At 39.9% G+C, this 69,121-nt stretch overlaps 6 protein-coding genes and 2 long non-coding RNA genes across 12 annotated transcripts; 6 read left to right on the forward strand and 2 right to left on the reverse strand.

The window, feature by feature from the left end:
* The first annotated feature begins 3,975 nt into the window (after positions 1-3,975).
* tmpob (thymopoietin b) lies at positions 3,976-12,080 on the forward strand. The gene is made up of 6 exons (XM_003443996.5): positions 3,976-4,606; positions 4,770-4,887; positions 5,975-6,127; positions 6,314-6,423; positions 7,076-7,173; positions 9,616-12,080. Exons 1-6 carry the CDS (start codon positions 4,373-4,375, stop codon positions 9,998-10,000), a joined length of 1,098 nt encoding a protein of 365 aa, XP_003444044.1. The 5' UTR covers positions 3,976-4,372; the 3' UTR covers positions 10,001-12,080.
* A 1,348-nt stretch (positions 12,081-13,428) lies between these two features.
* ldhbb (lactate dehydrogenase Bb) lies at positions 13,429-19,023 on the forward strand. Of its 2 annotated transcripts, none has more exons than XM_005450963.4 (8): positions 13,429-13,574; positions 15,333-15,469; positions 15,883-16,000; positions 16,216-16,389; positions 16,494-16,667; positions 16,753-16,870; positions 17,401-17,524; positions 18,379-19,023. In XM_005450963.4, exons 2-8 carry the CDS (start codon positions 15,341-15,343, stop codon positions 18,544-18,546), a joined length of 1,005 nt encoding a protein of 334 aa, XP_005451020.1. In that variant the 5' UTR covers positions 13,429-13,574; positions 15,333-15,340; the 3' UTR covers positions 18,547-19,023. The 2 variants fall into 2 exon arrangements, with proteins under 2 accessions (XP_005451020.1, XP_003443940.1); XM_003443892.5 differs by lacking the exon at positions 13,429-13,574 and adding an exon at positions 14,636-14,949.
* Positions 19,024-19,105: 82 nt separating this feature from the next.
* On the reverse strand, positions 19,106-22,620 carry LOC102080279 (spexin). The gene is made up of 6 exons (XR_001224249.3): positions 22,049-22,620; positions 21,034-21,105; positions 20,910-20,955; positions 20,763-20,822; positions 19,607-19,693; positions 19,106-19,509 (listed from the first exon to the last, which is right to left on the reverse strand). It is a non-coding gene; the product is annotated as a spexin (long non-coding RNA).
* A 2,594-nt stretch (positions 22,621-25,214) lies between these two features.
* On the forward strand, positions 25,215-37,798 carry slc35b4 (solute carrier family 35 member B4). 2 transcript variants are annotated; one of them, XM_019361741.2, is made up of 10 exons: positions 25,215-25,414; positions 31,687-31,800; positions 31,914-32,016; positions 32,118-32,167; positions 33,052-33,133; positions 33,237-33,297; positions 33,489-33,598; positions 33,710-33,785; positions 33,867-33,942; positions 35,890-37,798. In XM_019361741.2, exons 1-10 carry the CDS (start codon positions 25,317-25,319, stop codon positions 36,137-36,139), a joined length of 1,020 nt encoding a protein of 339 aa, XP_019217286.1. In that variant the 5' UTR covers positions 25,215-25,316; the 3' UTR covers positions 36,140-37,798. The 2 variants fall into 2 exon arrangements, with proteins under 2 accessions (XP_019217286.1, XP_005451017.1); XM_005450960.3 differs by lacking the exon at positions 25,215-25,414 and adding an exon at positions 29,997-30,471.
* Positions 25,453-29,197, reverse strand: LOC100702173 (vesicle transport protein GOT1B). Of its 2 annotated transcripts, XM_005450959.4 has the most exons (6): positions 29,001-29,197; positions 28,236-28,327; positions 27,738-27,916; positions 27,318-27,399; positions 25,937-26,012; positions 25,453-25,747 (listed from the first exon to the last, which is right to left on the reverse strand). In XM_005450959.4, exons 1-5 carry the CDS (start codon positions 29,023-29,025, stop codon positions 25,974-25,976), a joined length of 417 nt encoding a protein of 138 aa, XP_005451016.1. In that variant the 5' UTR covers positions 29,026-29,197; the 3' UTR covers positions 25,453-25,747; positions 25,937-25,973. The 2 variants fall into 2 exon arrangements, with proteins under 2 accessions (XP_005451016.1, XP_003443938.1); XM_003443890.5 differs by having other exon boundaries at positions 25,457-26,012; positions 29,001-29,192.
* Positions 37,799-37,923: 125 nt separating the features above from the next.
* LOC100707007 (vegetative cell wall protein gp1) lies at positions 37,924-47,262 on the forward strand. Of its 2 annotated transcripts, XM_003443995.4 has the most exons (9): positions 37,924-38,142; positions 40,360-41,239; positions 42,016-42,109; positions 42,545-42,725; positions 42,840-42,854; positions 43,051-43,134; positions 46,313-46,383; positions 46,522-46,657; positions 46,755-47,262. In XM_003443995.4, exons 1-9 carry the CDS (start codon positions 38,068-38,070, stop codon positions 46,776-46,778), a joined length of 1,560 nt encoding a protein of 519 aa, XP_003444043.2. In that variant the 5' UTR covers positions 37,924-38,067; the 3' UTR covers positions 46,779-47,262. The 2 variants fall into 2 exon arrangements, with proteins under 2 accessions (XP_003444043.2, XP_005451018.1); XM_005450961.3 differs by lacking the exon at positions 42,840-42,854.
* A 9,392-nt stretch (positions 47,263-56,654) lies between these two features.
* On the forward strand, positions 56,655-62,164 carry LOC102079783 (uncharacterized). The gene is made up of 2 exons (XR_002062928.2): positions 56,655-56,997; positions 61,344-62,164. It is a non-coding gene; the product is annotated as an uncharacterized LOC102079783 (long non-coding RNA).
* A 2,925-nt stretch (positions 62,165-65,089) lies between these two features.
* LOC100706737 (uncharacterized) lies at positions 65,090-68,554 on the forward strand. Its single transcript, XM_005450958.3, has 3 exons — positions 65,090-65,382; positions 66,098-66,355; positions 67,390-68,554. The coding sequence occupies exons 1-3, from the start codon at positions 65,130-65,132 to the stop codon at positions 67,869-67,871; spliced, it is 993 nt and encodes a 330-aa protein (XP_005451015.1). The 5' UTR covers positions 65,090-65,129; the 3' UTR covers positions 67,872-68,554.
* The last annotated feature ends 567 nt before the right edge of the window (positions 68,555-69,121 follow it).

Below are 69,121 nucleotides of genomic sequence, written 5' to 3' on the forward strand. Positions count from 1 at the left end.
TGTTCCTGAAGTTATTATCTGAAGAAACATTAGTACTGCTAAAACAATAGTATCAAGGAAGTGCTGATTTTTAATAAAGAATAACAACGCTGACTGATACCCGTCACCTGGAGAGAATCTAACATAACCTTAGTGATGGACTACAGCAGGGATGTTACTCATTTTACATTGTGGGCCAATGCAGCCTACGTTGACCTCAAGTGGGCCAGACTAGTGAAACTCCACTTGCTGTCAGTGTAAAGAAGATTAATTACACATTGGATCCTTGAGATAGCTTAATAAGAAAAGAGAGGAGCAATTTCAAAAGCACATCTCAGTTTTTCTACATTACAGAGAAATGCTGTTGTGGTTAATGGAGGGAATCTGATGTAGATGTGTAAAATTACAGTTTTTTGTGAATTGACAGGAAATGTTATTTTAAATTTCTATTGTAAGAAGTAAAAAAAGGAGCTTTTCTATCATTTAAATGTTACTTAGTTACCTAGTTCATTTAATGCAGTATGAATGGTCATGGAGGACAACTTCAGTAGGAAAAACTGTAAAACTATAAGTCAGAAGTCTACACGCCCTCCAGGATTGGAGTCTTCGGTGGGCCAATTCTGCTCCCCCCGGGCCTTATGTTTGACACCTCTGAACTACTGAACTACAGGATTTGAGCAGATTGCTCAGTGATGAGAGGGATAGGGTGTTAAATGTGTTTTCTTTTCTTCCTTGATGCTTGTCTACTTGTATTTCATCTTATTTTTCAATCAATAAAAATGGGGCATCAATTCAATAAACTCAAAGAGAGCAAGAAGGAAGACTTTGGTGTTTGGTTTGATTTCTTAGTACCTCTCTGAAACATTCATAAATTACTTTATGTAAAAACATAACAATTTGAACCTTTGTGTGTGCTTATTGACAATGAGCAAAACTGTGAAGTGAATTAAAGCTCTAAAGCAGTACAGTGTCACAAGCAACTGCTCCGACTGATAAGAGCTGAACCTTTATTTAGGCAAGTGGATGGCTTGTACTGAATTTTCCACCAGATGAGCTACATGAGTGCCTCGGTGTGGACTTAATAGAAAATCTTCAATGACTACTTGAAATTTCACACACAGTTATGTTTGCCTTAAGTTCAGCGAGGACATGAGCAAGTTTGTCTCTGCTCTCAATAGCCAAATAAAACGGGAAAAAGCCTAAATCATAATAGGAATGCAAATACACGGAGGAGTACGCCTGATACAAACAGGCAGGCCGCCAAATGGGCATCAGCAAGGGCCAGAAGGGCAGTCTCATTTTTCCTTCTGACAGAAATGTCTACAACTAAGTGTGTGTCCTTTAAGTAGAGTTTAGATTGTCAACAGATGAAAATATACTGTGTGAGCATTACTAGATGGCTGTTCCTAGGCCAGGACACACAAAAACATTGGTGAAATACACTGCTGCCCGCATCCTACCCTCCTTTTTGCACAGGAAACTGCCCAGGATTTGATCTTAATTAGTTTGGCAGCAAGTAATAACATCCTTGGAGGATTAGAGATTGTTGTGATAGATTAGTGCAGCAAAACTGACCGTTTTTAGCTTTTCATGATACTGCAAAATGTTTCACATTTTGTAAAAATGTGTGAATCTCGTTAGACGGGGAAAAAAATGAATGCACGCCTGTTACGTAAATTTAGACCATGCAGCAGTTCTACGCCCAGGAGGTGACATGTTAGTTGTCATACAGTATGCTGAAGCTTTGTAACACCGATTAATTTCACAAGTATGTGTTTTGTTGTGTCAGTGGAATTGGATCAGACATTCGCTGGGTGGTAAAGGTTGACTTTTCCTAAGGTACTTCTGTGGTTGGCTCAATTTGGATTTAGAGATGCTTAAAATCCAAGATAAACTCAAGCGAGGAGCCTGCGTTCAACATTTTTCTAAATGATCAGAAATCCTCTTTTAGAACATGGATGTTGGCATTTAAGTTCATTTGAGAGGTGCCGTCTTTTCCAAACACAACATAACATTTAATATTTCAATTGCCAATTCAACTCTCTCTCTCGGGGTAGCCGCCCGCTGGCTCTTGCTTTCACCTAAATTGTTTTTTTGTCTTCCTCCAGCCAGTTGTTACATTTGTTCTGTCAGTTTATTTAACAATCATCTGTCAAGAAATGCCATCAAATAAACTGACTGCTCGACATCAGGTGGAGCAGCGCCATTTCAAATGAACTCATTCTGAAAATGTGAACATTGACGATTAAAGAGTAGTCTTTGATCATTTTTCAGAGGCCATGACTGTTATGCTTAAAGAGGCACTCTCTGTGATTCTTGGCCCAAGTCTTATTTTCTGTATAAATTACATACAAAGAAAGCTTAAGAGGTGTTTCTCAAGGGCTCAACATTTTTTACGCTTACACTCCATTGGCAAATCCGCTATGGAAAAGCTGAACTATACTTCAAGTGCTGTATTTTAGTGTGGTTTGGAGCTGAGGTGGGGATCAATTGCTTGGTTTCTGCAGCAGCATCCCAGAAAAGCCCCAGAGGGGCAGGTCTGAAGGACAGGTGGGGAGCCACACAGTGCCACCTCAAACCACTGTCCCCACAGTGAGGGGAGGAGGAGGAGGAGAGTGTTCAGAGACCAAGACAAACACGAGGCAGTCGAACACTGCCGTGTCTGTGAGGGAGTGCGTAGATCCGCACCTAGTGATTTTCTGTTAAGGGTTCATTAAAAATAATTGACAGATTGTTTGGGCAACATTTGTCTTCTCCCAGACTCTTGAATTACCACCAACATCACGTGTTTGTTCAGCAATTCAGTGCAGCGAAATGAAATGTCACTTTAGCACAATTACCATCCCACCGAATAAACGTCCATCCCAACTTCCGGTGTCTCGTTTCTGTAAGTGGTAAATGCTTTTCTACTTTACTTGAGCACTCACAGTGCTTTATACAACATGCCTCATTCACCCATTCACACCCATTCATTAAAAAGCACTTTTTATATGCCTTTTCTACCTAACATTCACACACATTCATCGTTTGATGGATGCATCGGAGAGCAACTTAGGGTTTAGTATCTTGCCCAAGGGTACTCTGGCATACAGAATGGAGCAGCAAGGTATCAAACCACCAACCTTCCAATTAGTAGATGACCCCATTTGTCCAGCACTCTATAAAAAAACTAAAGATGTGCAACTTGTAATGCAATATAGCAAGCATGTTTTCATCTTTTAAGCTGTCCTGCTGTCTACAAAAGTATTCATGCTTATAGATTAAAATCTAATGATCATGCGGATCCTTGGTACACATCTATGAAAAAAGTCTTAAAACATATTCTTGGCTTTTTTTCAGTGCTCTTTTTTTCTATATATTTTTTTTATTATTCCTTTGAAAGTTGCCAATTAATTATACCTGCCTGCTTTATCCCTGCAAAGCAGAATTTGTGCATTTATAACGTTAATAAAGTTTGCTTGCTTTCTGACTTCATAATAAACAGCATTAAGCCTTGGATAACCAATTTCTTTTCAGTAAATATGCGGCATTATGCTGCCCTCTTCTGTTACAGAGGTAGACTTCATCTAAATCGCGGAACATACGCCCATTGCCATGTGTAGCATGAAAATCTGTAGGGGCTCTATATTATTACAGATAATCAAGTTATTTACTACTAATGATTAGACTAAATTCATGTGGCAAACGGGATGGATAGAAACTGCAGCTGTATGGAAGCTTTTAACAGCTATCGCCATTGTAACATTGTTATCTCTTCCCTTGTTGCAGCGAATCAAATTAGTGTTTTAAACTCGCATCTGCCCGCTTCATAAAATCCCAGTATCAATAAAGTCCTTAAAATGAAACTAATATAAGAATTTCGTCGACGGGATTTAATGTAAAGCTGTTATCCAAAACCCACAAAGCTTCGGTTTCTTTGTCGCGGCAGCCTGCCAAGGTTCCATTCATAGCAGGCCAATCAGAGAAGAGCTTACTGAGGACTTCCATCCAATAGCAGCGCTGTTTGTTGTTTGGCCCTGTTGCGACCGCGGACAGACAGAAGCAAGTGGACCGGTTTGAAGCTAAGCTAATTCAGTCAAATTACATCAAGTTAATTTAGCTTTTTTCACTGATTTCATTTACAGCAAACGCGCTTATCTGTTTTCGAAAAATCAAAGCTATCTGTAAATAGTCGAACCGGTGGGCTAACGAGAAGAATTGGGCGTTTATCTTAATAAACCGCTTCTGTCCTGCTAGCTTAATTGGCAGCGGGTAGGCGCCACTTCTGTTTGACAACAGCGCTATTCCGTCACGTTCCCGGTGTTGTTTGTAGCGGCTCGGCGAACTAGCTAATTTCCGTTAGCTACGAAGGAAATCACTCAGATTTTTTTTTAACAATAAAAATAAAGTTAGAATGGCAGAATTCCTCGAAGATCCGTCGGTTCTCACGAAAGACAAGCTGAAGAACGAGCTTACGGCAAACAATGTGCCCCTTCCCAGCGGAGAGCATAAAAAAGAAGTGTATGTGCAGCTGTATCTGAAGAACCTGACCGTACTGAACAACAAGAAGACCCCACCTGCAGACACCTTCTCCAGCGATGAAGAGTTACCTGCCCCGGTGGTGTCAAACAAAAGTCGCTCCGGAAGGGTAAGTTTCTAATTGCTAAAAATTAGGTTTTATTTTTACTTTTTCCCACATGTGGTTTGATGGTAGTCTCCACGCGTCTGATTGCACTGGTTTATGTTTCGAAAATTGCCGCACTAATGTTTCCCTTTTTTTTTTCTTTTCTTTTTTTTTCACCTTTTTACAGAAAGCTACCAGAAAGACAGACAAGCCTCGCGCGGAGGAAGTGGAGGTGACAGATCTGACAGATGAAGACTTAAAACAGCAGCTGGCAAAGCACGGTGTGGAAGTCGGACCCATTGTTGGTGAGTTCAAATGTAACTTATCAAGATGGCAAGAGCACAGATACAAACAGAAAAATTAAAAATATTTTTTAAAAGGAAAATTTTAAAAAAGGAAAATAAAAAACAATAGTAATACATTCTTTAAAAACTGTATCAAACAATGATACTAATAGCGCGATATTTTTATACTAATCACAGTCGAAACAGGAAAATCTGGCTTTTTTTTTTGTTTTTTGTTTTTGTTTGTTTTTTTGTTTAGTGTAAGATTTGATCTAATTCCAACCCAACCCAAGACTATACAAATGTACAACACCGTAGTCAAAACAAGTCAAGTCTAGTCCAACAATAAATGTCAAGACGTATACTGTCATAAGAGAATATGTTTGTTTTAAAGGTAAATTATATTTTTAAACCCATTTTTTGTAACAGCAAAAACAGTTAGTCAGGGTTTTCCAGTTATAAAAATAAAAATGGCAGTGCATTTGTTACACTGTGCCGTGGATTGTTGCTAAATCCATGGCTACAAGGAGCCTAATATATGAGTTATGTGAGATGAATGTAATTACTTGCAATGATTAAATACAAAGTCGATGAGGGGTCAGGGAAAACAAACAAATTATAGTTGGGCTAAATTAGTGAACTAAACAAATCTAAAACTGAAAATAGTCGGTTTTAGTAAGTTTGTTACTACTGTTAGTTACTGCTGGTAACTCCCACTCCTCTTATAATAAAAAAGAAAAATGCAAAAAGCAACTGAGGAAAAAAGCTTGAGGAGAGGGAGACGTGCAGATGAGTCTCCACAGCCAGTTAGTACGATGAATCAGCGAGCATTTTAACAAGATGATGGAAAAAAACCATATGCAGGCAGCAGATCAACCGATGCATCAAGGCACACCTAACACAAAACTTTTATGATAAGAATCAAATCCATTGTCCAAAAAAATTATAAAAATCTGTACTATGCAGGACATTGCATAATCGTACAATGAAAATGAAATGATACAAAGATGCCACTAAATCTGAAAAGAAAACTAAGACAAACACTGTGCAAACGTCTAATGAAAGGCATGAATTATTTTCCCTTTAAACCCTCTCTGTGTCCTTTCAGCCTCTACCCGTAAGCTGTATGAGAAGAGGCTGCAGAAGCTTTTGGACCAGCCTCCAGCTGAACCCGAAGCTCCTACTGTCACAACTCTCCCCAAGGCAGACAGTAACCAGAACGGCAACACAAACTCCGACCAGTACAGCGACAAAGAAGACGGTGAGCCCTTGGGGGGGGGTGTTGGTTGATTGGTTGGTTGGTTGGTTGTTTGGGGGTTTCATGAAGGAAAAAGTTTCCAAATCGGTTGCAATAGGCCCATGAGTATTATACATATTTGTAATACCCCATGGGTATTACAAATACACATCATGGTATTGATGTTGCCTCATTTCAATCTTTACACAGAGGAGGTCCCTGCCCCTGAACCAGAGCCAGTTCCTGTGGTAGAGAAGCCTGTGAGGAGCAGAGGAAAAGCTCCTGTCACTGTGAGAACCAGCAGCAAACGGCAGACAAAGGTGAGGCTCACTCTGCCAACTCTGCATCAGTAATAATAATTGGCAGTCTCAGAGAGCAAAGTGTCTTAAGTGGATTTAGTTATTTAATATTATAGATTACTAAAAAGCCAACAAATAGACTGATAATTTTCTAACCTGTCTTATTCATAACAATTCCCGCAGAGTAAAACGGACCAAGCATAAAGATAAATTCATGCATCACTTGACCCACTCTGGATTCAGTTGATGTTTTTCTGCATCACCAACTGAATGCATGCACATTCTCGTCACTCTGCAGCACGCAGAGTTTGCACAGCTTCAGTTTAACTGCAGGGTGTGATGTGGTGGTATTACCAATGTTCAGCTCAAAAGGGTGAATGTGTAACACATTTCATCAGCAAAAGGAAATAATCAGTGAAAATGTGACACTTAAAGTCAATTTAAACTAAAACTTCACCAGCTTCAGGCCAGGATTTGTGCTTAGTTTTATTTGGTATCAGTATCTAGCTAGATAAGAACAGTGCCACTAGCATAACACTCAAATCACAACACTAAAGATGTTGACTTCAAGCTCAGCTTACCTCACTAACCTGCTCATCTCGCTTCATCGCACCCCACTATAATTACAGCATAGTTTCAGTTTGTGTGAACATGTTTTATGTTACATTGACAGGTGGTGGAGGAGATTCCTGAAGAGACCCCTAAAAAGGCCACTGAGAGTGTGGTTGAAGATATCCTTGCCAATGAAATAAGCACACCAACTGGCATCAGGTAACGCCTGATAATCGTGTTTTGTGTTATTTATCTTTATTTGTTTTGAAACTGTTGTATGGAACATGCGAACCGAATGTTTAGAAATATTAAAGAACACGATTACTGTGATGTGTTAGAGAGTCGGAGGGTTTTTGACAGTGCTACAGTGCAGACTCCAGCAAGTGTAATTGTTCTTGGTAGCCAAAAAAAAAAAACTAAACATGGGTTATTATCATTTGGAATACACAGAAGGCTGTGACTATGTCTGTTTACTACGTAATGCTAACGCAAAGCCAGTAATCTGCTTGGTGTGTAAGTAAAACTGATCAACATTTGTTAGCTCAAACTCTAAAACAATCTGCTTGGCTTTGACACTTTACCCAAACTACATAAAAAAGCTAAACATGGCATAAGAAGACATTAGAAATGCCTGGGAAATGCTGTAATTCACTTGCAGTTCTTTCCATCTACTTGGAGCACAAATCAACTGAAGAAAATACTGAATTTTTTTTGTGTGCTGTCAATATTGGTCACAAAGACTCATAAAAATTCGCATTGAAGAAAACTTCAATCAGTTCCTCTCAAAACCCAGCCAGTGTCTATTTGAGCAACCACTTGGTGACAGTGGGGGGGGGGAAACAGGAAGAAATCTGTTAAGAGACTCAGCAATCTGACTCAGCCAGTTAGGGTCTAAAGAAGAAGGAAGCAGTAGTAGGATTGTTGTTGTTTTTGTGTTTTGTTTTTTTAAACCAGTAACACAGGGTGCACCAGCTTATCTCCAATTTTTTAATTTACTGCAGTCCAGCCCTCCTCACTGCGATAGATCAAGGAAGCTAGCTAAGGATGTATTTGAACAGACCTCTTTCACTTTAAGTGTTTTGTGATTGAGCACAAACGAGTAAACTTAAAGCTGCCATGCACCATTCAGGACCCCTTGCTGTTTTCACTACATTATCAGCATCTCAGATAAAAAGGGCTAAAGAGTGCTGTTGGAGGCCTTTAGTAGCCTTGTGAAAAGCAGACAAGCGCTCCCTGACTTTTTCTCTTTTTTTTAACAGGCCTTTTTAGCCGAATTACATGTTTGCTTTGGCGGAGAATCTGAAAAGTTGCCTCCAGCTGAACACTCGGATTTCAGTCTGTTATCTCGCTTACAATGTAGCTTGGGATACATCACAGGAGTTTTAAAAGGACAATAACTAGCTAATTTAGCTCTTAGGTGATTCTATCAGCCAGGGAATTATTCTTTTTTTTCTTTTGAATATGTGAATGGTGTGTCGTGCAATGATGGCACATGCTTCTGTACAAACAGGAGAAACATGGAAATCTACAGCTGTCAAGTGTCTTTGAAACAGAAGACAACACTCTTTAGGGGAAAAATACACAAAAAATAGTTTCAGTGCAAAGGTAAAGCTAGCATGTTACAAATCTGAGGATGTTTTCACACATCCTCCTCCTGTATCATTTACTCTAGTCTGAATCAACGAAGTTTGGTTTCTTTTGACACAGCAAAAAAAAACAAACAAGCAAACCAAAATATGTCACTACAAACCACATGAGAAGGCTTTTTGGCCAGATACAGGAAACGCAGGAAGAAGTTGCTGTGTTCTCGACTGGTGGAGAACTTTAAACTCCATTTATATTTATCTGGGAAAATATTTTACATGTGTGTGCTCTGCCGCATTCCCAGAATACAAAAACCATACCTGGCTACAGGAAGACTTTTAGCTCAGACTTGAAGTATTCACCTCAGATGCTCTAGAGCAGGGGTCTGCCTTTTATTGAACTACTAAATAAACAAATTGGTATTCTCTTTCTGGCCAGATACGTGGCAGCGCTTCAGCTACAATTTTGTTTGTATTTATCAAAAATAAAATGCAGACATAAGTGTACACATTAGTTTTTGACTGCTAGTGAAAAAATGTTTTCTTTACAAATACTCTCTCACTGAACTAACACAGCCAATCCCTCAACATGTTTGTACTCTCTGCTCATATGGCCTTCATATTGAATTTTTTTTTTTTTTTTTTTTTTTTTTTTTTTTTTTTTGCTTTTTAAAGAACTTATTTTAACATTGCGGTCAACAAAAAACAAATCGTCCCTAACAAAAAAATAACTTCAAGGGCCAAATTGCATTATACAAGTAGGGTGACGTGGGCCGCGAGTTTGACATCCCCCTGTTCTAGAGTTTTTGATTTTTGGTTTTTTTTTGGAACTAGATTAATTCACATTACAGCACAAAAAGATAGTGTTGCTTTATTTTGTGCAAAGAAAAGAAGTTCTTTAAATGGCAAGGTTAAATATTTAAAATCTTTAAATTTGGGTCTAGATCCTTTTGATCTGCTCAGAAAAGATCATAATATGTGAGCGTGAGCTGTGGGGAAAACTGTTGAGTGCACAGATGTATTTGTTTATTTTCAGTCTAATCAAATTTTTCCTGTTTTTTGTTTTGTTTTTTATCAGTGCGACCTGCAGGCGTCCAATCAGAGGGGCAGCTGGTCGGCCTTTAAAACCAAGTGAGTACTGGCTCGATGAGTCCCGCGTGAAGACCGATGTCCACACCGAATACAACTTGTATTCGGAGTCTCTGTCCCGGCCGAGCTTCACGGTCTCCCCAAACGCAGCACCGGTTCGACGAAGCTTCCTGCCCCTGCTGCTCAAGCTCCTGCTCCTTGTGGTGGTGTGCGCTTCTCTGTTCTTCGTCTACCAGAACCTGGACGCCGAACAGATCAGTACCCTTAAAGGTCTCTCTGACAGCGTCGTCGTCCCGGTCCAAAGCGCTGTGGACAAAGTCGCCACCTACCTGGGCATCAGCGGCAGCAGTGTCGCAGAGGGCAACCCCAAGTAAAGACCATCAGCAGCCCCTCGCCATACCCACAGCACCTCCCTGCCGCCCACCACAGCACACCACAACTCAAGCAGTAAACCTTGCTCACCTCTTTTCCTCCATGTGTGGACAGATTTAATTGGAACGATTAAAAATTGTCCTCTCTGGACTCGGACTTTCCTCCTGCCACAAGAGGGAGGTATATTCAAACAGTAGCTTCTGGATAACACTGTTTGTGGCAGTCAGAAGAGACTAATTTTAATGTTGAGTTTAATCTGTGAATTGTTTGTGTCTTTGTGTGTATTATAACCCTCATATGTAGAAATGAGTGCAGAACGGAGAGGCCATTTTTATCCGTGCATGGTTGTAGTTTTTAAAGGTCATACTGTAGTTTTTTCCGACGCTGTGTGCCAGGTGTTTTCTGACGGTGAAGTGCCTGGACACTATTAGCACTTAGTGCCCTCCCGTACATCTACATATATATAATTTTCTTTTTTCTTTTTATCCCCAAGCACAAAGCAGCGCTTATACTCACACCAGAATGTCTACACCCGTGTTTCTTTATCAAATAGGGACGCACTCATGTATCGAATGGTGTTGGCTGTTATTGGCCTTGTTAACTGATCAGCTTATTGGCAAATATGATGACATTTCATTGGCATTGGGGGAGGGGGTTATTTGTTGTGTGTCATCCGTTTTGTGCTAAATGTTCAAAGATAGTTTGATAAAGTGATATTTAGTTACTATGATGATGATTTCTGTGTTTCCCTGCCACAGAAGGGGAATATAAAAACAAGATAAATAAAAGCCAGCATTAGCTTTAGGCCGTACTGTCACTGTAAGCATTGCTGTCAGGCCAAATTTTCACAATCAGTGCGTCTTTGGTATCAATTTCAACATTTTCTCTCCAGTTATAGTGTTAAGTAGAATGTTTGATTTATTTCTATGGTGCTCAGGTTGATTCAGCTCAAACTTTTTCATGTGGTCTGTGTTGGGAGGAGGCGTGGTGTAATCGGGTCACGTCACTGCATGAGGAAAATCAGCCCACATTCAAGCATGAATTAGAAGCTTTTTTTTTTATAAATCTTTTTTTAATAGCTGATCACTGCTAAGATGATCTCTCATAACCGGATTTGTGATAATGGCTTAAATTTTAATTCTCGGCTTTGTGTATTGTAGCGATTTTTACACTGGGCAGGTTGAGGTTATAAAGTTTACTCTGCTTTCTGCGTCTTGCATCGACATTGTCGTTTAAGACTTGCAAACAGAAAATTATGAGGAAAATAAAGAATTCAGCGATCACAGGTTACTGGTTTTTCCATCCCTGCCAGTCCAGTTCATGTGAGTTTCCACGCATTGAGTTGTAGTGCTCTGTTGTGCTTTTTCTTTTGTCCTGTTTTTATAAGATTTCTGATCCTTCGGTCCTTTATGCAGGGCTGGCTGTTTAGCGTGCACCCACATAGCCCACCTCACAGCTGCAGGTGTTTCCAAGAGGAGGAAAGTAAATCCTTTTATTTTATTTTATTTTTTTTTTCCTCTCCTCTTTGTTTTTGTTTTGTTTTTTTCAGAACAGTTAGCCTCATTTTGTTTTTGTCACAACTTCTGCCTGGGCAAAATTATAAAGATGCTCCAGGTTTCTCTGAATGGGGTTGTTTATCCGTTTGGAGTAACAAGCAAGGATGCATTTACTCGAGGGGGTGTTGGAAGATTTCTCGGTGGCGGGGATTGTTTCTATTTTGATATTTTTCTAAAGTGGCGTGTTCAACTTTTTATAGCATATTGTAAAGCAATACATGCAAGTAATACTGTATCTTAATCTGAACCTTGCTGAGTTTAACTCAAGTGATTTGATCATCAGGCAGCTCTCCCACAACGGACAGAAACGACAGGGGTTATGTGGGTAAGGATTCTGGATCTGTTTATTTATGATAAAGGCAGTGTATCATAAAATAAACTTGGTTGTTGCCAGATTTTTTTTTTTCTTCTGTCTGTGAATCCTTTGAGACCAATGAGTGTTTTTTGCATGTTTTGTTTTTCTTTTTTGAACGCCATAGCTTTTCATTTATTGAACATTTGTTGTGATATTAAATAAGAAATCAGATATTGTAGCTTCTGTTGTCATCACTGTAAACTCATGGAGACAATTAGAATCTCTGAAGTAAAAATGGTGTTCACTGTGCGGTATTACATTGCTCTCAGAAGCTAGCTTTAATTTGTTTGACAGCGGGCCTCTTCCAGGCTCCAGGATGGCCCCAGTAACCCTACCCAGGGTAAGTTAATCTGCACCATTGGTCTATAAGTCATGGTCTTAGTCAGGCCCCTCACCCAGAACCAATTTGCCTTAGGAGATGCTACCAGCAGCAAATTGTCCAGGACAAGATCACTCAGTCACACAGACGCCTCCATGACAATAGAGTAGTAGGTCATGGAGTTGAGTTCAGGGGCCTCACTAAGATGCCTACAGAAGGCCTCATAGGTAAGGTGTTTCATGCACGTGGTACTGGGTGGAGACCCAAGACAGGCTGGAGAGATTATGCATCTCAGCTGGCTTAGGTACCTCCCAATATTCCCCCAGAAGACATGTAGGAAGTGGCTGGAGAGAGGGAGTTCCAGGCACCTCTGCTTGGACTGCTGCCTCCAGGACCCATCCATGGAAGGAGGGAAGGATGGATGTTAACTATTTTAAAAACCGAGCAAGCACATGCATTGGTGGCTTTTTAAACGCAATGAAAAGAATGCGTTTGCACTTTCCTGCATTTCATGCCTTTCCTCATGAACTGCACACAGTGTTTATGAATCTTTTCTGCATGAGACTGTGTATCCCCCTGCTGGTTCACTGGTGTGTGTGCTTGTGTTTGACAAAGTGTCCTCATGACACTCAGATCCAGCAGTGTGTAAACAAGGACTCAGCATCCAAATGCTCGATCAGTCCACACCTGCAGCTGAATCATAGATTTATTTCTTGGAACAGTTTAAAGAAAAATGCAAGCAGAAATAAGTTTGTTTGTTTTTTGTTTGTTTTTTTAAAGATAATTGAAAGTCAGGAAATAAAGGCAAAATGACCTAATTTATATTAGGTATATTTACATAGTGAGGTAAAAGGCAGGTCTTGTCTTTACTAATTCCATCAGAGTGTGTGAGTGTTGTACTGACACTAAAACTCAGGGGTTTTTTTGTTTGTGAATTATTAACTTTGCTAATTCCAACCCAAAAGACCAGCTAGAAGGACAAACAACACAAGACCAAATCTGCTGGAGTCGCCTGCATGTGGCATTCATTCACCCACTGAATATGTAAAGTAAATGTGACAATGGCTGCAACAATAACAGCTCTAATTGTGGTTTATGTTTTTGGAATAAGTAGTCATGTTTTGTTATTTCGCATGAAGTGTCAGTGAATGATGTACCAGCTGACTGTGGTGGCCGATGGAGTGCCAAAGTGAGTCTTTGCAGGGGACACAGAGGCTTAGCCCATTAAATCCGGCAGACTGCAGGCTGACAGCACAACAGGAAGAAGAGTAGCCGCACCGTACCACGCAACAGAGGCGAGTCTCACTGTAGCCCAAGGAGTTATACCTGGACGCTCAACAAAACAGGTGAACTGCGGTATTTCCGTGTTGTGTAGATAGTATAATTTTATCTTTCTGTTGTTGAAACCTGTGTAGCAGTTTGTGACACCTGAACGCCTTCGGCTTTAATTTGCTTGCATCAGTCCTCTCTTCATCCTCGCTTTAGGGTGGTCCATTTCAGTGTGTGCAGAACTGTGAGTCACGTTTAAGTGTACATGTAAGTAGGGTCTGCTTGTGTTTACAGTGGATTTTGACAGTCAGAGTTTTTTTTTTTTTAAGGGATTTGTTTTCTCAACCACAAATGAAAAGTTGATGCATAAGCTAGAAGATAAAATTCTGCATTACATCAATTTTATAGCTGAGTTTGGGTCTTCAGGCTTTCCTGTTGCTTTGTTTTGTCATCATGTATTCATTATATCTCATCCTCGCCCGCAGTGGCTGTTTAGGTCAAGTTCAAGGCCGATGTAACTTTTTTCAGATGTCACAGCCGACTACTCCACTTTGTTGGAGTACCAACCATGCTTCTACTGCAGTTGACTGAGAGTTATGAAAACTGCTGTCACCCTCCTTCCCTCCTTCCCTCCCCAATGACCTTGGATGCTAAGCCATCTCATTAACCGCTCACATTTACATGACTGGAGTGCATGGTGCTGTCACCTGATAATCCAGCTTCAGTCTTGGATAATGAATGGACAGTTTCAGCATTGCACTTTCAATAGGAGCATATTCAGCATTCATGCCTGCTATTAGAGACGCACAGAGATGTTAATGTCTGTCTCTTTGAGCATAAGAGCCCCTTGCTTTACATTATTTGCAATTTGCAATGCATGGTTTTAATCTAATTATTTCTAAATGTATCTGATGGTTGTTTAACAACAGCATCATTTCAGATTCATTACAGGCCAGTGTTTTAAACTGTGCTTAGAGAGACATAAAGCAGGTCCCTTCATTCATTTAGAATAAATTATCAAGCCTTTTAGATCGAAATCAGCTGTTCTTTTGAGACCTCCCATTAGAGGTGAGGTGTAGCAGATGGAAGCAGCGTTAAGGGATTACAGTAACTCCTTTAACAGTCTGCAGTCAGTCAATCAAGTTTGGCATCCGATTATACTGCTATGTCCTCCCCATTTGGGAAGGAGGGAGGAAGGCGAGGAGCGGAGCTCTGTGCAGCTGACAGCTCCTCCATCTGGCCCTGAGTCACATGAGCTCTGTGGGACTGCTGCAGCTGAGCGGATACTTGCCTGGAGCGACTGCATTGCAAAAACTGTGACTCAGGGAGGTGTTGTGGATGCAGGAGGGGGGACGGAGCTCTGTAGGAACACGACTTAGTCATCCATCCAGGTGGCCATGCTGATTACATGGTGGTATTTATACCTTGCAGCTCGGAGCTTCATTGGACAATGCAAGTATTGCTGGTGTTTTTGTGTCTGGCCGTATGTCGTTTCAAGGTGAACTGTCTGCAGAGAGGGAACGCGTGAGACAGAATCTAATACGTTTCTGTCTGAGACCAGCTCGCTTTCTTCATACCTGCTAGAAAGGGAAATAATGCACTCTCTAGTTTGCTGTAAATGATCTAAGTGTCTGAGAAGTGGTTTTCTTCTATGCCACTGTGATGTATGTCAGGCTTGCGTTAGAAATCCCTATGCACGCTGACTTATTTATGAGTTGTGTGCATGCGAGGTTGCACGCAGGACCATTTGCTACTGTCGTGTCTGTGTAAAATGCTTTGCTGTTTCACCTGACCCTAAACACTCATCCCTTTCTTCTTTCATTTACACTTCTCAGCACTGAAAATGGCTTCAGTCCTGCAGAAACTGATCACACCGCTGTTCAGTGGTCCACCTGAGCCTCCGAGGAATAAAGTTACAGTAGTGGGTGTGGGCCAGGTTGGCATGGCCTGTGCTCTCAGCATCCTACTCAGGGTAAGAGTCTCACTGGTTCTGCCTCTCAGATTACCACACTGCCTGCTGGTGTCACGAGATGGGGTCATACTCAGGCTCTTCCAAGATTGCCACGAGATTACTGAACTCTTGGTGTCTGATCTGACCGTTATCCCTTTACTGCACTTGTTAACGAGGAAACATGTATTTGTAATCAAAAAGGGAGAATTACAGTGGATGCATCCTAAAGCTGTTCAGGTTTTATTTTCATTTACTTAAATTAGATAACCTGTTTCACCGTTAGACTGAATCAAACATCATAAAACAATTATTTAAGCCATTAGGCTTAAAACAGACTAGCTTGAAGCTTTCTAGTACATTCTTTTTTCATCTAGTTCTAATGGCAACAAGCAAGCTGTACTATGGATCAGTCTGACCTTGTCTGATATGTGCAGGAGCTGGCTGATGAGCTGGCGCTGGTGGATGTGGTGGAGGATAAGCTGAAAGGAGAGATGATGGACCTGCAGCATGGCAGCCTCTTCCTCAAAACCCCCAAAATAGTTGCAGATAAAGGCGAGTTCATATGGCAGACAAACACACACACATACATGCAAACACACAGGAGCTCAATCTCATAAAGCAGCCTTAGTTTTAATTAAAACTCTTTAATAAGTATTTACAGGGTGCAGCTCACTATGGAGCTCTTTAAATTTAATTTCCCACCTTTGCAAAGGTTTGAAGAAGAATGTGAACCCAAAGTGATCTGTTTTTTAAAATTTGTATTTCAGACTATTCGGTTACAGCTAACTCCCGCATCGTCGTGGTGACCGCCGGAGTCCGTCAGCAGGAGGGGGAGAGCAGGCTGAACCTCGTTCAGAGAAACGTCAACATCTTTAAGCACATCGTCCCCCAGATTGTCAGATACAGCCCTGACTGCATCATCATTGTTGTTTCCAATCCAGGTTCAGCCAACCACACAGCTCTTCTTTATTTACGTCCTCAGACATGAAGTCTTGCAGTATTCACCTTTTAACACTATAAATCTCTCTCTCTCTCTCTCTGACAGTCGATATACTGACTTATGTGACCTGGAAACTGAGCGGGCTTCCCAAGCACCGTGTCATCGGCAGCGGCACCAACTTGGACTCGGCGCGCTTCCGTTTCCTGATGGCCGACAAACTGGGAATCCACCCGAGCAGCTTCAATGGATGGATCCTGGGAGAGCATGGAGACACAAGTGGTGAGGATACTGTAGGCAATAACTGTGTATGGTGTGCATGTGTGTGTGCCTGCATGAAGGTTGATGGTTTCCAGATGTGTTACAGTGCCTGTGTGGAGTGGAACAAACGTGGCTGGAGTCAGCCTGCAGACGTTAAACCCTGATATCGGCACTGAGAGCGACGACGAGAACTGGAAAGAGACTCACAAGAAGGTGGTGGACAGGTAGGCTGGAGGTCGCCTAAATCTAGTTTATGGATACAATATTTTAAAGTATGATCTTTTTAAACTCACCTGCTAGTGGTGAGCCAATATCTCTATTCACTGATGGGCAAGTTGATTACAAAGTCACAGTCAATGCTGGACATGTGTGCTGTCAGCAAAGAGCTGCACCTTATTGGTCGGAAACCCTGACATGGGTCAGATTTCAAACTAAGGCCAACATGGAAGCTCATCTGCAAACTTTCTCTTCAATTCTGAAATCTTTCAGGCTAAAAGTCTTTCTTTCATGCTGGATCAACATCAGCTAGTTTAAAATATTCCACAATGAGTGTAGATCTCATCTGTACCGAGTCAACACCACGTCACTCCAAATACAATGGCTGACTGTTTAGACACGACACAGACGTATCACGAGCCTATCGCTGCCTTAGCTGTTACCTGTCGCTCTCTTAATCAATCTCGGTGAATTTTCATGATTTTAGACGCTTTAGACATATTTTTGTTTGTTTGTTTGTTTGTTTTACGTCTCTTAGTGCCTATGAGGTGATCAAACTGAAAGGCTACACCAACTGGGCCATCGGTCTCAGCGTAGCCGACCTGACAGAGAGTCTCATGAGGAACATGAACAGGATTCATCCCGTCTCCACCATGGTGGAGGTAGCAGACACTCATGTTCACGTAGTCGTTAAAGAATTTCCCAATATTCTTTAAAATATATTAACTAGAATTTTGAATCCAGAATTTATGAAGTGTAAGTGTAATTACCAGTTGTGTTAAATAAAGCCAATTTTCTGATAGTAAGGGTGAAACACTAAGCCAAAAAAGAATCATCAGATGTAATCATCTGTTTGGATAATCAATTAATATTCCAAAAAGCAAGTTTCAAGTAAAAACGCAGAACATTTGCAGGTTCAGTGGACACGTTCTCTAGACTTGAAGCCTGGCTACCTCAGTCGCAACAGCAAGGGTGTCGAACTCCAGGCCTCGAGGGCCGGTGTCCTGCAGGTTTTAGATATCACCCTGGGTCAACCTGAATCAGATGATTATTTCATTACTAGCCCTCATTACTAGACATGTTGAGGAGGTAATTTAACCATTTAAATCAGCTGTGTTGGCTCAAGGACACATCTAAAACCTGCAGGACACCGGCCCTTGAGGCCTGGAGTTCCCCACCCCTGCGTTAGAGCATAAGACTGTTGATCTCAGGCTGGTGGGCTCAAGCCCCACGTTGGGTGTTCAGCTTTCGACTCCACCCCCTTTGAGTTTGTGTGAGTACATATGTACTATATTTCATGATGTGTAGATGTACTAGATACTACTGCATACAACCCTCAGGGTATGTATGTTCTATCTATACACACAGAAATGTCATATTTTAATATTTAAAAAAAAATAGATCAAGAATTGTTAAATTGCTTTCCCTACAGTGACCCTCTTTAGACCTCTTTAGCTAGTCTTTGTTATGACGCTAAGCCCATCCACATAAAGACAGTGTGCTTTGTCATCAACAGGGCATGTACGGGATCAGTGATGAGGTCTATCTGAGTCTGCCGTGCGTGCTGAACAACGGGGGCGTGGCTAGCGTGATCAACATGACCCTGACAGATGAAGAGGTGGCCCAGCTGCAGGCCAGCGCTAACACGCTCTGGGACATCCAGAAGGACTTGCAGGACGTGTAACCTGCCGGCAGGGGGAGCCAATAGCTACACCTTCCTGACTACTCATGACCTTCAGCATCACTCCACGGTCACACCAGAAAGCTTTGCCCCTCTGCACCTTCAGCCTACTGCACTATGTAGATTCCCAGATGTTTGGAGGGGTTTCATCCAGCCAGATTTAGCCGTAGGGGTCAGTTTGTGCACTTCTGCTCGCTGGAGACCAAAAAGTGACCCCAATGATGAGTGAGATGCTCTGACTCATTTGTCCTTAGCTGTGTTGCACTGTGGGACCATGTGTCATGTTGCTCGCCTAATAAAAGAAGCGGGGGCTTAAAGGAATAAGTGCAGTGTTTCGGTTCTTCAGTGTTGGCTATTTATGTAGCGTGTTGTAGAAATCTGTGAACATGGGCTTTCTCTTTTGCTGAAAGTGAAGAGCAGAGTGTTACATGTGGCCTATGATTTAACAACATGGTTCAATAAAATAAATCCTAAAACCCTGCTGGAAGCTCATGGTGATTTTACTGGAATGTGTTAGTCGATGAACTCTGTCTGATCCCGATCGTCTACCTCCGACACGGCTCTCTCGGTGACCGCTGTGAAGACGGCGTGATGATGAGTGACTGATAGTTTGTCATCCTGATGTTAATCACTTCATGGTGTGAATGAGTGACTGGCATAATTGTTTTAATAAGTTGACAAGGATGAGTGTAAAAGGGAATCCATCCATGTGTCACACCAACAAACTGCACACGATGACAGTCAAATGAAGAGAAACTCACACATAAATCAGACTCTAACATCTTGCTGGTGGGACAGTTTTATTTATATCAAATTTGTGACACGCAGACAAAAATCAACAATAACAATAAAATATAACAAGCAACATAAGAAACAGAAAAACATAGAAGTGGGCTCTGATGAATGTTCACAAGTGGGTTATATTCACCTCCTGATAGTCCAGGTAATTATCTGGATTGCCTGCATCTGAGGATTAAAAAAAAAGAGCCATAAATAATCTTAAAGCTGTTCAGGAGGGGCTGGTAAGGCAGGGTGTTGGTGGTGATGAATTCCAAGGTTTTACCTTCTTCTACAGCTCGCTGTAGGAGTTCCAGTAAAATGGATAAAAGCAAAGATGATCCTCGGCCATCTCTGTTCTGCTTGTGAGTCCCTGCAGAGAATCAGAGCAGAAATGGCAGTATTTGGAAAAGAAACAAAAAACTGTGCAACCAGCACATGTCCAAGGGGGAAAGAAAATACAAATATAGCTGTGTGAAGAGGAGATTTCCTCTTTTTTTTCTTCCCTATGAAACCCTTGGAAATAAACACCCAGGATCAGGCTGATGAAATCACATATGTGCCACTTTACCCTCTTAACGCCTCGTGTATCATATTTGACACATACAGTTTGTGAATTTTTGAGACTTCTACATTATCAGTAGGGATTGTTCCCCCATGGAAAATCTAAATAAATTCCACAATACATTTTTAAACAACAGATTGAAAAGCCAAATGTAGCAAATATAATACAAATTAAAAGTAAAATACGCTAATTAATATTGATTTATTTTTTATATTTGTCAGGATAAACACTCTGTTTTCGAAGAAATTGAATTTTCTGGTAATTCATTGTTCAGGCTTTAAAGGGTTAAACTAAGGAACACAAAATTAATAAGTAAATGTAACAAAATGTAATGATTATTATGATTTATTACTCTGGTAATAAACCATCACTTCAGACATGATAGTAAAATAATTTATGCGTGGGGTTTTTACTCTGATGGAAATAAGATGCCTGCAAACTAAAAAATGTAACAAACTCTTAAAACTGCCTACCTTTAAAAAAAGAAGCGCTCATTAATGACTGATTTCTGAAACATTAGTAAACTTTTAAGAAAATGTAACCAGTTCAAAATCACAATATCAGCCTTATTTCTATAGCACATTTAAAACCAACAAGCTCGACCATAGTGCTTTACAACTTAGTGTAAAACAAACAAGATCAAACAATATATCAATCAAATCAATTTAAAAAAAACTAACAAATACAATAAATGTGAGTAAAAACAAACTAAAACAAAAAGTCACCACAATATTAAGGACAAACTTATTCCAAAGGATGATTTATTACAAATTAATATAGGCTTCTAAGAGCCAAATGCAATACTAGTCAGCTTACATAGTTATATTTACTTGTTTATGTGATTACACTACTTGAGCTCCATCATGTATTCACACACCTGAGTGAAAAGTGTTTTCTTCCTCTCTTCTGCCACGTTCCAAAAATGAGCGGCGTCCCTCTGCAAAAGATCAGCACACGATATCGTTTTGATCTGATAGACATCTGAAATCTGGGTGACTGTTTGCTGCGGTCAGTGCGTTCTTACGTGCTCCTTTCAGGTATAGGATGGCCTGAGAAGTCCAGTTTCTCCTCTGAAAATGGAAAAGAAAATTCTGTTCCAGCTCAGGCTGATCAGGTTTAAACGTGACAAAAGACAAATCCTGACTAACCTGTGGAGCAGTCCAACACTGAGAAACCAGCGACAGCAAAAGCAACGTGACTAGTAGAGACATTGTTGAACTCTGCAACAGAACAAGAGGGGGAAAAATAAACTGCGTCTTTTTCTGAGAAGTTTAATTACAGTCATCCAGCACAGGTCTATTTCTCTGTGTTTAGATGTAAACTCACTGTAAACAAATTTTAAAGCACCTCATCAGCACCTAGATGCCAGTAATTTACGGTAAAAAGTTTGCAGTAACTTTACAGTAAATTTACTGTAAATGAAATTACAGCCACTAATGTCAAGTAAATTTACAGTTGGACACCAGTAAGTTGCGGTTTGTGTACATTTTACAGTTAAATTTTTTTAACTGTATTTATATTAACAGTATTTGTAGCATATTTTCATTAATAGTGTTTTATTTTACAATAATTTGTAGCATTCTTACTTTATGTTACATGTTATTAATGTAACACACTATAATAAATCTCTGTAAGCAGGTTTAAGCAATTGCCCGTGTATTTTTAGCAAGTAAATTTCTCCTTTACACATAATTGTGAGCTGTTGTATTATACTAATACCTCACTATACTATACTAATACTGAATGACAATAGTTACATGTTTTCTGTCTGTGCTTTATTAGCTTCATGATTTATTGCGCTGCATTGTGTTATAAACGGATTTAATTTTGCTCATAAATAGTAAAAGGTAGACTTAGAAAGTAAAAGTTTAATTTACCTCATTTTTTCACATTTAAGAAAATTAAAATGTATGTATATATATTTATATATATACATATACATATATATATATATATACATATACATATATATATATATATACATATACATATACATATATATATACATATACATATACATATATATATACATATACATATACATATATATATACATATACATATACATATATATATATACATATACATATATATATATATACATATACATATATATATATATATATATATATATATATGTCTCTAAGAAGAAGAATATCTTACCTCTTACTTTAAGCGTTGTGCTCTCCTGCAGGTTGCAGCTGGTTTAAATGTTTGATTAATGTTTCCCTGTCAGTGCAGTCACATCGTTTGTAAGAAAAAACCAACTGATGACGCTGACAGGTGTCTTAATCACCTCACACCTACTTCTTCAGCTGACGGTGCTGTTAAAGATGTCGCTGCACATTAATCGCAGACGCATGAGAGACACTCAAACTTTTAAGTCTCGCGAGCAGCAGAGTATCTTCACAGGGTCACTGCAGGACGACGACGCCGGTGAGATTTTATGAATGAAGTTGATGATGATGATGAGCAGTGATGAGGTGGCAGGTGCAGACGCCTACGGGAGGCCTGAGGCTGAGAATAACACAATTCTAGTCCTTCAAGGAACCTGTGTAATCTGTAAATCTATTTTATTGCCTACAACCGATTTGTCCATATCCATGACTTCAATAGGTCTTCTCCCAAATTGTGGTCATCATTGTGTGGAGCACTACTTGTTCATAGGGGGCGGAGTCATGTGATCGTTGGAGTGTCTTGCTAATATTGCAGGGTCTTTGTCTCTGAAATATAAAGCCTTGGGGTGACTGTTGTTTTGAACTGCAGCTTTGTAATAAAACTAAAGTGAATGGTGGTCTTTGCTAAAATAAGACCAGCACTGTATTAATGTGAACCATGGATGAACTTAAGTCTTCGCCGTGGCTTAAGTGCATTGGTCCTTCAGCCAGATGAGCTAAAAATATATGCATACTAATACGTTTTAACCTCTCAAACATTTTTTAAGAGACATTTAGGCCTTTACTATCACAACCTTCACTGGCAATTAATGTATTTATTTCAAAGGCAAATATAAGTGTAGTTAAATTAAATGCATTTGTTCTAATAAGGGCTTTAGCAAAAATATTTAAGTAAACCCTCATTAGATTTTCTTCCACTTTTATTATGAATGCAGTGCATTTGCTTGAAGATGATGGATTTGAGAATGTGGGTTTGACATGAGGAGCAGGAGCCTGGATCAGCTGAAAGCATGAAGGAAATCGAACATGAGGACCTTGAATTTATTTGTTATTTTTGTTTCAACTGTTTTAGAAATTTCACACATACATAAATCTCTGTGTTTATGACCTGTACACACTGTGTATAAACAGTGAGATTAGTTTTGAATTATAAATCTCTGATATGTGAATGCTTAAAGGGAACGTATTATCATTTCACAGTGGTTGACGTTGTCATATTAAACTTGATTAACATTTGCTCATATAAAGCTGGCTTAAGACTGTCACATCAGAGTAAACACCGGTTTGATGACCAACCTTTCCATCAGAAGTTGACCGTACAGCATCCTCAGCCTCTGAGTGACCACTTTGAATCACAAAGTGACCGCACAGGTCGCCTGTTGGGAGGCGACCTGTCTGCAGACAATCGCGGGCCACTCGACCACTGCAATCACTCTCAGGCAGATTGGTGAATATTTACAATGCCGACCAATTAAAACCAACACACTGCAATCGAAATAAGTCAGTCTGTCACGGTCTGAGCTGGCAGACCGTGGGGAGATGGGGAAATAGGACCCAAACGCCGGACTCTTCAATGCGACAGTGTTTATTTACAAAGGTGGTGAAGTAAACAACAATAAATCCCCTAGTGTCCCTGACTCCCGTGTAGTGTCTTCTTTCCCAAAAAGTCCCCGTGTAGTGCTCTCTGCTCCAGTGTCTCGAGCACTCCTCGTGCTCACTGCTCTCTCTCATTCCACATTCCTCCTGAGGGAAAACAATAGAGGCAGCCATTAACACACTATATCCTAGCAGGCATACACTCACACTTCCTACGAGCTAGAAGACTGACGTGTAGTCAAACGCAATAATCCCGCGTCGGTGGAAGCTCCATCACTCCTCTAAATAGTTCCACCGACGAGCCCTGATGAGGAGCAGGTGTGTGGCAAGGGCTTCGGGTGTGGCCAATCCTCGAGCTAGGCCACGCCCCTCAGGCCTGAAGATGCCTGTAACTTGGCCACAGAAACAGCAACACACAAACACACACACAAACCTGCCTACATACAGATGAGGACAGATCAGAGGCAGTGCAGACAACACACAATAATAATAATAATAATAATAATAATAGTAATAATGGTCCACACTGTTCACGGACCCCGAGTCCCCGGAACCGGGTCCGTGACACAGTCTGTGCCAATTAGCGCAACTCATCTGCAACACGCCTCTTTGTAACAGGACTCAACTGGTTTCCAGCTGCTTATATAGTTAAATCCCTGTCCTGTAGCAACGCCGTCACTTTTTTTGGATGAATTTGTTCAAATCAATGGGTTTTCAGCTGGACTCTGAATCTAAATAGTTTAAATTAACTTCTGTTTATATACATGGCAACAAATTTGGAAATTTATGCTAGTAAATCTTATATATATTATGGAGTATAACCACCGTATTATCACAAACAGATTGCATGTGGATGCCAACTTGAGCACACTCAATCGTACACTGATAGCAGACTGAATCCATTTAATGCTGTTGTATTGCCACCTTTGAATCCAGCAACTGACTACAAGTGGTTGCAGTCCTGGTCCCTGCCTCTGAAGCAACCAAGACAATGAGATTGGTTTACTGCACACGATCATACAGTCTCCAGCCGCCTTCTTCCTTTGTGACCGAAGCATTAAAGCAGGGGTGCCAAACTCCAGTCCTCAAGGGCCGGTGTCCTGAAACTTTTAAATATGTCTTGATGCATTCTCAATCAGATTGGGGAAACCTGCAGTCAGCTGAGACTGAAGAAGTCACTTGGATGATTGACGAAACGTTTCTCCCGTTGAAAATGCTACGACCAGATGAACAGAATCAACCTTTGGAGTTTTATATTTGTCCCTGCTGCAACAACCTGAATAAAATTAGTAGGTCATCAGCAAGACTTGACTCCATGCTCAGGTGGCAACACCTAACCGTACTCAAGTTTAAATAAATGTAAGTAAATATAAGTTTTTTGAAAAAAAAAGAAAGAAGTACTTTTATTGTACCATGTTCATTTACTCATGAGCTGCTGTAACATGAATCAAATGGATGAATTGCCACCTCAGCATGCGGTCAAGTTCTATAAAGTCTAATGACCTACTGATTTTATTCAGGTGTGCTGCAGCAGTGACACATGGAAACGTTTCAGGACACCGGCCCTCGAGGACTGAAGTTCGACACCTGTGCATTAAAGGGTAAAATAGCTTGTTTCAGAGAACGTGTGCATTAGAGGAGCTTCACCAAGGCCCAGTATGGGTGAACCATGTAAAGTTCTTCTAGTAGAGTCCATGAATAGAAGATGGAGCTGGGCTTCTTTTAGCAAATCATACTGTTATTACCCAAAACGCAGGTAAGATCTGGGACATCTAAATTACTTATACTACAAACAAAATTTATAAAACGCACACTTTATTTCAAGCGCTTAGAAAAGTTACAGTTAAACATTTCCATCCAGGACAATATAAACTGTTTTTACATTTCTGCCACATTTAGCTCAACCGCACATTTTAAGTATAAAATTCCACTAACTCTTCATGGAGGAAAAAAAAAAAAAAAAAAAGGCCCTCAGTGTCTGTTCAGGCACACAGATGCTGTCACTGTCCTCCAAATTAATCCAGTGGTCCCAGATTATCAGTCCATAAATATCAGAGTGGAATGACATAAAAGAGAAACTGCTTTCAGCCTTAAAAAAAAAAAAAAAAAAAAAGGATCTCTTGGTAATGTTATCCAGTAGCAGTCAGATAGAAACAGTTTCCCTCTAATAGAATTAAATGTACAGTCAGTCAGACATCCACAGATGCGTGGGTCTTTTGTGCAGAGTAATGTTTGGATTCACAGCTCTGGAATGGCAATGGTCAAAATATACAGTCACCATGAGACGGTAAGAAACGCTGAAACTGTCCTCTTCGTTATACCATCGTGTTGCTCTCACCAATTTTGTCCACCAGCTGAAATAAAACAAGAAAAAGGGCAGAATTATTTATGAGTTGTTATGCGAAGGATGATTTAAAATAACAGGAATAAAGCAGAACATGTAAGGATGATGATGTTGATAATGCAGTGAGGTTTTTATATTGGTAAACAGCTGTAAAATATTAGCGACCACGGCAGAATTAACTGATCCTGGATGCTGACGGTTTCCAAGAAGCTACAAAAGGCTTCACAGACAAGAGACTGAGTGGGGAATCCCATGAGATCGTGCTCAGGACAACAGGGACCCTGTTATTAGACTAGATGAGAGAGAGACCAGCCGCGATCTCATCTAAAAAAATCTTCCTCAGCTTTTGGAGCCATTTCACTCTAAAAAAATCTTTAAAGCCCACATAGATCAACAAAGTAATATCAGCTTCTTTAAAAACTTTCAGCTGCTTTTTGCCGTAAATGCCATTTGTATCATCTGAAAGTACTGGAAAAAGTTCATGTTTAGCTTAGAGAACTAATCTCCAAATATTTTGATAATCAATTCTTTGCACTTAACATTATTCAAATACGAATAAAGAAAACAAATCCCTGGTTCCAGCTTCTCAAATGCAAGACTTTAAATGGTGTATTTTAGTCATATATGATGGTAAACTGAATTTTATTTAGCACAAATGAAACAAAATAGTTTCGTATTCATATAATTATACTTGCATGATATTTTGGCCAACAGGCTGCAAATACCGGATTTTTCCATGTCTGCCAAAGACTGTATTTAAAAGATGGAGGAGGCCACTGTGACATCACCCTTTGATTAGCAAAATTCTGCTTCCAGGCCTTGAGCTTAAATAGATGCAAGGTGCGGATCAGACCATGAATCTGAGTGACTCGGCCACAATGTAGGTGGCGTACCCTGCTATTTCAACTCCAGCTGGAATCTTATGTACACAGTTGACATCATGTTGTATTTAATGAAACCTGAAAGTAGCAACTGAGACCGTAACCTAAGCAAGAGAGCCAGAAGCCATTTTCTCATCCACTTCTATAGAATCTGACTTCTTACTGCAACCAGAGAGGCTTGCATAAAAGAAAACTACAACAGCACTCAGAGAGCACCTTCTCCACCATGACCAACTTTTATTATTACTGGATCAAAGATTAGTGGATCCTTCCTCTGAACATGCTCCACCTCTCCACCAAGTTTCATCAAATTCAGACAGTGTTTATTTACTGTTAGTCTTGCAGACAAATGTCATTGAAAGCCTTATAACGCTAAACAATATTTGTGATTAGTGACCCTTATCAAGGTTAAAGTGCCCAAGAGTGACACTTACCGAACTGATCCCCGGTAAGCTGAGCAAAGACCCGAGCACGGGCACTCGTCTGATGAATCCGACTGCCACTGGGAAGAATCCCCTGTTAACGAGTGCAAGAATAAAGTGAGACTTGTAAATTGATACAAATGAGTGTTGAAGGGCTCAGATGTTTTGGACATGTGCAGTGGAGAGATAGTGGATATACTGGACAAAAGATGTTGAATATGGAGCTGCCAGGCAGGAGGAAAGAAGGAAGACGGCAGAGGAGGTTCATTGATATAGTGAAGGAGGACATGCAGAGGGATTGGGGTGACAGACAAAGGATGTTAGGTATAGGGTGAGATTCAGGTAAATGATCCACCGTGGCAACCCCTAATAGGGAGCAGCCAAAAGAGAAAGAAGAGGAAAAGGAGGTGAGCCCTTTCTGACTGAGCTGACCTGAATAAGAGGAAGAAACCGTAGATCTCCAGAACGACCCCAACAATCGGCCAGCCAAGCAGAACCACCAGCACTCCTCCCAAGAAGAAGCTGGTGGCTTTTAGTTTGTGCCTCTGGAAGAAAAACCTGAAGGTACGCTCGAGGCCGATGACGAACGACAGTCCGGAGACAAACAGAATCTGCACAGGAAACAACATGTCATAAGCCCAACATCTTTTAGGTTATATAGGGTTGACTTTCACACTGGTATAATTACTAGGTAGGCACTGATTATATAGTTCTGTGCTCACAGCAATTTTTAAACTAATAATTTACCTGATATAAACATTCATTTTTTAACATCGGTTTCCTTTTTACTGCCCTCTTCTAGAGCAGCAAGGAATAGATCAACTTCCACTCACATCAGCAAATGTGATCGTATGGACCAACAGCCAAACGGCAATCAACAATAAAGGTATTACTCTGATATATCAATAAACCCAAAAGCCATCAACTCACATTTCCAATGGCAAGGAGAGCTTTATCAAAAAACAGCATCATCCCAAAGAAGAGGAAAAACACACCAAACCCCGTCAGTCCCATCCCAATCTCTGCAGAGAGCAAGAAAAAGAAAGAAGTCATTAATAAGTCGCATGATCTACTTTGGTTTACATGGATTTGAACTTTATTAAAGAAATGCAGAATGACTATTCATTAAGGGGGGGTATTCATATTCATTTCCAGCTTCACATTTTATTACAGGGCAGCTTTGCATGATCCAGTCCAAAATAAGCCTTGTTTATCTTACAGTGGGACTCTGAATTAGCCAGCTGTCTGATGTTTTTTTTTATTCTATCCCTCTCATTTTAAGCAAGCTTTCTTATTATTGGCTGCCCTTTGCAAACAGAAGGTTTGAACAGCAGGTAGGGTAGGTGGGACTTCTGTGCTGACATCACACAGCCAAGTGTAAACCCCCCCCCAAAAAAACAAGCAAACAAACAAAAAAACAACAACAAGAAGTTAAATGACTCTTGCACATACGCTAACCTCGTTGGTTTACACTTTGGCCGTGCTCAATATACATTTTGTTTTGTCTTTTTAACAAGAAACAAGTGAAAAAGAAAAAAAAAATAGTTCCCCTTTACAGCTACTTCACGTGGTGACGTAGCGTTGCTCTCAGCCAATCGTGTTTGAGCTGCTGGCTTCGTACATTCAGCTAAACCCGGTTTCGCACAGAAACACCAGAAAGACAAAGAACAGCAGAGAAACAGAAGCGGCTCTTACTTTGTGAATCCGTGAGCGAAATCATTTTGGTATCCGCTGAAGACTCTGTCCAATCACTCAGAGGTTGCAACGACTCAAACTGGCAGCTTTACGAAAGCAGCGTAGCCAAAGTGTTGATGCTACAAGCGGCAGTAGCAGTGGTGGAGGCAAAGGTAGCGGTTCATTACGCAACCACGTCAGCCGGAGCCACGTATACACGCACTCCAGCAAAGATCGTCTATGCTGACACTCACTGATCCAACACACACACTGCCAATTCAGCTGTCTGTGTATGCGCGTTTAGAAAAAAAACCTACTTATTATCCTTTGGTCTTATTAATTTGATTTATTTGGCTGTTTGTAATTATTCAACTGTAAGACAGTTGTAGTCCAAAATTATATAAGGTGTCATATAAGATAATTATTAGATGTTTCAAATTGTAAATGTTATTGATATGGGATCGATGATAGCACGATATAATCAGTACTTTATTTTTATCCCTTAAGTTTAGTATGTAGACCATTAATTGTGTTAATTTTTTTAATTAAAAAAATTGAAAAAAGAAAAATGTCTGAACCTTTTTTGGCTTGACTGTCACATCTATTTTATCTATAGCCTATAACACATTTAAAAACAAAGTCCGTCAGAGACAGGCATATTTACATTCCAGCTCTCCAAAAAAGTCATTGTCAAAATCCATGAAACGCTGATTGTGTCAACTTTTTATTATGCAAAGTAAAACCACAGTGATTTAAATCTTTTCAAAATTTGCAAATGGATGATGACTCATGTCATAAATCCCAGCACCCTGCTCTTCCCTATATAAACTCCCTTCATAGATTAAAAGTAATAGTATCAGTAATAATCTGCCTGTATTTACTTGGTATCAAATCGATACCAAAATTTGTACCATCATAGTTCATAGTGAGCAACTCCCCTGCTCCAACAGCCTTGCGTGGCTTCATGTACCTATAAAATGAGGCAGAGTGGTATATCTTATTATTTTTCAGTCTGTAATGAGCTGCGCATGCGTGTCGTCAGAGCTGCGCCGTGATTACGCTGAAAGCCTATTTATTCATTCGTTTGTTACATTTTTCACTAATTTTCACATGTAGTGTTGCTTCGAGTACAATACGTGTTTTTAATTCGTAATGTGTTACACGAAACTATAAATATTACGCACACGGGAAACCCCTTTTCCTGTTTTTTTTTAAATAAACTACAACTCCCATGAAGCACCTGGAACAAGGAAGAGCGAAATCTCGGATTCAGACGTGTTCAGCTGAAACCGGAGTTTGTGTGAAAGCACAAGAAGTCGGACACGCAAACCGCTGCCGTTATGCAAACATGCTCCATTCATTGTCCCGTTTGATTAAGTGACATCTTCCATCGAGTTTTTCCCGCCGTGAACACCATGGGGCCCGTGTTTGCCGTTGTTCTTGTTTTTGTCGGCTGTTGTAGCAATGTGGTGTTTCTGGAGCTGCTTGTGAGGTCAGTGAGAAACTTACACCGTGTCTACACCAATGACTCATGAAGACTTTACTTCACAAACGTCTGTGTGAACATTTTGTTTTTAGATTCGTCATTGCACAGGTGTTTTTACTGAATTCATACAGGAAGTGTAGTCTCATTTGCATGTTGTTTGTCTAAGTGTTACTAAGCTACCTTTCTCCTCCTGAATAATTTTAACTGTCGTTTTCAACGATTTTTGCTTCTTAAATCATACTTGATCAAGACATTTTTAAGTTACTCCTGACCTCACATAGTTAATGGATGGTGTTAACGAGAAAACTGTCAATGCTGCGTGCAGTATATGTAGCAGAGCAGCATCGCTGTGTCCGTTCAGTCTTTTGATTTGTACTTTGTGCTTCTGTGGTTATTCGGTGTTTCTGTGTTATCCGCTGTTGGTCAGTGTTACTGAGTTAAGTTTCCATGCAGTAGAAAAAGATATGCGAGTGTTTTCCTGTAGTTAGTGACATTCTATGGAAATACATTCACTGCACACTTATTTGATACACTTTGCGAAAGGTCCAAGTTTGGACCTTTTGCCTTCAGAACTGTTTAATTCTCCCTGGCAACAGATTTAACAAGGTACCTGTGATTGGCTGATGAGATAATTTAATTAACAAGAGCTGAACAGGTATTCCAAATAAAGTGTCCGGTGACTGTGACTGTGTGTATGCACAGTGTCACACACCTATATTAGGGGTGTCTGTCAGCACATTGTTTTGGTTGTTTATGTTTTTATCCCCCTTCCTTACCTGTGAAAGTTGTCCGACCATACAGGCGAGGCTGGGTTTAAATCAGAGTGTAAATTTAAGAAGTTCTGAATAATAATCAAAGCACTTGTGCAGGCACCTGGCTCATATTCATGTAGATATCCCAATGTCTAGAAACAGCCATATAAAAGCCTGTTCATGGTATAGTAGCCATAGATTGGGCCACATTACCAAAGACTAAAACTAAAGCTTTACTTCTATCTTTATTTTCTTTTAGCACATTTATTTTAAGGCTAGTTTTTATTTTCATTACTGTTACATAATGTCATTCAATTATACTAAGTGGGTATGTAGATTAGAGAAAAAGTTATACACATATTGCTCTGTTCTTTTTTTCAGTGTATTAATTTTTGAAATGTCTGTCGTTAGCATTAAATGATACATTATTAATTAACTCTTAGCTCTTTTTCTTTTCTTTTTTTCATAGAGATTTTCCAGGATGCGGCAACATAGTCACCTTTGCTCAGTTTGTCTTCATCGCATTGGAAGGTTTCATCTTTGAAACAAACTTTGGACGCAAGAAACCAGCAATACCTATCAGGTGAAAATTAAATAATTTATTAACAAAAAAGATTGATGTGAATATTCTTCAGCTGGTGACTTTTTAAAGCTGACACTGAATCACATTGTCCCTTATTGATTTATTTTTTTCAGTAACTATGTGATCATGGTGACCATGTTCTTCACTGTCAGTGTGATCAACAACTACGCTCTCAACTTCAACATCGCCATGCCTCTACACATGATCTTTAGATCAGTAAGTTTCACACTATGACTCTTGAATGTTTCCTGTTATCACTGACCATCATTTCCTTCACCAAAGCCTGATCTCTGAACTGTCGTCTTGTTTCTCTGTAGGGATCACTAATCGCTAACATGATCCTGGGAATAATCATCCTGAAGAAAAGGTACCCAGCATCCTCTAACAACGTACACGTTTCCCCACTATGTTTTTGACTTTGTAAATTTAACAACCAGAACGCTTCATGGAGTGTACTTAATGACCACAGACTTTGATTAAATACTAATAGGATCAATTTTTTGCTGTTGTTCAGAGACAGAGATTATAATGATCAGGGTTTTATTCCGTGGACAGACAGTTGCAAAAATCCCAGCATCTGGACTGATTCATTCATATTTCACAAAGATAATCCCGTGTTCCACAAATTTGACTGTTTTATAGAAATAAAATCATCTTTACCAGATCCTGTTGGAGCAGTTTTACTACGACAGTGTGGTTTACACATTCATCTTCATTATCTTGAAAGTTTGTAGTGGTGCCCATCCTTATATTTTATACATTGACAGTTTTAAAGATGGACATAGCTGCCAGGTTGGACAAAGGAAGCTGTTGTGGAAACGCCTGCATTCTATCTGAAGGCCATCAGATGACACTTGCTTTGGTTGCAAAAATACTTCCATGCTATAAAAGTCTATGGGAGAAAAAGCTGTCTGTGTTCCCCTCTCGGTCACTCGGTTTTGGTTATATTTAGTAACAAATAAATTCTATTTTGTAAATCTTGGTTATATTATGTTTATGAAAGGAGAATTATCTGCTCAGTGGTTAATGAGTCAGCTTTTCACAGTCAGTTCCACCCTTCCTTGTCCCAGCCAATTTTTCAACCAAGGTGGCGACAATGAAAAAGCTCATCTTGGGTCTTAAAAATGCCAATTTTAATCACTTTTTTCCACTGTGTGTTTGAAGCCATTGAAAAGAGGAAGCTTTCAAGTATAAATAAAAGTTGAAAAGAGTCGTAGTGAATCTACCCACATTTTTCTTCTCTCTCCGCAGATATTCGGCCAGCAAATATCTGTCTATAGCCTTAGTTTCTGCAGGTATCTTCATCTGCACCATCATGTCTGCCAAACAAGTGGTGAGTGCTGCTGCAGATTACTGGGTACTGCTGCAGTTTGACTGTGAGTCATTTTAGCATTTGTTTAAGTGCGCTCTCATAAACTGTGCTCCTGATTTTGCAGAATGTGTCAAATGAGGGTTCAGAAGACCAAGGCTTTTATGCCTTTATGCACTGGCTTATAGGTGAGTGGCAGCTGATGCTGGCTTTTTGCAGATATGTGAATATCGGTGTGTATGTTTAGTAGTAAGTCACAAGTTTCTGTCCAATCATTTTGTGTGTTGGAGGCATTTGCAGGGGTGGGAAGTTTAGAATAGAAACATAACACTTCATGTCATGTGGATAATCCATACACATGTTGTACGGATGCATTCAGGTATCGCCATGTTGACCTTTGCCCTGCTGATGTCTGCGAGGATGGGCATTTTTCAGGAGACGCTGTACAAGAAGTATGGAAAACACTCCAAAGAGGCGCTCTTCTACAATGTGAGTTGTCCTCCAGGACCAGCAGCCCAGGAATTCACTCCACAGATGTTTTCATGGAGCTGTTTTAAAATGTGCAATCCTTTAACATGATTCCTTTGCAACTTTTTGCAGCACTGCCTGCCTCTGCCGGGCTTCCTGCTTCTCTCCACAAATATCTACAGCCACTGCATCCTCTTCAGTCAGAGCAGTGAGTGCCATCAGTTCATTCTGGGAGTCTTTTTCAGAGTGCGTTTTTCATCACAGGTGTCAATGATTACTTTCTTTGCAGCTCCCGTGCTGATTCCTGGGGTCGAACTGAGCGTGCCGATAATGTGGATCTACCTGCTGATCAATGTCATCACACAGTATCCTACCAAAACAAGTGCTTTTGCAGTTTGCTTGTACTGTTTTTTTTCTCTTTTTCTACTAAACACAATATCACAGTTCATAGTTTGCATTTTCCCCCCAGCAGCTAAAAAAAACTATAACCTCAGCTTACTGCTCTTTTATTAAATCACAAATTTTGGTCCAAATGACCTTCATCAGATGCAAAAATAATGTTCATATCATTAAGCACAGACAGTTTTAAAGAAATGTTTACACCATCATGCCAAGCAGAGTTTAATCATCTAATTAGGCAGAGATAACTGTCGAGCACTTCACATGAGTGTGCTATTAAAGCTCATATAAAAAAAATCGGTTTAGTTTGATCGATCTTCTCTCAGCTTGCACTAAAGACACATTCAGCCCGCGATGGGAGACGGCAAAATTCCGGTTTATGATCACTGTTGACATTATGAACAGCCGTTGAGTTTGAAAGTATCGCGCTCTTACTGGACTTAAAAACTGTGGTGTCAGTGGTGTCACAAACAGCTCTTCACGCCACAGCACAGGATCTGTCGGAGGTGGCCCTCGCTTCAGCAGCCCTGTGGTTTTAGTCACGTCTCGGCGGGATTCTCACAGAGTCAGCAGGTCTTAGTCCCACAGATGGTAGCTTCGCTTCTCGGGCGATCAAGTATCCGAACACGCTCACAGCACTGTGTAAAGTAATACCCTCTCGTTGTGAGGCCAGCTCATGTTTCCCCTGAGTGGGTGGACAACTCTGTGCTGATGAAGGCTTGTCTGGTTTTTCTTTTTTGTTCAAATAAAGGGATGAAAGGCACTGCTGTAAAGGACGAAGGTGCTTGGATTTTATACCAAAAGTCAACTACAGCGTGGTTTTAATCGTTGAAATTTTATACATCACTTCTTGCTCTAAGTAGAACAGCTGACTCATCAAATTTCATTGTTTCTGAGCATCAGCTGAATTTTGATTACTCACTTTGCCTTTATTTATAATGATAAAGCAGAGTTATTTGGGCAAAGCTGCTTATGTTAAGGCAGTGTTAACACCACTGAAAAGTCATTTTGTTACTCATCAAATTTGACCCATTATGCGCTGTTTTTAATATTTAACTCTTATGCTGGTTCCTGGTTGGGCCTCTCAGCTCATTCACTGTATTAAATTAAATATTTTAGCTGCTTCCTGATTAGCTGCTCTTTGCAAACAGAAGGCTTGTACAGCAGGTGGGTGGGGCTTTTGTGCTCAGAACCGAAGCGTGTCTGAGATAACTTTGGTAGTGATATCCTTTTTATTTGACATAATGCAAAGCCATGTGTTCAGAGCAGTCTGAAACTGGAGCTTATGGTTCACAGAGATTACTTGTACATATACTGATTCATTTGAAATTCAGAAAATATTCATGGGGATTCAGCTTGTGTAGCATGTATGTAAACTATAATGCTGTCTCAGTAAGAGCAACAGATTGACCCAGAATCTAAATTCGTGCTGTAACAACTGCTAAAATAGTTCGTCACACAAAGTAATATAAGTGAGCACACTAAAGAGCAGTCCTTATTTTTTTACTTTAAAAAGAAATGGAAGTTTAAGTTGTTTTCCTAAATATTTGTCAACTAATATTAATTAATGGAACTAAACTATAAATAAGCTGTAAAATAAAACCTTAATAATCCACTATGGGCTTCATGGAAAAATGTTAATTAAAAAAAATACTACAATAATTTACCAGAATAATTTTATATTGCTACCAAAACTAGGTTTGAATATTTCTGTTATACACGGGATCACACTATTAACTGTTTAATCCCTGCCTGATCTCTCCAGTAATGCTGATAGTGAAAAGTAACATTAATTAAATGGTGGTTTAGCTAACGAGGTCAATTGATACAGACCGTCTTAGCAACACGTGAAGAAATTAGGTTTTTGTCCTTTGTATCTCGAGTCTTGTTGCAGTCTTTAACCGATTCTTCAGGTACGTGTGCATCCGTGGTGTTTTCATCCTGACCACAGAGTGCGCCTCGCTGACAGTCACGCTGGTGGTGACGCTCAGGAAGTTCCTCAGCCTCATCTTCTCCATCATTTATTTCCAAAACCCCTTCACCACCTGGCACTGGGTGGGGACGGCCGTGGTCTTCGTCGGTACTCTTCTGTACACGGAGGTGTGGAGCAGCGTGCGGGCGGCTCTACGGGGACCCGATGCCAAAGAGAAGAAGGCAGAGTGACGAATCAGAGACTGGCGGTGGACAGAAAATCAGTTATCGTGTTGGATGTAGAGTGATGTTGTTATCCTGCAGCAGTTTTATGCAGTTTTAGGGTCATTTAGATTTATACTTGATTACACGGTGCGCAGTCATACACCACCTGAAAAGTTTAAAGGATGGTGGTGTTCTGCATTTTTATTGTTGTCAGCAAATCCCATGAACAGATCAAATCCAGCAGAGTAAACGTTCCTTCACACATACAGAGACAAACTAGTCGGCCGTAGCTCTCGTAATCTGGGTCTATTTTGTTCAGTGTTTACATTCTCTGCTACATCTGGTCTTTTGTGCCAAGACATGTCTCGCTGCACATTTTGTCTCGAGTTCACCACACAATAAGCTAAAAACTGGTTTTAAAGACCTTTTGTAGCTGATGCATGAAACTGATTGAATTGGAACCGTGACATCAATGTGAGGTAGCTTGGATGTTGCTCACAGCCAGGCCGATTATTAAAAATCAGCACAGATTTATTGCTAGGAGCTTTTTGAGTCAATTGAGCCAGATCTCATTCTTGATGGATTAATTTATTTTGAATCCACGTGTGAATGAATCTGTATTTTGTCTGTCTGTGCTCTCTGACTCCAAGCACCAAGCCCATTCACTGTGACTGAAGATGTAGATCTCTAAAACCAGCTATAGTCAATATTTTACAATACTTGATCACATGACGGCTTGATTATGGTGATGAACCCACAGACAGTTTTCACCCTCTCTCCAGGCCCAAAGAGATGCATGGCATCACATACCCCAGAACTTGTTTTTCTTGTGCTTGATTGCAGAAAGTTGTAAAATCGACTTACTGACAGCTTCCTGTCAAGTATTTTACCACAAACTTGAAGAGTGATTATTAGTCAGATTAAGTTGTCTTTTTGAATATCCATAAGCATTCCTTGTCTCCACTTGACAGACTCTAGGTAAAGATGTTTTCAGTGTTTAATCTGTTATAATTATAATGATAGATTTGAAAGGGAAAGAAATCTCTGTTTGCAGCATGTATATGCTTTGTCGACAGTTTTACTGCCCCCTGTGGCCAAAACGTCAGATTTTCACACTTAGTCCCACTCTTCCAGCCAGTGTCATTTAACTAAATCATTTCTGAATACAGCTGGAGACTGTTTTTATCAGGACGAGTGAATATTTTATTTTGTAGGTACTGTTTGAAGTGTGTGATTGGGGGTCTGGTGTGAGCTTTGTCAGCCAGTGCAACAGTGTGGGTCAAGGTTGTGTTGTAATACTTTGGCTACACAGATTCTGGGTTTGGTCTTCATTGGATTTGCTAACAATAGGAAAAATACGAATACTCTCATACTTACATGTTTTAACATTAGTACCTCGTTATGGTGCGTTCACAGACACAAATTCAGTGCCACTTTTATTTTTTTGTCTATGACGCTGTTTGGATATTTATTTTTTTAGCCTCTAGCTGCTCCAGGTTCGTGTTCATTTTAAGGACTTCACCGATTCATGCGTGAGGAGCTGCTGGAGTCAGATTGCGTGATTAGATAGGGGGACAGGTTATGCAGTGCATATAGTCCCCGTGTCCTTGTCATATTGTCTCAGGTGTATTTGTCAACAATAAATCTTTACACTCCCTGGCGACTGAAATTAAAGTGGCAACATAACTGAAGACTGAGACTGTTTTTTGTTTTTGTTTTTTCTGTGCATGCTTCTTTTTTAAGTGAGTTTTATGAATGTTTAAAGCTGGGACACTCTGTTCTCTTACGTTTCACTGACTAATGCGCACTGGACCAATCCACGGGGGTGGTGTTTAACTCCATCCAATGGCTGCTCATGTTATTCCCTGTCGGCGGTGGGAAGGGCAGCTGTTTGGGTTTTATGTCACTGAGCACTCATCCACGCTGTGGGTGCTGTAGTTTCAGCACGGGCAGTGATGGGGGGAAACAGCCCGAGTCAATTCAGTGGGGAAGATGAAGGCGGAGGAATTACTTTTCTGAAGGGCATTCGGGTGAGTGAAGGCTTGTTTAGAGCTGCTTCCATCACTATAGCGCACGGCTGCACAGCGCATCAGTGCAAGTCAGTGATTTCCTGTCATTGACGCCCTTTTTTAAATTATTATTAATATTATTATTATAATTTGTTGTATTTTTTTTTTCTTTCAATTTTTAAAGCCTGCTAAAAATCACCCCGCATAAAGTAGGCGGCTTCCCTTTAGTGTGGGGGTTAAATATAGAAAGGGCATGCTCGCCTTACATTCCCCATACGTGTGGAAGTGCTGCTTCACAAAGTCTTTAAATTCCTATAATATCCAAAGTATGGGTTTATTCTTTACGGCATCATATCTATAATTAAATCAGCTTTAATTCAGGTAATTAATGCGATTATCAATCTGCGACCTTTATCGACCTCTATTGGTGACATTACAGTGTAACAACAGCACTTTTACATTGGTTTGTATCAGGGGTGTCAAATATTAGACCCGCGTGCCTGAATCCGGACAGCAAAAACTCCAGTCTGGCCCACAGGATTGGAGTTGATTCTTTTTTTATTTTGGACTTTGAACTGTATTTTCATAAATGTTACAGCTCATTCTGCTAATAAAGACAGCCCAGCCACCATTCATACTACACAGAATCAGAATATCTTTATTGCCATTGTAACAAATTAAGTGAAAGTCCCTGCAGGGTCAAGAGAAAAGGTTTAAATATAATTACAGAAGAATATAAGAAAAACAGGGTAGAAACTGCTATTCAGTGTATTTGTCACCCAAGTTATAAAGTAATAGTTAACAATTAAAAAACAGTAAAGTTACTATTTTCTCACTATCCTCTACAGAAAATCCTTTAAAAAAAAAAAAAAAAAATCTGTCTACTGTAAAGTAAAATAAACAAATAAATAAAATAGGACATTTCTGTGAATTAACAAAAATCTTATTCTTTATAATTACCAGACAGTCTGGGCAATGACCTATCTTTCTGTAATTTTACACTTTTATTTGTTACAATTTAAGCCCAAATAGTCATGCTGAGAGATTTCTTTTATTAACTACAGCACCGTTTCTTTGTCGTGTAGAAAAACTAAGACTTTCTTTTTCTTACATTGAGATATCGCAGGGATTAAGTGTGCAGTTACATTTCTTTACACTGACAGAGAGGGGATTTTCACCAGTCCAGCCCAATTAAAATCAAAGTGGGCTGGATGTGGCCAACAGTGTAAAATGAGTTTGACATCGCTGGCTTCAATTTTACTCCATGAAATTATAGCAATAAAAAAAGATAATAAAATATATCATTTTCCAGTAGGAGCTGACTTAAATTTATGGAGGAGGTCAGGAGAGAAGTGTCTACAGAGCCTCCGCTGTGCAAAAGCATGGTGGAGGCTCTGTCATGGTTTGGAGCTTCATTTGAGCCAGTGGTGTTTTAGATTGTGTTTTAAAAACAAGTTCTACAATTTCAATTTAAAAAACTGTCAGTTATTGTTTTGTTTGACATATCATTGAATTGATTGACCTGTTTTCAATGCTGTAAATTAATTTTAAAAAAGAATAATTACTGCTGGGCTTTCTATTTTCTTAAAAGTCATTAAACTTTTCCACTGATGTAGCCTTGGTTGTGGTATTTGATTAAAAATAAGAACTCTGTTTAAAAAAATATTGTTGCATAAAAGTGATAGGTTCTTCACTCTAAACAAATAAAGTTGCATACCATTAATGCCTTCATCTTTCTCAGTAATTGTTACTTTTTCAAAGGGCAGCAAGGCTGTACCAAAGTTGTTTCTTTGGATTTTGAATGTGTGTTTATGTCACTGCTGGTGTTCAACAGACAAAGCACAAATCAAATAACATTTTTTCTCATTTGTTCTTATTCTGAATTTCTCTTAGAAAATTTTAAAAGTCAGACAGTTTGAACATCTTTTAAATTATATTTACAAGAAACAAGGAGACCTATTGTCTGATGTATTTGATATAAAATGCCATTGGACACTTGTTCAGTGGCTCGCTGAGTCTTATGAAATAACGCTGCAGTGTTTAATGGCAGTGATGCGTAAACTTCACATTACTTACGCAAGACTTGAACCTGTGATAGAGAGCAGAGCCCTGCAACAAACAGACATGTCGAGCTTCACTTCACTGACACAGCACCGGCATCGGAAACATTTGAATTTGCTATTTGTGGCCTGCAGGTGGCGCTTACGGTTCTTCTTCTTCTTCTTCTTCTTTCGTCAGCTGTCAGACCGAGTCATCAAGCGGATGAAGCTGTCGCCAGAGGTCGTCTCTCCGCATCTCGCTCCTGCATCGAAAACAGTGGCCTCTCCAGATCCCACCTCTTCTGTGGAACACTTATCACCTCCTCCACCTACAGTTATCGCAGCACCACCTCCTTCTCTTTCTCCTCCTTCTCAGGGAGCCACAGTTCCAACAGTGGAACCTGCTCCTTCTGTTAAGCTCATCCCGCCTCCTCCTGTGAAGTTTCACTCCTTTCCTCCAGCCTCTCCAGAGCCTGCAGCTCAAACTCCATCCACCCCTTCCCCAGGAGTCGAAGCACCTGTAGAACCCCTTCCTCCACCCCCTGCTGAAGTCCCACCTTCTGCTGAAACCTTAATCCTGCCCACGTCTGTAGAGTCATCTCAAGCATCTCTGGCTCCACCTGAACCTTCATCTCAAACACCCCCCACTATTATTGAGCCTGCTACTGTCACTCAATCTGTTGAACCTTTAGAATCTGTTACCCCATCACCTCCACCAGTAGAAACAGTCCAACTTCCACCCACGATTGAATCTACTCCATGTGGACCAGTGGAGGAAGTGGACCAGTGGTGTCAAGTGGAGGCACCGGTCGTGGCTCCAGCTGTTGATCCAGAGCCTCCATGTGATCAATCTCCACCTCCTCCAGAGGACGCTCTAGCACCTCCTCCACCAACTTCTCCAGTGCTCTCTTTTGAAGAAACATCTCCATCCTGTCACTGTGTGGAGCAAGCTGTTGTCCCAACTCACCCACCTCTAGCTCCACCTCCACCAACCGAGGAGCCCCCCAAGAACCCGTCTGTGCCTCCTTTTGATGAGAAGGAAGTACGTGTTGTCACAACACCACCTCCACCTGCGACAAGTGAGTCTGAACCATCCTAATCTTTTGGCATTTCCAATTAGCTGTTGTGATGCTTTGAAGTGCATGCTGTGGCTACAAGGACATGGAGGTTTTTCACAGCTTAATAGGACAAACCTTATAATGTTGCTCAGTCAGATACACAAATATGCAGAATTATAGTCCAAATCACATGACTCTGAGGATATGAGAGAGATACAGCTGATAAAGCATCCAAAAAGTGTAATAATAACAATAATAAACCACTTGTCTCTGAGGTGGTATGAAGATTTGAGAATGAGCATTTCCGTCTTTTGTCTGGAGGATCATTTCAGTTAACAAGAGCCGAAATCAGCAGTTTGCAGTTTCCAAGCCTAAAATACAGAGTAACAGAGTTACAGTGTAACATCCTGAAATCTCTGAGGAAGAACATTCAGTGGAAATGACCCGAACCGTGGTGTGTGCCAGAACATGCCACCTACCACCTCAGCAGATTTACCTCCTAGTGAGGTCCTCCGTTTCCCTGCTTCCCTGACTATGTGAAGAAGATCAAGCACTCATATCAGAAAAATAAGTACAAAGGGACACACCATTTGTTGCTTCTCTTATTACCAATGTGTAACCATTATTTCAGACCATTATTTCTGGTAGAAGTTTCATTTCAGCGTTCTAAGGCAGTGATATTCAAGGTATGTTTGAGGCTTTAATTTGGAAAGAGTTTCAGGCTTTTAGTAGCAGTTCAAACTAAGTCAGTAGATTTAACATGTTTACAGTCATTGCTTTGTTTGTTTCTTCTCAAGTGTCGGAAGACGAGTTGAGGCAGAAGCTCAAAGAGGAGATGCAGAGAAGTCTGAAGGAGGAGATCGACCAGAAGAGGCAGGCGCTGCAGAGGCAGTAAGGACACAAGACTGAATGTTTTACTGAGTTTTGAATCTTACTGTCTCATTTGTCCCATCTGATAAGATAATAACATAACTGTAGAGGTTTGTAGTTGATCCGTACCGATGCACACATTTCTGCTCAAGATGCCACATTAATTATTTAGTCACTAATTCTATTTAGTAGGAAAACATTAGAATTTATTCATTTTTTAACCAAAAACGCCATAAATCAATAATAATTATAATATTTAAATACCGATAACAAAGATTTTAAAGTTAAACTGCAATCAAAACTTTGAATATCAGAGAATATATTCTTATTAATTAAGTACAATTATCCCAGGATATCTACACACTTGAGGAGTTGCTGCTGATGCATTCTCAGTTGATCAGTTTATCAATTAATTAACTCTGAGTTCTTTAAAAGATGCACTTTGTGCATGTGAAGGTTGGAGGAGATGAGGGCACAGGTTCGAGCTGAGGCGAGGGCAGCAGCTCGGGCTCGGGTGGAGGAGCAGGTGAAGAAGATTCTGGAGGCTGAGAGGGCGGCGAGCACGGAGAAGCTCACAGACACAATCATGAAAGAGCGAATGAAGACGGAAGATGAGAAGCTCATGGTGCAGCTTTATGTAAGCAAAGGAAGACACGCATGTTGAATGTGTGAGGAACTCTGCTGTAAATACGAAACTCTTTCCTCCTTTTAATGTGCTTCTTTTTCTTTCTTTGCCGCGTTGTTGTTTCAGTGGATGGAGCTGAAGGTAGGACGATAGAGATGCATACATGCATGCCTCACTCTCAAACAGCTGCAAATCATGATTTGCAGCTGTTATTTTGAAAAACAGAAAAAATAGACCAAAAAAAACGCATGTAAACTGAGTGTCGGCCTCTACAAAATTTCAATATGATGTTTTCAGAGCTGTGCTGATATCTTCTATGAATGTTAAATTATCGCAGGCTCATCAGCTGGAGGAGAAGGAGAAAGAGCTGAAGAAACGAGATGCTCTCTACAAGGAACATCTTGCAAAACTCGATGCAAAGGTTAGTTAACATTTTTGAGACTTGAAGTAATTCTCATATGTTTAAAGTTCTTACAGGTTTAAAGCGAGACTATGTTTTACTAGAGATGTGTCGAGTGGCCGGGGGGGAAAAGACTGTAAACAAAAGACAACGTGTATGACTAACTGGCTTTTTAACTAGTTTTGAAAAATTCCAGTTGTAATCTAATCGAATGTCATGTGTATATTACTCCAAAATCTAGGCAACCCTCAACACACAATCAGACATCAGATCTTGATAAATTAAATGTTCAACTTGAAAATCTTTACTGACGTCTTGAGTCACCCCTTATTATATTTTGCTTCTAAGAAGCCAAACTATCTTGTAATTTGTGTAATCTCAGTGTGTCCTTCAAAATATTTAAGGTAACCAGAGACGTTGAGGACAAAAGAAGAAGTTGTAGCATCTATAGCAAATGATCAAAATCTGAACGTCATGTAATTAAGAAATTAAGGGCCTAAGTTTCATTTGGCCTTTCAGCTGATCCGTCTGCTGTTCGCTGAAGCCATTTTAGAAATGATCTCAGTGGACGGGTGGATGTCAAGAAGCTATTTTTAAGGCAGGGAAACAGGGAGAAAAAGGTAAGATAGATTACACAAGATAATGGGCTGAAAATCAGTAGCAGCAGCTCTTATGTAGTGATGAACCCAGATTTGAATGAAATTTTTGTTTTCAAGTGATTATCAATCTGTACAGCAGGGGTCAGGAGAGAGGTTCAATAGTGAGTGTCTGCTCTGTCATCACTTGGAGCTGCATTTCAGCCGGTGGTGTTGGGGATTTTTGTCAAAACTGATGGAATTATGAACGCAGAAAAGTACGTTCAGATTTTGATCCACCATCTAGTATCATCTGGAAAGTGACTTTTCAGCATGAAAATGATCCCAAAGGCACTGCACAAAACATGCAATGACTAACCATGACTAGCACTCATGAATTGCCCCCCCAAGAGCAGTGTTCCCTCTAATTTTTCATGTGTCTGAGCGAACACACAAACTCCCTGAGCGATCCCTTGGACCACTGTGAGCGACAGCAGACGTGTGCACTGTGGTCACGCCAGCATCTAATCCATCCAAGTTACAAGGTTTATTAAAATAATCAAATTACAGCATTTACATTTATGTTAGACTACTTTTAATTAACTGCTTTAGCAGTTAAAAATCTTGTTCATGACCTGTGTTAACACTATTGGAAGTAAAAATAACTTGAACTCCAATTTTGAAAACACAACTTTCTTTCTTTCTTTTTTCATAAAGCTCTGACTTGTATTATGAGTATGAGTCTGTGGTCTGGGAGAGAGTCCTGTAACTCTCTGTCTGCAAAATATAGTATATAATGACCAATGCTGGGCAATTAATTATATAGTTACTTCTTCAAAAAAGTAACTCAGTTTGGCAAACAACAAAGTTTTTTGCAGCTATTTTTTTAATGCAGCCAAGGCGTTTTTAAATAAACATTTCAAACTATTTACAGAACAATCAGCTGTTCTGCATCAAATCTGATGCCACACAAATTATTTGTGCCACTCCAAAAAATAATTTCTGTCCACTATGAGATAAAGGAGAACAACAGCCTGATACCTGCAGGCCTGACAACAGGAGATGTATCACTCCTGTAACACCTGTAACACTCAGCAGTCGCCTCATTGTTCTGACACACACAACAAAACTATTGACTACACTACACACTAACTACACACTAACTACACAAGATTTGCGCTAAACGTCGCAAATCTCTCACATCTCAAAACACTGCCCTCACTCCTAAAACTTCCCCCCCCGTTTCTTAACAACTAGATGCCACGTTGCCATATCATTTTTTGATTGGTCGACATGGTACTTTTTTCGACCAATAGGAAACGGTGGTGGTGGGGGGGTGGTTTTGCTCACAGGCGGAGAGCGCTTTCCAGCGTTTTCCTTATAAAACGCCATTTTTACCGTTTCTTCCAGCAGTAAATATAAATAATGACAGTATTCAGGAAGAAAACCAAACATTGCATATATTTTTTATCATAACTCTGGTTTTACGTGGCCTATCAACACAATTTAAAAACTGGTATAAAGTCCACACTTTTTCCGTCAATTGTTCCGTCTGTCCTGCTCACATCTCCAATGGTTGTACACGTTGTCATTAACGTGGCTTCACTCCACATCAGCCACGCCGCTTTGCTAGCTAAAACACAGGTGTCAGCACATAAGGACGCTGTCATAGCCTGTCAACGACGTTGATTGGCTGCGTATATACGAATGTGAATCGCATCATTAGCTGGACTATGGGATAAGGTGGCATCAGTCTAATCCCATACGGGAGCAGCCAGTCACTTACTAACACTGCAAAACAGAACTGTTAAAGTTTTAATTTTAATTTCAGTTCAGGTTAGATATTTTTTTTTGTGCGCAACGCAGATTTTCTGTGCGCAGAGACCGTGCCAGAGGTGCGCAATTGCGCACGTGCGCAGCTTAGAGGGAACATTGCCCAAGAGCCCAGACCTGAACATTATTGAAGCAGTGTGTGATCATCTTGACAGAGAGCAGAATAAAAAGAGGCCAGGATCCAAAGAAGGGCTTTGAATGTCTTTCAAGAAATCTAGAGAGAGATTCCTGAGGACAGTTGTTAGAATTATACAACTCTGTTTTCCATAATTTGTGGAGAAGGAAATGAAACAACACCAGTTAGTGGAAACCAAAATTATCAAATCGTCAATCCTTTCTGGGCTTGATGTTAAAATTATTAAGTGATCCTTTAATTTTTCAGCAGTATATCTGGAACTATTTGAAACTGTTAATTACTTTCTTCAGGTATCAAACTGCATTGTAAATGCACCCGTGTGCCAATCCAAGATACAGCAGCATGCTGCGCTTTGTTTTCATTCGATTAACAGTGACATAGGTACCTGATCAAACACCTTAACAAATGTCATCAAGCTGTAATTCGAACATGTCTGAATCCTAACTAGAGCTTAGACACATGTAGCACCACCTTTTACAGCTGACACCAGTGAGAGGACCGTGGAGTTGAGCTAAAACATGTTTTCGGGGTCTTTAAATGCAAATTTTGGCCACTGAGGAGCGGTCACGTCCTGAATTTTTTTGTGGGATTTTGTTGAAGCAGTTGTGATATGTTATGTTGAGGGTAATGTGTGTGTTTTTTACCACTTTGGCAGTGTGCAGAGTTTTACAAAGTTTCTGTCGAGAGCTTCCGGAAGGGCAAAGAAGAGACTCTCAGCCGTTTCACGTAAGTCAGAACACTTTAATTTGTTTATGTGTAGTATCATGTAAGCCTTATTACAGCTTTTATTTGATGTAAGTTAAGTTTGAATCATAATAATGAGGCAAATGTTATTTAATATTATTTTCCTTATCCCTCTCTCAGTCGTTTTAACACCCAGCCAGTGTGTGGAGACTTGCAGAGCCAGATATTGAAATGCTACAAGGAGAACACGGGAAAGACTCTGTGCTGCTCGCGCATCGCCTCTGCCTACATGCAGTGTGTGGACGAAGCCAAGAAAGTACGACCCGTCTTGACTTAAACACATTATTTGATTTTATACCTCTCCTGCTGTGGATCTTTATTGATCATTTTAAACCATCTCTCTCCTCTCACAGAATAAGATGAGCACAGGCGGTTAATGTGGACCGCATCCTGGCGGACTACTCCAGCCTTTCTGTGTACCCAAAGAAGTGCCACACACATGCAGACGTTAACTCAAAGGACACTTTAGTCTGCTGCTCATCATGGGATCAAAGCAATTATATCAATGCAACAGCAAAGTTTATTTTTAAGTGCTTGCTTTTTTCTTTTAAATGAAGCAAAACACAACAGATAAGCAGAACGTTTGCAGACTGAGAGCCTGATTAATCATTTTACACACGTGCCTTGAAGTTATAAAACCTGTTTATCAGAGTGTGAACGCATGAAGGAACTACTGAGTGAGCAGAGTGTAACAACGAAGAAAAATTAAATCCATCAGTAAACCTTGATGTGGAACATAATGGTTCACGGTTAAAGAAAATATTGGTGTGTGTGTGTGTGTGTGTGTGTGTGTGTGTGTCTGCTGCCCCCTGCTGATTTTGAGTTCAGAATTTAATAAAATTTATTACTGTGCTCGTGAAATCCAGTTGATGCTCTCAGGGAGGTAAATCGGCTGTTTTTCTGTGATATAGCTCATTACTTGTGGCAAAATTATGGATGCAAAGCAAAAAATGAAAACGACACATAAACACAACATGCTGAACATCGCAAATAAGGCGGAGCACTGGACAGCAGAAGTGCAGCTGCATAAACAACCCGCGTAGAAATGCTTATATGTGACAGTGGACATGTCATCATCGATTTACCCCAAATGGAAGACGGTCTCCTTTCTGCACAGTTTTATGGCATAAAAAAAATCAGTATTAAGAAAATAGGTTCAAGTTTCTGTCTTGGAGGTCATTTCAAGAAAATTGTTGCAGTTTCAAGAAGTCACACCTGTCAATACGATCAATCAATCTATAAATACGATCAATAAATTGTCAATCAATTGATTCGCTTTTATCACATTATACTGTTAGTTATTAATGTAAGAATTATTTGCAAAAAAAACGGGATTTTGAACAATGTCAGCTGCACATCCATGATGTGAATCTCCTGTTCCTCCACAACCCAAAGATGCTCTATTAGATTGAGATCTGGTGACTGTGGAGGCCATTTAAATACAGTGAATCCATTACTATGTTCAAGAAACCAGTTTGAGATCATTTAAGCTTTGGGACATGTTGCATTATCCTGCTGGAAACTGGCATCAGAAGATGGGTACACTGTGGTCATACAGGGATGGAGCTATTAGGCTCAAAGTGTGCCAATATCTCCCACACTGTTACACCTGATGCACAAATACAATGCATAATGGATGAATTATTTCCTGTTGTTTATGCAAAGTACATCGACGTAACTTTGTGCTGAACATTGGGGGGGTCAAGATCTCTGTCTAAATAAATAAATAAATCTGGGTAAATTCCCAGATGATTAAACATGTAACTATTTTGCTGGTAATAACTGAAATGAGTAAAGAAAATCAACAGCCTATTTATGCAAGATAATTCTTGATTTTATTGGGGGGGGTCATAACCCCCCTGGAAGTTACACCCCTGGCAAAGTATCACCTTTCTTCCCTATTCTGAAGCTCGGTTTGAACTTCACAGGTCAGCCTGACCCTGTCTAAATGTCTGTGTAGGTTCTCACCCATCCTGATCATGTTAGTCTAATGAGCTTGGAAAGAAAGAGACTGGACTTCTTTAAGCAGTGCAGCGAGGAGTGCTCAGACCTCTACACCGGAGAAACCAACCAGCCACTCCATAAATGCATAGCACAACGTAGAAGAGCCACCTCGACAGGACAAGACTCAGATGGACATCTGCATCTAAAGGTCAAAGGTCATTATTTTGAGGATACCAGTGCTCACTTTTTGGACAGAGAAGACAGATGGTTTGAAAGAGGAGTGAATGATCTTTGAACAAAAGAGGTGGTTTACAACACCAACTGTCTGCGACCTACGGTGCAGTTTTGAGATCTCTTCCAGACACCTCAACCTCGACACACGTGATCTCAATGAGTCACATGATAGGGTGAGGCAAGGTCTCACGACGGTTTCACCCAAAACCTCTGCTAAAAATGACCCACACCTTTTTCCACACCTTGGCTCATGTGTTGAGGCACGTGATCAATACTTAATCCCACTAGGGATTAAGTCCCTGGGAGTCTCCACTATCTCAAACTTAAATAAGTCCAGTAATTTCTTTCCAAACTCCTGAGTTTGACCCAGCAGTATAAAAATAGGAGAGAGATGAAGTTGCTTTAATTACTTTGCACACAAAGTATATGAAGAACTGGAAATATATATTTGGTCATACACTAAATGATCTAAAAATTGATACCAGCTGAAGCGACTGATTTTGGTGTTTTCACAGCAGCTGTTTTGATACTGGTTTAGAGAACATGTAAATGCATATATAATTTAACAAACCATTGTAGTCAGATACAAAATAGCTCCTCTTCAGTCAACTACAAATTTTACATTGATGAGCAATAATAATTCAATATAAAACCAGATAAAAAGGGAAATACTTAAAAGCATATTAGTACGCTACTTCAAAGGCATGGTTAGTTACATTCAGAAAAGCCTCTGCAACATCGGTTTCCAGTTTTGTGTTACTCGGATCCTAATTTTGGTTAAAACCGCAAAGCATCTAAATCAAGGCCTGGTCTTCGTGTCTGCTAAGATGTTTCTCATGTGATCTAAGGTACATCGTGTCCTGCTTCATCTGAGGAGGAAGTGGCTGTTTGCACGCGTGCTTGGTTTTTGCGCGGTTGCAGAGACATGTCAAGCGAAGAGGTGACACGTTACATGCAAAGACTGGATAGGATAAGGAAGTTTGTGACTACATTCTGTATTGTTTGGTTTTTATGCTTAACAACCAAAGAATGCTTAATTTTCAGTTCTGAAAATGCATGCTGCAAATGTGTTTTGAAAGTAACTCTTAACGTCTCATCCCCTCACTGTCTTTCAAAGCCAGGAAAATAAAACAGAAGTGAAGCTGTGGTCTGCTCAGCAGATCTGACGTCAGCTTCTCTCATTGGCCACACAGGAAGCGGTGGCCAACTTACTAACATTTGTCTGTGGCTTGTTGCGTTTATGCACTAGTGCAGTGTGTGTTTGTGTGTTAAACATTATGTAACTGCATTTCAGTCGCTACTGTACTATCACTAGTCACTATCTGTGGCTATTAAAAACAACACTGGTTTTGTTTTTGACCTAGTAAAATGTTTATTCTCTCAACTACAAAAAAAATGATCTCATGAAAGATTAACTGACTAACTATTAACTCATTGTTTGGCAGTTAAATATTAATATATTTGGGAGGGTTTTTTTAACAGTGCTGCAATAATTTTCTCTTTTGCACGTTGCAAAACGTTGCACGGTGTCAAACATTTGCATGGGCTTTTTTTTTTTACAGCTGAGTCACACTGTGTTCAGACTCAGAGATAATAAAACCTCTAGGGTAAAGCTCCCTCACACACACAGAAAATCAATCAGAAATCTCCAAGGAGACGGATAAAGAGACGATCAATAATCACATCAGTAGCTATTCAAGCTTCTTGGGATCTTTCAAAATTGCTGACAGTTTCTTCCCTTCCTGTAAATTTGGTATTTTTCTCTTGTCCCAACTTCTTGATAACCAGATTGTGTGTTCCTATAAGGCAGCGGTCCGCAGCCCTTTTTGTGCCATGGACCGGTTTATGTCTGACAATATTTTCATGGACCGGCCTTTAAGGTGTCGCAGATAAATACAACAAAATAAAACCAATACCAAAAAAAAGAAGATTTATTCATAACACACTGGAAAAGTCCCAGGGAAACAGAGTTAATGATAAAAACGATTAAAAAAATAACGATAAAAACTGATAAAAACCCTGAAAACCATCAATTTCACACCCGAGCCTCAACTCTCACGGCCTGGTACCGGTCCGTGGCCTGGGGGTTGGGGACCGCTGCTATAAGAAAAGATAAAAGATAAAAGTATAAATCCACTTATATGTTTTTATTTTGTTCAATTATACACATTTTTTAAGTCCATTTTATGTATGTATATATATGTATTTGTTTATTTATTTATTTTGCTGTTGTTGGAGCCTAAATTGTCCTCCACTTCTGGAATGACCTTTGTCAGTATTCATCCCTACCTGCAATCATGGCTGCAGACTCTCCTTTTATTAAGGATGGATAAAATTGCTATTTGTTACGTAAAAGGTGTCACTCATATAATTTGTGATTCATCATTTTGGTTTGGTTCACTGTCACAAGCTCAAATGCTACAAGCCAGGTTCACCAAACTGCAGAAACACTGCAGTTTGCAACTAATAAAGGTTCAACTGAGCATTTAAATACTTGATAAAAGATGCAGTGCCAGGAACTGTTGCTATGACAACTCAATGTTAAACTGAAGATAATCAGAGTTGATGTGATGTTTTATTTCCACTTCATTCATTCATTCAATGTGAAGCGATGGAGCGGATTTAATTGTTTTTCTATCTGAATAACAGAGAAAGAAATTAGGGTGTTTAGGAAAGTTGCATATATTTTTATTCCAATGAACAAAATTCAACAGTTGTCTTGGCCTTCAAGAAAACTGTTGAACTGTTGTTTAAAAATCAAACAATAATGTCTTGCTGATAATAGTAATACTTCTATGGGCATTTAGGAAAGCCATATCATAGTATTGCTGTACTTTAAATTTTAAATACAGCTCCTATATTTGCCAAAATGTCAGAACTGGTTTAAACTGTTTGGAAAAAGCTGTTTTTCTAACTAATGTTGGTTTGGTAGTGTCTTCAAAAAGAAAAATCTAATTGCATGTTTTTTTATATTAAGACTTGAATAAAAGCACTCTTCACACAAGAAATCTCTGGCTTTGAAATCTTAACCACCTGATAGTCATCTTTCTGCGAAATGATGAATACATGTGGATTTCTCTGAAGGACATGGGCCTTTGGAACTAAGGAGGTGAGTCAGGTTGTTAGGGAGCTGGGTGCAATAAAATAAAGAGAAGAAAAACGAGGTTTGTGTGTGCAAATGTGTGTGTGTGCCCAGGCAGTATCTCATTCCACATAGAAAAGCCCACCTCTGTAACCCAATCACCCACTCAGTGTTTGCAGAAATACCAAATAATACCTCATATTACACCTACGTGAAGACGTAGCAACTGGCTGGCATATTGTCTTCATCAGCCTCACATCACAACTTATCACTGAAAACATGTTAAAAAAATTAAATATTGGTTGCTCCTTTGAAAGGAAACTGTTTGTCTCTTTTGCTGCTGTCATGAGAGGTGTGCGGATGGCTGAAATTATAAAGGTGCTACGAAGCTGAAGGTCTGCATGAATGTCAATTTACTTTAATGTAAAACATAAGTATAAATAAATATATCCATTTACGATCCCTAGGGAATATTACATGTGAGTTTTGATGGAGGTGAGTTATGTAAACCTGTAATTTTCTTTTATAGTGATTGTTACCAAGGATGTCTGAACCCTTTATACTACTCGATAAGCATAGTTGCGTAACTCTGGGTTTTTATATGTTGGTTTTTTGTTTTTTTTTTACTCTTGTTACCTTGGCCACTGGCCTTAAATTGTGTTTGATGTCTGTTCATATATAATACAAATCCATTTTCAGTGCACAGAGACATACAGTAACCCCATACCGGTGCCTGTTATTCAACTATTCTTTTAATGTATTCATCCATTTCTCTTCAAAGGACATGTGGAGAGGAAAGAATGTGTCAACAACCCATCTTCACCTCTGCCTGTGCTGACATCCCATATTCATCCATCCTGTCATTGTTCAATGACGCTGTCCTTTTCACCCCCGTTTATCCTTTCCACACCCACGCCACCTTCTCCAGCAGCCACAGCTCACTTTGAATTTTCAGCACGAATTTGCAGCCACTTGGTGGCAGCAATAAGGGATTACACTGACATATCATTGTTTGTTTGTTTTTTAACACACCCACTAGGCAAAGAGGTACGCTCTTTCTTTTACATGTGTTTGGACACTAACCTGTTTCTGAAGGACTGAATTGTTAGAATTCTTAGCTGCTTAATGCTCGACTATATTCAGCAGCTTCTACGGTGTGTGTGAGCGTATGAAGGAAGTTCAGCTCAGCTGAGCTTTCTTTGCATTAGCTGGCTTGAAAAAACAAACATAAACAAACTGGGGGGGGGGTGTTAAAATTATAACAGTAAAATGCAACACTTGCAAATAAAACAAGAGATTACAAGAGATTAATACTGTCAAAAATCACACAAAGCTGTAAAATACAGATTTTAATTCAAGCTAATTATTTTAATGCTAAGTGCGCTCTCCGTGCTGCCGTTTATTTTTCATGTGGCAGCTGCCGATTTAATAATAATAATAATAATAATAATAGGCTTGTAAAGCACATTTTAAAACATACAGTTACAAAGTGCTTCAAAGTTTGGATGAAAACACATTAAGCATAATTGTACATATTCATACATGTAGACTGAGTCTAAACACGCAGTCTTTCATTCATTCCTGCACAAGCACTCCAATATAAACATCAGAAGAACAAAAGGCCACAAATAATGGAAGAAAGATTAAGGAAAAGCTAGCCTATTATAATGTGTTTTCAGGAGTCATTTACTGTTAAACAAACCATAGATTTAGCAAAAATAGGCCGAGGAAGGCTGTTCCAAAGCAGCAACAACATCGCCCCTGGTTTTTAAATAAGAGCATGGAACATTTCGAAGATAATGTGCGAGGTTGGCTGTAGTTATAAGGTCTCAGTAGCTCTGCTATATATAAGCAGGAGCCTGCCCATGTAGGGCTTTATACATTATTGATACAATTTTAAAAATGTATTCTAGATTATAGTGGAAGACAGTGTAGAGTAAGGACTGGGAGATTGACGTGACATGTGAGTTAAAATAATTAAAATCAGAGAAAATTAAATCTAGTGTTTAGTAGAATTTCCACATTATTGAGTGTCAGTAAAGATTTAATTTTTGCTATGTTTCTTCAAGATACAGTCAGTCATTTTTTTTAGGTTATTTAATAGAAAAAAATTATATTGTACTCATAAATATACATTGACTAGTTTGTAATTATGACTTCCAAGAAACTAATGAAATCTTATACACTTAGAATTAATCAGGTGGAAGTATATAGGAGCGAGTGACACTCTGTAGAAGCAACTATGTAGCCCCCGCAAGATCTATTTCACTGAATGAAAAGGTCAAATTGAACAAACTGAACAGAACTGAGAAGAGACTATTAAAATAAAACAGGAAGTAACAAATACTGAGAGCAAGACTAAGAGATACAAGATAGACACAGAAACAGAAGAATGTGGAGATAAACCTGAGGGGACAGAACAACAGGACAAACAACCTCCCACTAACTTAATGCACAGATAACTGTAACATAACCAGAACACCAGAACAAAAAACCAGAATGTCAACAATACTCAAGACAGAACTATAATACAAAGACAATCAAAACTAGACAACCCTAAAACTCAAAAATCCTGTGTCAGTGACCCAGGGACCATGACACTTACAGGAATTCCAAGAAATACAAAGTCTAAAAACAAAACCATTCTTGAGTATCAAGCAGTAGACACACAGCAAGCACACAAGCAGGACTACACACACATACAAACACACATATTGGTGACCTCTGATTAGACAGAGGTGGTAAGAAAGCAAGTAATGAGGGCAAAAAACAAAAACAAAAACAGGAAATCAAACCAAAAAAAGACACAAGAGAAAACTTGCCTTTAGAATAAAACAGGAAGTAACCAACAGACAAATAGCTAACGCCAAGCCAAAGACTAATACTAAACACGATGACAGAGATAGGGAAACACATAGGGCATGAACTTTAGCAACTATGACTGACTCATTACAAAACCATGGAACCACTACATGTTTATAGCTTCCTGCTCCAGAAAAATGATACAAAAAAGAGTTTACTTTACAATAAACACAAGAAATGTGTCATCCATCCTCCTATTTAACCTAGTAGGTGTTATTCCAGATGGCACTAGGCTACTATGGATAGGTCTGAATCACCAGTCAATCTAACATACATTTCTTTGAACTGTGGGAGGAAGCTGGAGTACACTGAAAGAGCCCAAGCAGGCCCAGGAGAACATGCAAGCTCCACACAGCCAGTAAAGGCCCAGCTGACCAGAAGGTAATTTTGTGGGACTTTCTTCAGTGATAAGCGATCTTGTTTTGCTTTCTCTTCTCCATCTTTGCACATGACGACACGCCCAAAGTTACTCCAAATTTTGGAATCAGGTCTCCGGAGCTGTTAGAAAACATGGAATCAAGGGGTTAAATCGAGCGAGGAATACCAGTGAGTGCATTTCTAAAAATGTCACTCTCCTGTTTCAATTTCATTTCTTGTTCTTGTTTCCTAAACAAATATAAATGCAACTGATTTTCAGAGAAGTCCGTTTATTTGGATAAACCCATAACATGAGGTGTAATATTGGGAAATGATTGGATCAGCATGGCCCGGTCATCATGACTTCACAATCTACAGGAAACCAGTTTCAGTATGCCTCATGTCTCTAAAGCTGCTCTTCAGTTGTAAACAGAGTGAGAGAGAGAGAGCGAGAGAGAGAGAAGAAGGAAGAGAAACGGTGAGAGTGCATCAGAGTGAGGAGAGGAGAGATATTTTCAGTAGCTGTCTTTATAGCAAAGCTTTCCTCCGGTGAGGCGGCTGGTGAGGATTAGGGATCTACGTCGGTCAGGAGGTTGGATTGAGAGCAGGAGATGGCTGTGGGACGATACACATCCAGAGGTATTCCTTGAAATGCTGGGGCTGTTTATTCAACTCAGAATAGACGGATGGAGGAAAGTGAATGAGGTGGGAGGTAAAAGGCAGAGTAAAAACAAGTGTTGTGTAGGTGGATGCTGGATTGATGACAGCTGGATCAAAATGTGGATGTTGTTGTAGTGAGTGAGGGGGAAGAGGAGGGTTTTACGGTGAAATCAGGGTGAGAAGTGAGTGTGACTCAGACCTTTCAGCCACTTCCGTTGGCATCTTCAGGATGGAAAGATCAAAGGAGGAGATGAACGAGTCATGTTGTGGTCAGCTGACTCACAACAGAGGAATGGATACTGGGAAAAGGAAGCTTGGTCATGTGGTCTGGTCTTCCAATATGCATGCGCATGAGTTTACTACGCCGGAAGAGCAATTGTCCTGTTTCCCGTCAAGCCAGAGGAATGCAGAGTGAGATTCCCAGTCTGTGAGTCGTGCCCTCTCACCTGTCACCTCCATATGGATCCTATTTCATCCTTTCCCCTTCCCCCCTCGGCCAGGGAATTTCCCAGCTTGTGTGGCTCTCGTCACAGAGGAAGTTAGAGCGCCTCGTTTGCTCAAGCCTGGTTTTTCTGTTAATGATAGGATACTTTATGTTGTGGTTAGTTTAACAGGGCTGTGTTCCTCTGTTTTTCACCGCACACAATTTAATTTGCCAATTTGCAGGTCAGGAATCCAGCGGAGGCCTAAACTGGAAGGGAAAAAAATTACTCTATGTGTGGCATTTTCACAGCATTCTACATTTGGCCCCAAACAACCATGGAGGAGATAAATCTATGGATTTATGTGGATGAAGTGCGTACATAGAGTAATCGCTTGTTGGTGCTGGCTAGTCCAAGGATGCTTTGTCATGCTGGGTGTGTAATGTTTGCGTAATGTGTGTGTGAGCTCTTTGGTAGCAGCTACTGTCGATTTTTTGTGAGGGTTTTCATCATGTGGGAACACGTTTGTAAAGCTTTCAAGACATTTCTGTTCTCCCTGTTTACGTCTTTCATAAATGACTGTAAATATAAATATGAATAAAGTGCAGCTTGTCTTCGCGCGCATGTGTGTGTGTGTGTGTGTGTGTGTGTGTGTGTGTGTGTGTGTGTGTGTGTGTGTGTGTGTGTGCCTGTGTTTGTGTGGAGCCCGCGTTGACTCACAGTTACAATAATGACTCTGGCAGCAGAGTGGATGAACAGCTCATACTGACTGTACAGAGCAAAAAGAGAGAAAGGAGGGAGGGTTGGGCTCACAGCGGCATCTCCATCTCATAACTCCTCTGTCGCTCATCAAGCTCACACACACATACACACTTACGCAGAGAGAAGACAGCCCTGAGGAGCACAGCACCTACAGTACAATATAATACAGGACGCTTCAGTGCAGGACAGGAGTGGCTTTAAACCGGAGAAGCGAGTATGAAGACGTCTTTAAGGAGGAAGTCATTCATTGTGTCGCAGGTGACTGGCGACTCGGTAAGTGTTTGTGTTTATTCCTGTGCTTACGTATTTGTTCTTTTTATTCATGTATTTATTTTAATTTGCGCTTTATGAAGACACAGATGTCATTTTAACACGCTGACCTTATGTCTTGTTACTGTGTTATTTTGCGTAATGGTTCTGGTTGTTACAGAAAATGACTTAGCAGTTTCATTTTCACTCAACTTTTAAACCACAGTAAGTCACAATCTTTCACTTTTTATCTTTCCAAGCTTTAATGATTACCATCAAGTGAAAAAGCACTACGCCGAACAACATGGACAAGTCCATTAGGGCAATAGTTGACAATTTAGCTGCACTTTTTCCGGGATGAGAACCAGCCCAGAATTTGGGAACTGTGTAAAATTTCTAACCTTGGTTTCTGTCTAGTAAACGCAAAGGCAGTGAGTATCATAAGGTCCTCTGCCTCTGAGCCACTGCTGAGAAACTCTTTCTCTCTGTTGCTCCCTCATTACTGGCAAGAAAACGGTGGGCTCAACATCCAACCTTGATGCTGAATTATCCTGGATGTATGTTTGTCTGCTCTAAACTTTCTCCTGCTTTCATAGCTAGATATTACACTTCTGAACATCAGGTGACCACACCTGGATTCTGTCCTACATTGGCGCAGGTATATATATAGCTACAGAACACTCCCTGCAAACCTCATTCTGTCATTTAAGTCCGGTGTGCAATGAAGCCTTCTTTTCTCTTTGCAGTCCCAGATCTCAGGCAAAGCAATAAAGGTCCAGAATAATTAACAGCACACTAGCAAGTCTTTAAAATCCCCCTGTTAGTCATCCTACCTATGCCAAATGATAATAGGAATAGCTGTGTTTTTGTGTTATTCCTTTGCACACTTTGTCATGCTGAGGCTGATATATATGCATGCATAATGAATGATCACCATTGTTTGTGTTTAAAAAAAAAAAGCCCAGGATTTTTTTTCTTCTGACTCATCTGTCACAAGGTTGATTGCTTTAAGTCCAGGATGTAGGGTTTTTCTCTTGACGCATGACACACTTCTAAGTTTAACCCTTTCACGTGTCATGTCAGCATTTGTTAACAGGTCATTCACTTGATCGCTTCAAGCAGTATCAGAAAACTCATAGCTATGTCACACCAGTGGTTAGTACTGTGCCCTCTAAACAGGGTTTGATTGATGTCACCCTCAGTCCTCAGACGGCAAGAAGTTCTGGTCAGCCTGATGCTCATGTTTTGCTAATCTTAAAGTAAGATTAGATTAAATCTAATCTTAAAATATTTGATAATGAGCCTCTGTCCACAAGCCAGAGCTCTTCTCCTTCCTCCACCTTTCCTCTGATTGGTTGCCCCCCTGTAAACAGAAGGTTTTAACAGCTGCTGGGTGGGGCTTTTGTTGGAGAGGCATGCCCCTGAGTTCATCATATTATCAGTATCTTCTCTCTGTAACAGTCTAAAGCCTGATCTTTTGACCCCCACAAATTACCTCTACATACAATTCAATTCAATTCAATGTTATTTATATAGTACCAAATCACAACAACAGCTTTATAATGTAAGGTAGACCCTACAAAAATACATACAGAGAATAACCAACCAATAAACAATCAAATGACCCCCTATGAGCAAGCACTTTGGCGACAGTGGGAAGGAAAAACTCCCTTTCAACAGGAAGAAACCTCCGGCAGAACCAGGCTCAGGGAGGGGCGGCCATCTGCTGCGACCGGTTGGGGTGAGAGAAGGAAGACAATGAACTAATTATTATAAACTGCTATTTATTATAAGCAACCAATGTAACAGTGCGCAGACATTTAAAAAAAAAATGATAGGTCTTCTTTAATAATTGAATTTATACATATATAACATAAAATAACCATGCATATTTCATCCACAAAAGGGTTAAGAATTCACAGGCTGTAACTGGGCCAGGAAGTGGATGAACTAGTCTTCAGTGTTGTGTTTTTAAGCAGTCAGGGATGGTTTTCCATCTGTTTAAGGATCATGGCCTTACCAGTTTTCTGAATCCTAAAAGATCCCTTGGGTTCCTATCATACTTCTTTCTCATTGTCTTGGAGTAATATTCTGACATGATGGAATTTGTGCTTACTCACTGCCTTGCCTAGAGTTAGATGAGAAGATCAATAGCATTCTCAACCCAATCTGGTAAAGGTTAAGCTGCAGCAACCAGTGAGTTATCCATGCCTGGAAACAGGGTTGGGTTTAATATTAAACCCCTGCTGGCGTATGTTTGATAACATCTGAGCAAAATCAATGATTCCCCAGGTATTTTTCAACTGTTTTCCTTTAAAACAGAGCACATTAATGTAAAATAAATACTTTAAAAGACTGGTTTAAATCACCTTTCAGCTTGAGTTACGTCGCTTTGAACTTGAGAATGATAAAATTCATCAGATGCTATTTCAGGAACTCAAATATCAGATCATGTTTGTGTCACCTTCGTCCCTCATCCCTGTGCCTCACCAGCACATAATTGCAGATGTTTCTGGGGTTATGCCTTCCACTAGTAAGGATAATTGCTTGCCCTTTAACTGAACTCGCTTAAGGGTGCTGAGGATATTTCACCTGAAGCCACAGCACCTTCAGGAAGCACTTAGTAGAATGACCCCTTCACATCCTTTATCCTTCCTGAATGAAGCAGAGTCTCCCCTGACTTATTCTCCGCATTTTAGAGTGATGTCAAAGTGACTCATTCTCGCTTTATATTCTGAGACAGCAGATGATATCAGGTAAAAGGACTGGGGAAATGACAGATGCACTGATGACTACTGTTTCTTTGGATCCTCAGTCACCATCACAGTTTGGTGACACAGAGGATTAACCAAGAATTGAAATTCATTTCCTTTCTCTTTATTCATCCAGGAAAGTTTTTTTTTTTCATGATGTGGGAAGATTGCACAGAGACTAATATTTCCCTTCATTGAAATCAAGAATTATTTTACTCTCCAGCTTTGTGTCTCTGCTTGTTGCTCCATATGTTCAGTGGGATTTGGTGAGGTGTGATGAACTTCACCCACTTTAAACTGACGTTCAAATGAAGCCATCTGAGAACGAACATGACTCACAGCTTCATAGCTTCTGTCGTGGCAACATTATTATAAGACCTGCTAGACCTGCTGCATACCTTTATGGTGCACACTTAATTTCAGCTGTTTATTTTGCTTGGTTCAGATACTGAACTGATACTTGAAAACAAAGTCTTGACACTTTAACCCTATTAGAAAGCTGAATAGAGGATTGTCTCTATCCTATTGTTCTATCCCTGCCCTGAGAAAGTTACCCAACCTGCTTCCGTGTAATTACTTAATTGCATCCCACATTTAAAGCAATAGTTACACATTTTACATTTGTCAATTTTCCTTCTGAAAGACAAATGAGAACATTGATTGGCCTTCATCTCTCTTCACTGTAAAGATGAATCTATAGGGGATAGTTTGGTTTAGCACAGCTTACCATACAGAAACCAAGAGAAACAGCAAGGTTTGCACTTTCCCGCTCATACAGAGATTCAAAACTCAGCCACCATGACACCACCCACTGTTTAATGGAAGCCTGTTGTAAAGCGGTTGCTATCTTGGTGTTTTGAAACTAGATGCGTTCAGAGAGCCGGAACTCTCTGAGAAACCATATGGTTGTCAGTAACAGCACAAGCTGCTTTACTATCTTTTTGACTCAAACTGGGACCGTAATTTTCCAATGCTGGGTTCAGTAAAACTTGAAATTAGCAATTGAGACCATTAGGGTTTACTGTTCGTTCTGTAGCCACAGGAGTCGCCCCCTGCTGTCTGTTAAAAAGAATGCCTTTCCATTAGCAGCTGACCTTATGTCTTAAAATGAGAGGTGATTATTTTTAAGCTTCACACAAAACCAGTCTATGCTTTGGCTTTGTTTTAAAAGGAGTCTATTACAGTCATTTCTAATTCATAATCTCTACTGGAGGAGCTTTGCATGACTTGCAGTTCAAAATAATCTTTTTCTGTTCTTCTGTTTCCAGCAGTCTGCGCTTTTGGCTCAGAGGTTTTATTTGTATAAACACTCGCCTCATTATTTGAAGCTTTGTTCCTGTGTAACAGGAGCATCGACTAATACAGTGGTTTTCAAAACATTTTTTCTTGATTGCCCCTCTTAAGAGTATCAAAAAAGTTTACATCCTACGCCTTAGTTCAAGAACCACTGGCTAGATTATATTCAGAAATGTCCTAAAAAGCCAGATTTAATGTTCAAAAGTAGCATTACTGATGTGTAAATATCGCCTGTGTTATCATTCTTTATTTTCATCCATTTCATGATGCTCAGTGTGACGTTGGTCAGCAGCCTGATTCAGATTTTTTTGTCGTTTGCAGCAGAGGTCTGCACAATCAGGTAGGTGGAACACCAGGAGGCACCCAGGAGTTTCCAACCAGCTTTGCTGAGGCGGTTTCTCCAAAAACGTCCCTTCGGATCCCAGTTAAATTCCTTGCACCACTTCTGCCATGGATCTAGCTGGCTGTGTAACCACACCCTCTGGTGTTCATCTGGGAAATGAGCAACTGAACAAATACAGCCAGCTTCCGTCCTCAAACAGCAGCAGCCTTTGAGCTACACCTGCATCCACTTTGCTACAGGAAGCTTGCCAGGCCATGAATATACAAGAATGTCCTTTTCTGTATTAAACCTATTAACGGTGTCAATCAGAAGACTTGTTGAGTAAAGAACTGCACTCAGAAACTGATTTCATTTGGTGACGTAGATGTTTGTACACAGTCTCTAGCACCATATGAAATCAGTGTTCTGGGAGGTGGACTATCAGACTCTGTACATGAATAAACTGAAATATGATGCCATGAAAGTAGGTCGCATTTGTTTGAATTGCATCCTGTTTCTACTGCCTCGCTGCTCAAAGCTGCTGACTGGTTTCTTAAGTCTTTTTCCTTCCTTTCATCAAAATTGTGCCTCGATTCTTCTGTGAACTCTTTCCCCTGATGGTAAATGTATTACTCTGAACTTCTGATTTTGTTAAATAAAGATAAACGTATATTTTGTGGTTATAAAGAATGTAATTTTTATATGTTTTTTTGTATTGTGTTTAATAAAGGTAAAGATCAATAAAGCACACACAAGCAGCTACTGTCTATGTTCTGAAAGAGATTATTATATTATTGATTAAAGTTTCAGTTGCACTCCATGTTTCTCATTTTTATGTGAAATTAGTTGAAACGACTGGTGATTGGTGTCCAAGTGAGGACTTGTTAAAGATATTTACTATTAAGATGCCTTAAAGTCATATAACAATAATGTCTATAATAAAGTAAAAGTTAAATGAAGGTTTCATGGATGAAATATTGGGTTTGGGTTTGATTCCCTTCTCTCCCTGCGCACATCTGTGTGGAGTTTGAATGTTCCCTGTGTTTCCAAAGAGCAGGACTCCTCTGGGTGACAATGTTTTGTCAGAAGTCAAAGGAGAATGGCCAAACTGCTTTGGGCTGATATTACAGCAAAAGTACCTCAAATAACAACTCATCCTAGCCAAGGGGTGCAGATGAGCATCTCCTAATCTACAACACTTCAAAAGATTGAAGCGGATGGGCTACAGCAGCACAAGACCAGACTGGCTGCCACACCTGTAAGCTCAGAAAAGGACTCGATTTCTGCTGCTACAATCGAATACTAAGGTCAGAATTTGGTATAAACAACATGAAAGCATGGATTTGTCCTGGCTTGAATCAACAGTTCAGGCTGGTGGTGCTGGTGTAATGGTGTGACAAATGTTTTCTGGACAGACTATAGGCCCCTTTATATCACCTGAATATTGCTTAAATGCCGGAGCCTTCCTGAGGATAACACACCATGTCGCAAAGCTCAGATCATTTTAAAACTGTTTTATTGAATATGACAAGTTCACTGTACTTCAAATGATTAGATTTCAATCCAACAAAGTGCTTTTGAGATGGGGGAGAACAGCAGATTCACAACATCTGCAGCAAATGTGTGACGTTATCATATTAATGTCTGAGGAAAGTTTCAAGCTCAAGCTTGTTGATTCTCTCCTATGAAGAATTAAGGGAAGACAAAAGTGGGTCAAATCAACTAATAATAAGTTATACCTAATAAAGTGACTGTGCATTGTTCTCACAAACTCCAAGGCATGAATGCAAAGATACGCTACAAGCTTTGTGCAGATGAGATGGCAAAGTTTAGATGAGAATGCTGGGATTTTACTGATGATCATTTTCACAACATTAGATCTCTGAGTCTGAGAAAAGACAAGTATCGTTTTATATGCTGATGTTATAAATTTCTCAGTTAGAAAAACAAAATAATATAGGTCCTGGAGCAAAAATAGTGTGTGTGTGTGTGTGTGTGTGTGTGTGTGTGTGTGTGTGTGTGTGTGTGTGTGTCTAATACAATGTGCACTACAGACTTATTACCTGAATAAACTTTACTGTCAACACAAACAAGGAATTTACCTCAGGCTATCAAAAAGCCATGAGCAGTCAAAGAGGAGCTGTAAATAATAACAATCAACAATAATTATAATAATGTTGACACTGATAATAAATAAGACAATTAAGATCACTTAAAAATAAGTTAAATAGACTAGAGAACAAAGCAGTGAGAGGAGTGTGTACTGGGTATTATAAACCTGGTATTATCGAACAAAAAAACAAATGAAATGAAAATGACAAAAGGGATTAGTTACTCAATTAGTCTTCCACTACTGTGCCTCTGATTCACTCCTCACCTAAACCAACCAGTTGTCATTTCTCAGGAGTCATGCGTCATGAAACACAACCCATTCAGAGGCACTGCAGGGCAGGCCATAAGTATGTGCCATGACCACATTGAAGGTTAGTACCATAAAATACCACTGAATCCACTTACAGTATAAAAGATGGATTTGGCTATGGCTCCACTATTTTTTGCAGTGAAATACTACACTTTGTAAACTATAGCATATATTTATAAGTCTTTATTATTTTTCAGATTTTGTAATATAAATCTAATATTGCATGCTGTATTATTATAATTAATGCTTACTGACAGCATGCAAGCAATTAAAATAATCTCCAAGTAAAAAGGGAAAAAAAACTTAAATCATATGAACAGTCATGAATCAAAAATAAGGGTGCTCTTGTTTTATTAAATTTTATTGGGCCCTGTGCCACCCTATTTCAAAAACCCTGGAAGAATCCCTGCCCATGCTAATGTCTACACTGTCTTTATTTTGGATGTTTCCAAAAGTTGAATCTGTTCATCTGGACGTAGCGTTTTGTGGGAGAAACGTTTCGTCACTCATCCAAGTGATTTCTTCAGTCTCAGCTGACTGCAGGTTTCCCCAACCCTTATAAACAGTACATTTGCATAATGACTGAAACCAGCCCACTGAAGGAACAATGGGCTGTGAGGTCAGTTCCTTAATCATAATTATGCAAATTCCCATGACCATTGATCAACAATCACTGACCAAAACCCACTGATCAAAGAACACTGATCAATGGCCATGAGTACCATTCACAGAGAGTTGGGGAATGGCTGCAATGCAAAGATACGCTATCTTACAATGCTGTGATGCAAAGATACGCTATCTTACAATGCTGTGATGCAATCACAGCATTGTAAGATTGCTGTGATTGCAGCCATTCCCCAACTCTCTGTGAATGGTACTCATGGCCATTGATCAGTGTTCTTTGATCAGTGGGTTTTGGTCAGTGATTGTTGATCAATGGTCATGGGAATTTGCATAATTATGATTAAGGAACTGACCTCACAGCCCATTGTTCCTTCAGTGGGCTGGTTTCAGTCATTATGCAAATGTACTGTTTATAAGGGTTGGGGAAACCTGCAGTCAGCTGAGACTGAAGAAGTCACTTGGATGAGTGACGAAACGTTTCTCCCACAAAACGCTACGTCCAGATGAACAGATTCAACTTTTGGAGATTTACTTTCCTGGATGATTGAGAATGCATCAAGACGTTTATTTTGGATGAATATTCTGGTCCCACCCTGCCTTATTCTTTGTACCCCCCCTGTGCCCTACCCCCCACATTTCAAAAACCAAGGAAGCACCCCTGGTAACATCAAGGCAGCCTCTAGGATCTGACCAATGATCTGACAGTTAGCCAGAAAAGGCGGGAACGCTAGCTTATTGGATGATAGCTTCCAATTTGCTTTACATTAAGCGGTGGACTCTGATGCCAGGACGAAAAAATATTTTGGTTGCTGACAGAAAAATGTCTTCATTTCAGTTCAGTTTGAGACGGTTTATCACTGAGAGACTAGCTGCTGTTGCTGATGAAATCTCCTCAGAAGTTGAAAAAAGGATCCTCCAGTATCAGAAGGAGATCAGTAGTCACCAACTGCTGAAGGTTACCCGGAAACCAGAGATAAGAGGACACATAATAGGTATGAAAAACTCTGTTTCGCTCAGCTAACAAAGAAATATATGAAATGCTTACTTTTTTAATGTAAAAATGCACAATTAACACTAACACTGCTACACTGTTGTTAACATATTTATGACTCAGCGTTACTGTACTTATATTATAATAAATCCAGTCCCGTTTGGCCACATAAAATATCTTTATGAAACTGTGATGCTATATTTGTTGCAGTTTCTGCCACCCTCGTGGCTAGATCTCACTTGAAAAACACGTTTTTATTGTCAATGATATTTTTACCTCAATAAAGAAGGTATTTAAAAGTCACTTTGCCATAAAGCTGACTGCAGCTTTGACTTTGTAACAGAGATATTCTTTCTGGCCCAAAATTATATATTAAAATGATGGTATTATTCAGCCCTGTCTGTAGAAAATTTGTGAAATTGTAACAAAAAAGTCATCTTTTTTGTGTCCATCGACACAAATTGTTTTATTTTAGATGAAACCAGTCATCCAGGTCATCGTAGTCAAATTCCTTTGACTACGATGACCTGGATGACTGAGAACCTTCACAGACACTATATAGTGAATAAAACCATTTTAAGAAAAGTCATGAAATATGAGACTGTGAGAGTTTATTTTTAGCAGTTATGTGATTTTTTAAAATGTCTGGGGTCAAACTAATTCAGTGAAGTGACGTTATAGTAACTTTTTGATCTTATGTCCATTTGTTAATTTAGATCTCACACAGCATGACAGTAAGGAAGAGGAGGATCTGGGTTTCCAGCAGCTTCGTGACCAGAAGGGAAACTCCAGTCGACACCAGGAGGACCCAGAGCCTCCACAGATTATACAGGATAAGGAAGAACTCTGCACCAATCAGGAGAGAGAGCAGCCTGTGCTGAAGCAGGACAAAGGCATCGTCGTCTGGACTGAGGAATGGCAGTTAAGATTGCTGGAAAACATCTGGAAACCTGAACTCAACTTACACAGAACAGGTATGTAAAAACAGGTATATAGTCTTTACTTTCCAGAAGGTATTTTCCCCAAACCCTGAAAAGCCCGATTTAGAAGAGAAACAGGCATAAAGCTATCAGCGGGATGGACGGGACATGTCCCCACAATGTTTAGACATCATGCATTTGTCCCCTCCACTAAAAACTATTAAAGAAGCAGGATTTGCTGAGGAAAAACTGCTATAACCTGTCATAGTGAGATCAGGTACTGGTCTGTTTTCTTGCTGGATGGCTCTTTCGCACTTCAATTCAATTCAATTTTATTTATATAGCGCCAAATCACAACAACAGTCGACTCAAGGCACTTTATAATGTTAGGTAGACCCTATAATAATACATACAGAGAAAGATCCAACAATCAAATGACCCTCTATGAGCAAGCACTTTGGTGACAGTGGGAAGGAAAAACTCCCTTTTAACAGGAAGAAACCTCCAGCAGAAACAGGCTCAGGGAGGGGCGGAGCCACCTGCTGCAACCGGTTGGGGTGAGAGAAGGAAAACAGGATAAAGACATGCTGTGGAAGAGAGACAGAGATTAATAATAAGTATGATTCAATGCAGAAAAGTCTATTAACACATAGTGAGTGAAAAAGGTGACTGAAAAGGAAAAACTCAATGCATCATGGGAGTCCCCCAGCAGCCTATGCCTATTGCAGCATAACTAAGGGAGGATTCAGGGTCACCTGATCCAGCGCTAACTATGTGCTTTAGCAAAAAGGAAAGTTTTAAGCCTAATCTTAAAAGTAGAGATAGTGTCTGTCTCCTGAATCCAAACTGGAAGCTGGTTCCACAGAAGAGGGGCCTAAAAACTGAAGGCTCTCCCTCCCATTCTACTTTTAAATACTCTAATGGGGTGATATGCTACTACAAGGTCATTAAGATAAGATGGGGCCTGATTATTTAAGACCTTGTATGCTTCCAAAATATAATTATGAGTTCATACACACACTTTTTTCAGATGTGTGTTTTTCTGCCATAACCTTTTTTGGGGCTTTTTTCTCCATTTGTCTCCTCAGACCCCCCACAAGAGCGTGTCTGTAAGGAAAAGATGGGCCCACATGTACAACAGCTCTGTAACCATGAATTGAGGTCCAGTCTGTACCAGGAGAAACCAAAACGGCCACAAATGAAAAAGAAACAGAAAGAACTTCGCACCAGTCAGGAGGGAGAGCGCTTTGCAGTGAGGCAGCCAACTTCTACCTTTATGGTGACTCCTACTTACAAAGAACGCGATCGCAGAGATGAAGAGCAAAACTGTAACCAGGCCCTGTCTGGAAAACCTCCCGAACCAGAGAGCCGAAAAAAGAAAAAAAGCAAGTCTGTGGGCTCGGCATCATCTCTAAATGCAGAGCTGAAGAAAAGAAAACGTGACGGAAACAGAAGTCAGAGCAGCAGAGTGGAAAATGCTCCTATGTCAGAGAGTCAGAGTAAAGCTGATGCGAGTGAAAAGTCTGCAAAATGTGCTGTGAAAAAGCTTTTTGGTGTGAAGCTAAACTGATAATACATCAGTGAGTCTACTCTGGTGAGAAGCATTGTTGATGCAGCACCTGTGGAAGAGAATTCAGTAAAGAGTTCAAACTTGAACTTGAAAAGACACACGAGAGCTCACAAAGAGGAGCAGTGATATGTTTGTAGCACCTGCGGGGAAGAGGTGAGAGGGCGGGTCAGATGTGAAACACCCAATGGAAAACATGACCCCATTTTCAGGTCATTATGATATCTTGTCCATCCAGATCATTTGTTTTTTATTCCATTTATTTCATTCCACAATTTCGTTCTGCTGCCTATTAGTCTTATTTGTTCTTAAAAGTTGTTCCAGTCTGTATCATAGTTCCTGTTTACCTGTCCCAGCTGCAGCGCTTTAATTAATGAGTGCAGCTCCAGCTTCAAAATACATGAAAAATATAGCAATATTGAACTTTTAATGTGTTTCTAAGCCTTTTGCTAATCAAATCAGTTATTAATATTTAATTTAATGCCATTAGCATACTTGTTTGGCCTCCTGTCTGAATATCTGTAATCTGCATTAGTTTAATGTTTGCACCTTCAGGCATGCATTCAAGTAGTGTATGTCAACATGGACTTTCACAGAGAGACAGACAGTATGTAAAGGATGTTTCTTTGAATTTCAAATAAATGTGATTTCATTTATGATACTTTTAATAAAGGAAACCTGTTTGACTCCTTTGTAATCTTGTAGAGTAGCTTTGCGAGATATCAAAGTGATTTTCAAGTTTTCTAGTACTGGGTCATTGAATCAAATCTTGGGGTACAGCAACAGAGAGGCACGAGCCTTTGGAGAAACTGCTTTGTATTTTCTTATGATAAGCTGACCACAGACTCTGATTGTTGCAGTGACCGTTGTTCTTGAGCCTGTGAACAACCATCCTGTAAAATGACTCTTCTAAACATATTCTTTGCTGTCTGTGATAATATACAAAACCAATCACAACGAGGCAATTAACAAATAAAGACCTGGAAGTGGAGAAAGAGACCCGGAGGCCATCACACACACACGTGATGTAAACATATGTACGACTAAACAGTAAAAGTCAGCGCAGACAGCTGTTCATCACATTACTTTTTTAAGTCCACTTGTACATATTATGTTTAGAATGAGGTGGGAATAAAACCTTTAAAGACTTTAATCAGCCCACTCCTGCACCCTGTAAAGCATGAAGGTCTAAATATCTATCAAAGAGGCTCATTGAAGATCAGCTGATTTCTACGGGTTAAAAAGTGCTGAAA

Source organism: Oreochromis niloticus, linkage group LG7 (assembly GCF_001858045.2).
Source record: "Oreochromis niloticus isolate F11D_XX linkage group LG7, O_niloticus_UMD_NMBU, whole genome shotgun sequence".
Taxonomy (NCBI): domain Eukaryota; kingdom Metazoa; phylum Chordata; class Actinopteri; order Cichliformes; family Cichlidae; genus Oreochromis; species Oreochromis niloticus.

What these genes read in the sequence shown, in the direction of transcription:
- LOC100702173 (XM_005450959.4), bottom strand. Translation starts at nt 29,025, where the DNA reads ATGATTTCGCTCACGGATTCACAAA. An exon ending in TTCGCTCACGGATTCACAAA is followed by an intron (nt 28,328 to 29,000) that starts GTAAGAGCCGCT and finishes TGCTCTCTGCAG; the next exon opens with AGATTGGGATGGGACTGACG. An exon ending in GCTTACCGGGGATCAGTTCG is followed by an intron (nt 26,013 to 27,317) that starts GTAAGTGTCACT and finishes GTTTTATTTCAG; the next exon opens with CTGGTGGACAAAATTGGTGA.
- LOC100707007 (XM_003443995.4), top strand. Translation starts at nt 38,068, where the DNA reads ATGGGGGGAAACAGCCCGAGTCAATTCAGTGGGGAAGATGAAGGCGGA. An exon ending in TTGCAAAACTCGATGCAAAG is followed by an intron (nt 43,135 to 46,312) that starts GTTAGTTAACAT and finishes CCACTTTGGCAG; the next exon opens with TGTGCAGAGTTTTACAAAGT. An exon ending in GTGTGGACGAAGCCAAGAAA is followed by an intron (nt 46,658 to 46,754) that starts GTACGACCCGTC and finishes CTCCTCTCACAG; the next exon opens with AATAAGATGAGCACAGGCGG.
- LOC100706737 (XM_005450958.3), top strand. Translation starts at nt 65,130, where the DNA reads ATGATAGCTTCCAATTTGCTTTACATTAAGCGGTGGACTCTGATGCCA. An exon ending in GATAAGAGGACACATAATAG is followed by an intron (nt 65,383 to 66,097) that starts GTATGAAAAACT and finishes TTGTTAATTTAG; the next exon opens with ATCTCACACAGCATGACAGT. An exon ending in ACTCAACTTACACAGAACAG is followed by an intron (nt 66,356 to 67,389) that starts GTATGTAAAAAC and finishes TTGTCTCCTCAG; the next exon opens with ACCCCCCACAAGAGCGTGTC.
- slc35b4 (XM_019361741.2), top strand. Translation starts at nt 25,317, where the DNA reads ATGGGTGAACCATGTAAAGTTCTTCTAGTAGAGTCCATGAATAGAAGA. An exon ending in CTTTATGCACTGGCTTATAG is followed by an intron (nt 33,298 to 33,488) that starts GTGAGTGGCAGC and finishes GGATGCATTCAG; the next exon opens with GTATCGCCATGTTGACCTTT. An exon ending in AAGAGGCGCTCTTCTACAAT is followed by an intron (nt 33,599 to 33,709) that starts GTGAGTTGTCCT and finishes AACTTTTTGCAG; the next exon opens with CACTGCCTGCCTCTGCCGGG.
- tmpob (XM_003443996.5), top strand. Translation starts at nt 4,373, where the DNA reads ATGGCAGAATTCCTCGAAGATCCGTCGGTTCTCACGAAAGACAAGCTG. An exon ending in ACAAAAGTCGCTCCGGAAGG is followed by an intron (nt 4,607 to 4,769) that starts GTAAGTTTCTAA and finishes ACCTTTTTACAG; the next exon opens with AAAGCTACCAGAAAGACAGA. An exon ending in GGAAGTCGGACCCATTGTTG is followed by an intron (nt 4,888 to 5,974) that starts GTGAGTTCAAAT and finishes GTGTCCTTTCAG; the next exon opens with CCTCTACCCGTAAGCTGTAT.
- ldhbb (XM_003443892.5), top strand. Translation starts at nt 14,895, where the DNA reads ATGCTGATTACATGGTGGTATTTATACCTTGCAGCTCGGAGCTTCATT. An exon ending in CTCTCAGCATCCTACTCAGG is followed by an intron (nt 15,470 to 15,882) that starts GTAAGAGTCTCA and finishes TGATATGTGCAG; the next exon opens with GAGCTGGCTGATGAGCTGGC. An exon ending in CCGTCTCCACCATGGTGGAG is followed by an intron (nt 17,525 to 18,378) that starts GTAGCAGACACT and finishes TGTCATCAACAG; the next exon opens with GGCATGTACGGGATCAGTGA.